We start from the raw sequence: 72,089 nt of genomic DNA, 5'->3' as shown, positions 1-72,089 counted from the left end.
CGGTACAAGAGGAGACACCATATTATCTCAAACACAATGAAACACCGTTCAAATGCCAAACATAGCATAAACATAAATAACAACACGAATCTTAGATTCATCAAATCTATCATTACACAAGTTAACAACAACAAAATCAATGCACTTGGCAAGGGTTGAAATTCATCCCAACACCAAAACGTCCTCACAGAGTTCATCTCATACAAGACGAAAACATTAGGAGAAGGAAAATCCAATACATTATGCGACAAAATTGACCAAAAAAAGACAAATTCAAACACAGTCTCGATGGACTCCACATACAACTAAGAACACAAATCGACAGATTTGGATTATTACATAAAACATCAGGCCGCCTGAAATCTACGCTTTAAAAGCCTGATCAAAGATACACCAGAACTTGCAACACAAAAATGACTTTGTTTCAAAGGTCAATACACTCATTGCAAGATTAATCGAACGTGGCTAAAACAACAGGAAATGTCCAGTCACATCGCAAGCACAGTTCGCCGCATGAATTGCGCAACTAGAACACAAGCGAACAAACGAAGAAGCAAAGCAAGAAACACTAGTCTGCACAACGAAAACTATATCAACAATATATATAAGAACACAAGCTATAAAAGCAGCAATGTGCGAAAACTGGGAACAATAGACAAGGACGAAACACTTTAGCCTGAAAGAACATATTTCAACAACAACCGATCATCGCATGCAAAAGAAATCCAAACATTAGCGATATACTGATACAGGCCAAAGTCCACGGCATTTGGAACACGACAAGAAACAAATATACACACAACGATCGAAACATAATATTCTAGTTTCCCTGCTAGAAAAACCAGAGATCAACATCAAAGACACAATATATAAAAATAAGCAAGAGATATACATAGGCACTGAGGAAGAGATTTAAAATTTATTTTAAAATTAACGACTCGTTTGTTAATTTTCACACTAACAGCCAAAACACAACTGGGACACTTAACACACCAAAGCACATACAAGACGAGATGGCTGATATGTGAAGCCACTTTCCCTTTATTACATTGCTCATTTTCAGCCTCTGTAAAATCATTTTTCCAATCGCCTACTGCAGCTGAAATGATAGACAAAAAAATCCCAAATAAAAAACATCACCTTAAATTGAAAGAGTAGTATATTTGCATGTTTGAAACATTGGTGCCAGTGCCAACTCATCTATTATGCTTACATTAATGTTTTCCAAGCAATTCACTCACTGTTGATTAAAACAGAAACCCAATTTAAAATAGCATTTACAGGGGATATAACCTTACGTTGATGGTAAACATACTTCAGTATTACATCATATTATAATAAATATTGTTGATTATTTACGAATACTACCAATTTTGTTAGATTTAACTTTGATTTTCAACGACCAAAGAGACAAGCATCGCAATGATAAGGTAATGCAATGCTTTAGCTTGTGCACTTTTCAAATTGCATGTTCAAGCTAAATTTTACTTTGGATCATACAATCAACAGTACTTTTGGTACTCATGGTACTACGGAAGACATTTTTACATTCGAAAGTGATTAATCTTCTTTGAAACTTGCGACTGTCTTTAAAAAGTACTTTGTATAGTCTTTTCGCACAAGTTGCACCGTTTGATGGGTTTACCTTTCCTTAGAAATGGCCTTCCTTCAACTTCTTCAACGTTTATGGGTTTGCTTATCTTCATTCTAGCAAATGATCATTATCCCTTTATCTTATCAATGATCTCATCACTAAGGTCATAGTTCAAGTACTCCGCAATCTTTACCGTTACTTCACTTGGGTTCTATAATGAAGAATATATGACATTCCTGTTAAATACTAAAGTTTATTGGCCTTCTTATAATTTACAGTTTTGGCCATGTTATGACTATGTGCTGTATTTATGTTAGGACGGGGACAACTACTGGATCTTGTAGTAGCTGCAAATCCATTGAATGCCATTAATATAATACCATTGGCAAAACTTTCACAAAATTTTTGATAACTCCAATAAAAACGTTAAAAAAAAAAAAAAAAACTTTCACAAGAGAACCATTTTCTAAATGTATTCAAAAGTCCTATCGCGTTGCCAGATTTCAGGATAAAATCAAGAATACTTCTTTCGTTGCAAAAGAGCTGTCGAAAATACTAACTCAACTTTTAGATTATTTCTACTAAATGTAACTGCATAACTTTCTAGCATCTCACTTATTAATCTTTATACATCCTAACACTCAATGAAAGGGTACATTCTAGAATTCTACGCAGAAAGAAAAATACCGTACTCCAGTCTCAATCAACTTTTACATCATAAAAGCTACTTTGTTAAAGCGATGTGAGCTGCATCGAATGAAAGGGTTTTTGCACAATCACGCAACTGGCCTTACAAAGAACAATCGGGTTAGCAATTTTTCCAAGCCACATTTCTTTTCTTCTCAATTCTACCTACAAGAGTATTTAATATTTTAAAATGGTAGCATTTCCCTTTGCAAATCCCATTCATCTCACTCAGTCAGTGATAATGTATCAACAGTGAAAGCGATGTCTTACCTTCTTCATATCTTCGTACTTCAAAATCAGACCATTAATTCCTTTCACGTATTTCCACCAACCAAGTGTAAAGTCAAACCAATCACCGTAGAAAACTTTCAATATCAAATGAAGGAGAATAGACATGTGTGACCGTTAAACGACATCATTAAAATAGTCAAATATTTTAAGTTTTATAAACATAAACTATCATTGAACCCATGAAAATATGCAGAGCACTGACACAAACAGACAAAAAGGTAAGTAGATAGACGGAAAGAAAGATGAGCGAAGAGAATGTCTCAATTTGGACAGATTCGAGTGAAGGTTGTGCATCCTTAGAAATTATATCAAATACTGTCCTACATGGTACAGTGTAACACATTCATGAAAAGATGCACACAGAAACACACACTGACATACACACTCAAACACACGCACCCGATTGCATATCTACAGTCTAGATACATACATAGATACATACATACGTACATGCATAGATACATAGATACATACATACATACATACATACATACATACATACATACATACATACATACATACATACATACATACATACATACATACATACATACATACATATGTCAATGAAAATCATTAGCTCACGAGTTCACACACGTGAGCGAATGTCGTAGCGGTGTCTGACTTTGTGTGTGTGTGTGTGTGTGTGTGTGTGTCTGTTTGTCTGTCTGTCTGTCTGTTGTTGTTTACACGATTACTCAAAATCTCCTGAACAGATTCAAGTCTGAATGGTAATCAAGTATCATATGAAAATGCCAAGAACTGATTAAATTTTGGTTAGTTTGGCTTGCACATTAATGGAGTTATGAAATATCTTTTTATAATGTAATGGTTCCTAAGGAGTCAGAAATGACAGTGTCGACATATATCAAGAAATACTACACAAATATTTATGAGAGTTTTCACTGATGACAATCTCAAGACATTATGATGATACTGTGAGTGTTGTGTCATTTATATGCTCATTTGCATATAATGAGCTTAAGAAACGGCTACTTTGCATATTTCATGACGTTTTGCAATAAGTCATATAACACAGAAACTGAACCAAATTTGACGGAATCTGATGCCGAAATTGATCCAACAGATATATGACTGTGTTCTTAAACATTTAGTAGTATGAAGTTAATAAACGGAAATTTGCATATTTCGTGAACTTTGTAATTCGTGATATAACTCTGAAATTATGGCACTAAAGGTGGTTAAAGCTGCTACAGATAATGATCAATAAATATCTAATTCTCGCGTGAATTACTGAGCAGTGTCAAGTAAATTAAGGGTTCATTTGCATATTTTAATTAACTTTGTAATTAGTGATATTACTCCAAATTTACAGCTTTAAATTTGATGAAACCTGCCACGGATGTTCATCTTATAGATCTCTAATTGTCCGATGAAGGATAGAGCATTGTCAAGTTAATAAACAGCTCATTTGCAATACCAAATAATGTAATGAGTGGTATAATTCTGAGAGTACTGTGCAAAAGTTGATGAAATCAGCTTGCAAATAACTGATTGTTCTGTTAAGCGTGCTACTATGTAGAGAACCTATTTCAAACCACGTGAGCACATTCAGTGCACACTTTTCTATTTTTTTATTGTTATTTCTCAAGTGTCGCGTTTAATCTATACATGTGTTTGTATAAGTATTTACTCTATTCCACTGGGTTTGCCTTGGTTGTGCATATATTTCTGTTTCCTACAAAATAGTTGTTAGTTGAGTCATATGAATATTAATAGTGCGCAGAAGGTTTTTGTTAGAATTTACAATTGTAAGTTTTAGATTTGTCAATATATTATTGAAGCAACATTACCTTGACCATTCACAAACAGTTCCAGATAATCTGAAAAATCTCCTTTGTAATCACCATACAAAGATGGCAGTGCTTGGTAGAAATGATAATACGAAACAACGGTATCTTTCGGGTTGCGGGCAACAAATATCATCTGAAAATATAATCACTGATAATACGTCAGTATGGTATCTTATTAATGATTTGAAATATTCTCTTTTTCTGCCGATGGCATCATTGACCTGCTTTAGGTTCTATGCGATCTGTGTCTAACAGGGAAAAGATTGAAAACAAAGAATTGACAAGATGGAGAGATAGATATTGTTTCAAAACGATCTCGATAGTTTGAATAAACAATGTAAATAAGAATCACTATATTCATTAGGGAGGAGAAACAAATTTGATAGTAAACCAAAAATATGTAAGACAAATTTTGTAGACATCAGGGAGAAGGAACGACCTATGTTGATGACTCAGTGATCATGCAAATAAACAAGTAAATCGAGAGACATATTATAAGCTGCTTTTTTCCTGGCTTGTGTCCCAAATATTATTGCTTTTTTGTCGTGTAGCGTTCGTAATTATATGAGTACCTTGCATCCCATTTGGAGAGCTTGGGGAGGGAACACATGGATTGGTAGATGGCTTTTCAAAAGACGGGGAGATTCTATGTTTTGCATAGCTGTAAATCCATTTCGCCTGGAAATAGTTTGGAATTGCAGGCGAAAAGGCTCTTAAAAATTATATATTCGAAACAAAGTGTAATGAATGTCACACCATCATAAAATAAATGACTCCTTTGGAACTAACAGAAAATGAAATATCGTTAATGTTGTTCTAACAGACTCCACTAAAATATTAGAGGCTCATGCTTCTACTTGTAATGTATTTTCAGCGATGCCAATTCTTTGATCTTGGTTTCTGAAAGTTGTTTGCGCTAGATGCAATTGCACGTTCCGTGTAGTAAAACTCGACATCGGGGAAATCGGCTTACAGAGTAAAGTCGTTTTGTATGCCACGATGCCCTTTAACACGGAATTCTACAAACAGACCGCGTGAAACGCAATCGCTACAGGTATCGTTCGCAATAAACCCGAAAATTTTGGATATGGGTGTTTATTTGTATGGGTTTTTATTTTTTGGTAATGTTTCCTCATGCCGAAATGTAATGGTCAACTTAAAAGGAAGATTTGTTAGTTCACTTGGCTCGGCTTTAGTAGTTCAGGTTACAGTAAGGACATGAATTGTGTTTTCACATATTAAAACACTGTTTCTTGTCTATACTTACTGAACAAACTTCGAATGGCAATACAAATATAAATAGCATGTATGATAATTAACAAGGTAATTTTAAAGATAGGATAGAATAAGTTAATAACAATGTAACATAACATAACATCACATCACATCAAATCACATAATATTACATAACATAACATGATATAACATGACATTACATTACATTACATTACATTACATTACATTACATTACATTACATTACATTACATTACATTGCGTAACGTTAAATTTCTTCAGGAATTAGAAGTAGTAATGCCTTCAACGCTGAACCAGGCACACTGTCATATATGTTCATGTAATAAAGATTTTAAAATATGCGATGAATATTGTGTTCATTCTCTGTACATTCTATCATCTTCTTTCAGCTGCGTATCGTTAGGCACTGCGTATGCATATTGAGAGTTTTATAAACCATAAATCTTGCCATATATCTTTGTCATTTTCAATATGTTGCTTGGACCTGGTAAATTTCTTAGTTACCTTGAATGATAAGGGTTATTGGACCTGATTTGATGTCTATTTCCAGGCGCCCCATCCTCTGAGGCTGTATCTGCGCGTTCACAGTTGAGCGGTTTCAAGGAACCCATTGGACGAGTGCCAGAACATGTCTCTCGCGCGCTCTGTACGTAGTAGGTGGTGTCACAGGGACGCGTTATCTTTCGAATGACGAATGTTGGTACTATGAGTACCCATTTCCGAACAATGTGACTCGATCTTTTACAACATTTGTTTTCCGTGTTTGCTTGTTCACAGTAACATATCAATTATTAATGAATATTTATATTTCCGTCTGATTATAAAAATAGTATTTTCAAGATCAAGTGCTTTGCCACTGTTCTTATATAAAACACCAAGGGTGGACACAAACCGGACACCTGAAAGAAAACTGCTCTGTACGTCAATCATTTCAAACGGAAACTGTCATTGGACAGGTGGCGCGTGGTTCATCGGAACGCGTACGGTCTGTACGTTACCATGTACGACTCGCGCTCGAACCTTAGTAAAAATCACTGAAATATGAAAAAAATGACCCAAAAGATATTCCACACTTCACATATGGTTAGACAGGCACTAGGTGTAATTAGTTGTACACATATGTCTTACTTTAATGCCATGAAACTGTGCGAGATCCATACTTCCGGGTTGAAACACTGGGACGTCGTTTGCAATGTTTGTATTTGCACATACTTACGTCATAGGAAAGCCGGCACTTCATAGCCAATCAGCACTCGAGAAATCTATTGTGACATCGCGACCTGTAATTTGCATACAGAGCAGTTTTCCCTTCGTTCAAGCAGCGAAATTACACTCCGTTTCAAATGACAAACGCACTATTTGGTAATGTTACCGGAAAAATTATTTATTTGACGTAAGAAATGGCCATAACTATTGGTTTTGTTGGCATATAACCTGTTACAATGTAGATTTTCCCAAACGGTCTAGTTCGGTGTCCACCCTTGGATTTCTTATGAGTAAGAGTGTGTGTACAACTATTCATAGTACCCAAATTCGCAAGAGGTTGCAGCGTGCGCATGACACAGCTGGGAAAATAACGCGTCCCTGTGGGTAGTGTGTAGTGCAAACACTCAAAAGCTTGCAGACGCGCGTCCGAGATAGTGTTCCACACTGGCGCGATAAAATCGGAAGAAAAATTGTCGACATTACACAAAAATGGTCACTACTCTGACAATTTGATGCTTCAGTCACGAATGTAAGATCTATAATAGTCGCGCCAGCGGCTTACCGACTACGTAAGCGCATATTCATAATATACTATGCGAGTAACCGGAAGTGTACCCTACTTTCATGGGCGCCGCCATGTTTTTTTGAGTACTCGTAAATAAACAAATACGAAACGTGCAAATTATTATTTTATACCATGCCATTTATAAAATATATCTCTTTTATCATATACCCATGCCCATATTGCTACATCCTAGTGACGTTCACCGTAAAATATCAGCCGTGATATTTCACGGTAAACGTCGAGATATGCACGATGAACGTCATCAGCGAAGCGATGTCGCCGACGTAAAAACTTGAAGGGCTTCGAGGAACACGGGTATTTCTGGTTGCAAAATACGGAAATATCACGTTGAGTCTTGAAATTTTTTCCCATGGTATTTTTAGGTCAAGTTCTAGCAAACATTCTGCCGTGCGCATGGCGCCGGCACTGTGCACGGTCTCCACCGAACAAGTAGTCACAGCGATGTCGCGCCCGTGACGACTGTTGACATGGCAACTCTAAGGGTAAACTAATAAAATGGCGTCTTCTCCGCACGAGCTCCGTGCCGTACGACGATCGAAATCAGGATAGATTTAAAGCTGAGCAGTTTTTGATCGGTTAAAGTTGTAATAGCATATTGCACCTTAAATGTTCCTTCTGTATGACAGCGATGTCGCGCGTGACGTTGACATCTTGGTCGTATACTTTATGAATGAAGCCTGTCACATAAACATTCTTATATTTATGCGCAAGGCGTAATAAAGTGAAGCAAAGTAAAGTAAAGTAAAGCCTCAAAATTTAAGGTTTTTCGTTCTATTAGTGAAAATTCCCTAAAATTATGGGCATGGGTATATGATAAATCGGTTATTACCCAATATCGCCTGTTCCTTGCGTCGTATCAGCATTCGTGTCATTTGTGCTGCGTCAGACACTCGACTTCGTCTCGTGTCTGACGCAGCACAAATGACACTCATGCTGATACGACACAGGAACAGGCGATATTGGGTAATGACCTCTAATTATAAGCCAGTAAGTGTTATTATCCACCTTGTCGCTGATACAAAATATCGTTAATATCATGCATAAAAACTGGAAAAAGGGAGAAAACTGTCGTGCATATGAACGGGGGGGGGGGCAAACGTAAAGAATGCTGGGATTGAATTTTAGAAAAGCGCCTCCTGTGTCAATATCTAGATTTGAAAATTACCATTTTTGGGGGGGAACGCTATAGTTTTCAGCTTGCAAGAGGAAGGTGGGCAGTGCGGTTAGGGACCGTTCAGTTTTTACGGCCGGGGAGCTAACAATTACATGTAATCTATTTATCACATCAATACAAATAACATTGCCAATCTTAACCCCTGGCGCGACACCAAGGGCTGAGCCCTATATAATATTAATAAGGTTATTACGAAAATACCGCAAAGGATGCACTCGGACATTGGCGCCGCGCATCGCCCTCCGCTTCGCGTCAGGCGATACGCTGCGCCAATGTCCTCGTGCATCCTTTGCGGTATTTTCGTAATAACCTCATAATATTCGGTCATGCTGACCCTTTGCTGTTTGCATACAATATTCGACAACATACCTTGGATATCCTTTAGGATTGAATTCAATGAAGGGTATCCTGTCAAAATGATCTTCAGATTCAGAGTATGTAGGGTCGCCTTTGTTCATAATCAGCTATGTCAATTCCAATGTCCATGTTGTACCTGGAAGTGAAACATGAACGATGAAAGATGAACGAGATTATCTGTCCTATGATAGAGATATTGCACCGACACACACACACACATATATATATATATATATATATATATATATATATATATATATATATATATATTTCGTTTTAAAGGAAGTTATCAACTACTATAGGAAACATGGAAGTAATGTCATTGTAACTTTCTTAGATGCATCTAAAGCATTTGATCAAGTAAATCATTGGTCACTTTTAAATAAGTTGATTTCCCGTAAAGTACCAATCTTTATTGTGAGATTTCTCCTTGTCTGGTATAGAACTCAGTGTATATTATTCGTTGGGGCGACTGTGTTTCATCTGGTTTCACAGTTTCTAACGGTGTGAAACAAGGGGGAGTTTTATCACCAAACTCTTTAATGTTTATGTTGATCAGTTAAGTACACGACTTACAAATTCTTTAACAGAGTGTTATGTAGGGGGTTGCTTCGTAAACCACCTCATATATGCTGACGATATTTGTTTGTTGAGTCCCTCTGTCAAAGGGACACAAAAGCTGGTAAATATATGTAGTAATTATGGTGATATTTACGACATTACTTTTAATACTGGAAAGGCTGAATGTTTATGTGTCACTACTGACAAGTCAAGTACAGTACTGTTCGTTTGCCCACGGTATATCTTAATGGCGTTAAACTTGTTTTCGTAGAGAACAAAAGTATCTTGGTTATATATTAACAACCCACTTCAGAGACGATGCTGACATTGAACGACAGAAAAGATCGTTCTACGTTTCAGCTAATATGCTTCTCAGGAATTCTGCTCATGTTCTTTTGATGTTAAATGTACGATATTTAAGATTTATTGTCATCAAATGCATGGGGCACACCTCTGGTTTAACAATACTGCCAGTGCCCTGAGAAAGTTGAGGGTCGCCTACAACAATGCGGCTTGGATATTTCTAGGATTTGACAAACGGAGTAGCGCCAGTGAAATGTTTGTTACCAATAATTTGTACAACTTCGATGCACTTCGTAGAAAACAAATGTATGGTTTTATGACACGCTTATCGAGAAGTGAAAATATGATTGTTAGTTTGGTACATGATCGTCTTTATTTCATCTCTGATATTTGAAATTGTGGATCGATTCCCTGTACCTTTGATTTGTCTTTCTTCTACCAACACAGAAAATCATATTTTTGTAATGCTTTAAGAAAATTTTTCTACACGTGAATCATGAATTATATGGACTGATTTAGTCCGAAATAAAGTGAAATAATAATAATAAAAATAATATATATATATATATATATATATATATATATATATATATATATATATATATATATATATATATATATATATATATATATTGCCACCTTGCACACAGTAGTACGGCTTCAAGTCAAGAACCCACCTCCGATTGACGAGCTAGAGGAATTGGAAGATGTCATGCTGAAAGTAATACAGACGACGAAAATCGAATAAGTTAGCAATGCTTTTCTTTAGCTTAAAGCTTAAAGACGATGCCTAACATATCAAGAACAAAACTAAACAACTGATCGCCGCCGACAAAACCTCAAACTTCTACAAGATAGACCCTCATTGTACAAAGACCTGTTAGAACTAAACATTACCAAATCGTACAAAAAAGCTCATCACGCCACTTCCCAAGCCATAATATAGAGAACAAGCACACCTCATTAATCGACGACAAGATAGACATAACAGCTGACAAAGACGCATCAATAACACTAAAAGACCACAAACGGAAACAACGTTGTGGAGATGAAATTGTAAAATCATTTCTCCAGCAACCTTATATATACTCCAGCAACCTTATATATATATATATATATATATATATATATATATATATATATATATATATATATATATATATATATATATATATATATATATATATATATATATATGAGATATCCGAGTCGCTCAGAAGAAGACCTATGGATTCAACTCAAAAAAGACACCAACACAAATCCCAGAAATGACAAACTTTGAAAGCAGGTTACTCAAGATGATTGAAAGCATCAAGTTCCTCGATACCAATTGCCGCTTCCAAAGACAATTATCAGCAGACACTACAAAAGCAAGATGTCTCAAGACCTCCTAATACCAGCAGACAAGACAAATAATTTCTACAAGATGGATGTACCAACATACAACAAGCTACTTACCAAGAACATCACAAAATCCTATAAGAAAGTTGACCAGGCAACAGTCTCATCGATTGAAACAGATTCTGCACACACTGCCGCAAGTTTAAGCCTTGACGACAGATCAACACTACAGCAGAAAAAGAAGCATTTATAACACTGAAAGACCATAAACCCAACTTCAAAAACAACCCTGCGTGCCGCCTCATCAACCCAGCCAAATCCGAAATCGGCAAAATCAGCAAGAATTACTAGACCGCATAAACAAAAAGTTATTGATGTGACAGGCGTCAATCAATGGAAGAATACCACAACTGTTCTGAAGTGGTACAACAGCATCATTGACAAGACACATCACTCGTTCATTGTATTTGACGTGGTGGACTTTTACCCATCCATATCACCCTACCTACTCAACGCTGCCCTGGATTTCGCGTCCAACTTCGACAATATAACCGGCTACGAAAGAACAATCATCCTTCACGCGAAAAAGTCGTGTTTGTTCTCTGCGGACGAAACATGGGGCAAAAAACATCCACCAACCTATTCGACATCACCATGGGTAGCTATGATGGCGCTGAAACATGCGAGCTCGTTGGCGCCTTTCTACTCCACCACATCACCAAGAAACATGGTAAATACTTCGGCCTTTACAGGGATGATGGCCTCGGCATTACCAAAGCCACACCAAGACAAGTTGAACTCATTAAAAAAGATCTGTGTGCCATCTTCAACCGCAACGGCCTCAAAATCACCATCGAGGCAAACAAGAAAATTGTCGACTTCCTTGACTTCATTCTTAACTTGAACACTGGAAAATATATGCCGTACACCAAACCGTACAATACACTCCAATACGTCCACAGCAAATCCAACCATTCAGCTAGAATCCTCAAAAAACATACAAGCATCAATCAACAAACGCCTCGCAGAAATCTTCTGTGATGAAGAGTTCTTCAACGCAGCCGCCCCATTTTACCAAGAAGCCATTAACAAAAGCGGATATAAGCACAAACTCCAGTTTTCGCCACCATCAATACAACCACAAGCTAATAAAAGAAACCGCAACAGAAACATAATCTGGTACATCCCGCCATACAGCAAAAACGTGGCCACCAACGTCGGAAAAGAGTTCCTGAAAAAGAAAGAATCACCTAAGACTACGCCCTCCACAAGATATTCAAGCGGAACACCATTGAAATCAGTTACAGCACCTTGAGCAATACAGCGCAATTTATCCAGGGCCATAACAAAACAATTACTCCAATAAAACAGATAATAGCACGAAAAGACAATGCAACTGCCAAGTGTGGTCATCACGCTCTATGTCCGGACACTGCCTATCCGATTTATCAAGCCACAATCTCATCTCTGGACACCAAACAGATCAAATATATATAGGACTCACTGTCGGCACTCTCAAAACCCGATTTAACAACCACAAAACACCTGTCAAGAACTCAGCCAAAAAGAATAGCACAGAACTCAGTAAATATATATGGACATTAAAGGAAACAACATCAATTATAACATCACATGGAAAATCCTAAACCCTACAACCGCATCAGCAACAGATTCAACGTATGTCTTTGGGAGAATATTTTATAATATGCAAACCCCAATTGGCCAGCCTTAACAAACGCAATGAACTCGTTAACACATGTCGCCACCCTAGCAAATTTCTCCTAAAGAATTTTGTAAAACTGACTGTTATTCATGAGACAGACAAATAATCACCATCTGCCACTCCCCATTCATTTTTCACTGCCATTTAATTTCAGGCTCATTTGCATATTCAGTCCAGTACAATACATATTTTCCGTTGAGCACCCGCATTCTTGTTGAGTAGGCTAAAGTATCTGATAAGTGAAGGTTCTACTCATATAAAACTGACCAGTAATACAACGCCTAACCTTGAATCTGTCTTAGTTCCAGCTAAAACTACACTATTTTGCTCTGGACCTTTACCATCGAGCACTCTGCCAGCAATACTTGCAACGAACGTTTATCTTATCTTATCTTATCTTACCTTATCTATCTATCTATCTATCTATCTATCTATCTATCTATCTATCTATCTATCTATCTATCTATTATCTATCTATCTATCTATCTGTCTCTCTGTCTGTCTCTCTGTCTGATGGTCTATATACCATTGACATATACTTACGAATCTACCAATCCACCTATCTAATCTATCTTTCTATCTCTCTCTATATATAATCACATGGTATTTTTCTCTGTTTGATGTCATCGTATACGAGCGTTTTTCGCGGAGCGGTACAACTTCGAGACGAAGGCGAGTTGTGCGGCTCCGTGAAAAACACTGTATACGATGATGTCAAACAGAGAAAAATTCCATGGGATTATACATTTATCACATGTGAACAGTCTTCTTATTTTTCTTTTATGTGGATAGATCAAGATTATTATAACAAAGTGCATGATTTTATCGCGATTTTGTCTTATTTACGCGGATTACTTTCATTTAATGCGTAAAGCGGCTCGTCATCCAGGTGATGTGCAAATGTTCACAGGTATACCTTCATTCTCTACCAATCAGACATACAGATTCGGTCACGTGTGCGTGTCAATCATTGTCTCCCGCTGGACCGATGCCAAGGCAAGTCTGCCATCGGCGGACATAGCTTTCACCGCGCTAGCGACAGATAACCATAGTATTTTGAGTTATTTAGAATATTTACAATTATATTTATGAAGTTAATGCAATGACACGATCGAAACAGTAGTTATCATTCTTAGAGATGCCGTGGCTTTTAAAATATCACAAGTTTACGACCTTGGCGAGCCCGAAAGATTCAGATCAATGACACACAGAGTGTAAGCTTATACGCTTGTAGTGGGCACTGCCGTCACCGGTATCCGCCGGTGGCCATCTCGGTCGTCAATGTTTTCGTCTTACGGACTTTGATGTTTGCTGTGACACATATATCGCCCGTAGGTACATCCCAATTTTGTTACTTGACGGGAACTCTGTTCTGTTGTGAATGTTGTCCGAGTCAACTTTCGAAATACATCGGATTCTACAGCGCTGCACTGCAGAGTTAAGGCTACAGCTCGACAGCTTAGTCTTCACCACAGCGTAATGACGCTGAAAGTTTGATTCCGATCGAGAAACAACGGAATATTTTTTGTGATGAAGGAAATTTATCGTTGTTCGTCGAATGACTTTATGCTTGTGCCTTCTATGTCGCCTTCCCGAAGATTATACGGTACTCATTTTTTAAGTTGAACTTTCGTTGAGGTGTATCTTTCGGGTTTATCGCCAACCGGGATTGCCAAGTACGACGTCGCTTGGCGATCGCCAGGTACGACGACGTCCACATTGAGCCGTGACATTACTGAGCCATTAAAACGATCGACGGTATCCTCATTCGATTCTTGGGAATAGCTAAAGCTTTAGCGACTCGAAATTTCGTTGGGCATGCCTTCTATGTTTCCATATCTGGATTTATCGGGTCATCTTTTTGTCAAAATACCATGAGAGCAAAACCGACAAAACGGTCTGTGTCGCGACCTGCACGTACGAACGGTACCATTGAAGGAAAAAAAGTTCCGGTTGATGACGTACAACAGGGGTAATATGGATTTCTTATCTGTGTGCTATTTACGGCCTGGGAAGGGGCTTGGAGGAATGTGAGGGGGTCATTCCAAATATTGAAAACATCAAAGAGGAAATCAAAATATGGAGAGGAAGAAAGGGGAACTCAATTTTTCGTGCGAAAAAATTGAAACACCTCTCAGAGTGCACCATTGCGCACATTATTTCCTCAAACTTTTCTATGCTCAAGCTCTTCCCCTCGGGGTGTTCTAACAGTTTTACTAGCAAAAGATAAATTGAAAACACCTCTAAGATTGCACCGGTTTGCACAATACACACGTCGATTTCTAAATTTTTACAGGATCTAGGACAAACTGACCTGATGTGAATTTATCCTTTATTATCACGGAAACTTAATTTTAATTGACGTCAGTTCAAAAACCATTTGGCAACTAACCATACCGTTCAGGCTTTTCAATAAAAGCTGGCAGCTGAAGAAAAGACACAAGAAGGTCACAGATTTTCCATTCCTGCATATTCTTTGGTCTTCAAAACTCTTGCAAATTGAGAAGTGTTTCTCACAAAATGTATTGTCATTATTTGGTTGTTGAATATTATGAGTCAAAACACTGACTATGCAAACAATGTAACAAAAATATCCGTGTTCCATATCAATTTCAACAATTATACCTAGTGCAAAACAAATTGAAACGCCTCTTAGATTGCACCAGTACACACATCAATTTCTCAAACTTGGTACACTATCTCGTGCTCTCCCCTTGGGGTGTTCTAACAGTTTTACTAAGCAAAAAAAAACACAAATTAAAACAGCTCTCAGATTGCACCCGGCTGCACCATTGCACACGTCAATTTCTCAAAATTTTCCATGCAAGAGCATCTTAAGGGGACAGCCCCCTTTTGACACTTTCCCTCTAAGCCTCTCGCGTGTTCTCTTCCCTTGTACTTTCAAATTCTGCTCAGACAGTTAGATATCTTAGTAAAAACCCTGTTATGATACCCATCCAAATTAAACAATACTATATGGTTGGATACTGGTTATAGTGTGAGCTTTTATATCTGTATTTTGTTGTCACTTTGACTTTCACTTTGTTGGTATCGCCTTTTTCAACCGTCATAACCGGTGATAATCTAGCAGGGTGCTTCAGGATTTGAAAAAGGTTTTTACCAATGCTGTATATTTATAAATTTCACAAACATATTGGTATTTAACTTTTCTAGGGGGTTCGGTCAAATTTCTGAGTGAGAAAGGGGGTTACTCAAATTCATAATGGTTGGCAAGGGAAGTTACTCGAAATTTCGGAATTTCCAATGAAATGCCTCCGACCTCCCCGGCCGTAAATAATGACGGCTCCCTTAGTGTACACATTTTGAAAATTTCAATTTACAGGAGTAAAACATTTGCAGTATTTGGCTCCATTCAAGAACAAGCAAATGTCTTACGAAATCTCACGTTGCGGGTGACTTATGCATCCCTGACATTTGACAGACACGAGGTCAGTCAGACTCTATTAATGCAGTGGCGAAGCACTGAGGACGCTTATGCCACAGTCACATGCCAAAGTGTGTGACTTATCAAACTGTAATAGTACAAACAAGTCATGAATTTGACTTTGTTGTGTGTACCGGTGATTTACTGTCTGTTCTGTGCTGTTTTGTGTCTATATTTACAACTATTGTATTACTAAATTGACCTACAGTTATCGGATTATGGATTGGTATGATTGCGATTATTATACTGTAACATACTACAAGATTACTATGCTTATATAGCAGGTCGAACATATTCGTTCAGCTTGACCATAGTGTAAACTGACCTTTCCTTTACGCGTGCCTTTGAGTTCATTGCCTATTACACCGTGCCCTTTAGGCTACTGTACTTTGTCTATTGCGATCATTTTGAGTTCACTGCCTATTACACTGTGCCCTTTAGACTACTGTACTTTGTCTGTTGCGATCATTTTGAGTTCACTGCCTATTACACTGTGCCCTTTAGACTACTGTACTTTGTCTGTTGCGATCATTTTGAGTTCACTGCCTATTAAACTGTGCCCTTTAGGCTACTGTACTTTGTCTGTTGCGATCATTCCCTTGTGTCAAGAGGTCACTTCACCTTTTCCTTTGCGCATTGAGCAAAGGTTAAATAAATGGTCAAGTTATTGAAACCTGAATTCGTCTTAGCCTGTGCATAGTTTGTTTCTCATTATTCTTCTGCAAACTTGCACTCGAGGATAGGGAGGTACACTCAATGATACCGAATTGCAGTTTGCCCAACGTTTGCCGTTTTCTCCACCACCAACCATTACTGCATACGTATCACTAAGACTTACCCGATTTTGGAAATGACACAACAAAAATATCATCCGACTTTATCTGGTAGAGCTCCGGCCTTTCTAGTGTATCCCTTCTGACAGCTGGGACAAGATAAACACCTTTGAAAGTAAAATGCCCAGGTACTTCGTAGTAATCGGAGTTAAGCTTGAAATAGTCGGCCATTTTGCAGGAACTGGTACCCTCAAGTTTGTCAATTGTTGTCTGCGCTGTTATAAATTTTGGTTATACAACATCTTCCCCTGCGCCTACACCTACTCTCTGCGTATATGCTTGATTTTTTTTCCTCGGAACGTCGCTGCTTTATTTATCAGAGACCTGTCAGTACTCATAGCCACAGAACGCCTCTGTCATAGTTATTTACCCGCAGATCCCAGTTTTCTTTAAAATCTATGATTTATCCCTCATCACCTTTTAAAACAATGATAATAAGTTGGTCGGTAATACCATTGCGTGTATGTATTTTGATGCTTTTGGACTTTTAACAATATTGGTTGTATTATTTACAGCCTTGTTTCAAAGGGGTTGTGGGATATAAAATACAGCAAAATGGTTCCACGCTCACTTTTTTCAACATACCTCCGACCAAGTCCACTCTGAGAACTCCAGAAAATAATGCTATTTTTTTGCTTTTCATTTAAAAAGTTACAATACTTTTAAACATTAAAGACAAATAAATGCTCCTTGTTTGAAAATTTGACACTTCACGATACTTTTCAAGGAATTTGTTTGAAAAATTAAATGAGAAGCCTGTGAATTGAAAAATTGCCGTCAATCACATGGTTGTGCAAGTCATGTGTGAATATTCACGTATAGACTTTTCCCAATCCGTTTTGGTTCTGTACACAGGTCACAATAATGAATAAATTACGTTGCGATGGAACAAAAATATATACTCAATGTATTGCTTTTTGTGCAATAATTGGAAATTCCATTAGCAAACAACTGTTATTTCTGAGTCAATTTCCATTGTACGTGCACCGTTTTAGGCCAGGTAACTGCAGGCTCTTCTTTCATACCTCCGTATTAGGACGTTGCTAGCCAAATTTTGCTCAAAATGACGTTGTGCTATACATAGCCCCCGTCAAGCTATTACTATGGTTTACATCGATTGATGAACTGTGCTAGTAAGCACAAGAACTGCGCTTGGAGAATACGAAAAATATGTAAGCCTGGCTACAAATTGTCAGCATTGGATCACTAACCGATATTCATACAACGAAATGTTACGTCCTGATGATATTATACGAACTTTCGGTCTGAAGATCTCAGTCAAATTCGATTGCAGTAACATAAAAACAGTTTCTCGACATTCAATCATGAAATGACCGCGCCTGATTTATAAAATAAATTAAACCATTTGCTTATGTGCTGCTTTAAAAGAGTCTAACCCCCCCCCCCTGCTGAACTCCTGCTCGAACGTAATCCAAAAGTCTAGCAATATATCTATACCACAACTTCAGTTTTGAAGGAAATCAAAAGATAGAAACGCTTATAATCTTTTTAACACATTAAAGTGAATTAAAGCTGCTGTTTGCTAAATTCTTCATACTGCAGATCGTGTTTTCTCCGAAGACATTGATTTATAAAAGCAGAAAAATATTTACGTCTGTGTTGTCGATTTTTCAAAAGCTTTTAAACTCAGTTTGGAGGTGTAGTCTATTTAACACACTTCTCGGAAATACTGTCATTATTAAATTGTGTAGACTTACACTCAGACACAAAGTGTGATTTTATAATTAATAACTATTTCCTAATTTCGAAAATAAGATTATTTAGATATCGCTGTCTTTTAAGGGTGACTCAGTTCAACTGTTAGTCCAATGATGTAAAAACCTATCTGGATAAGGCAAAATATGAACCGTCAATTTTCAACAATAATCTTCTTAACTCGTTGTTCAGCGTTTTTACCTTCTCTAAATGTATACTACAAAGGTGAGTTGCAGAAAGCTTTAAATTCAATTTATATATTCTGTTCGAATTGTAAACTTACAAACAATGCAAGCAATAATATTTAGAAAATCTACATCCATAGAAATATATTAAACTATGGTAACACTTGCACTAATAATTGGTTAAACGTTAGACATATCTCCGGTGCTAATTAAAGTAAGAGTGTAGGATAGAACAGCACTTATCACGAACATCAAATTTTGTAAATACTTTAAAAAGCACAAAATTATGTAAAGATATTCTACAGTAAAACAGACAGCTTTCAGTTCAGCTGTGAGGGGCAAACTAGTACATTATCCGCGTCTACTCGATTTCAAAACTCAACATTATTAAATACTAATTTCACGCTGTACATCTCCTATCTAACGCTCTTGCAAAAAAGTCTTTATAGAGCTATTACTTAACAATACTAACATTGGATCCCGGTATTTACATAGAAACTGGAATTGTTTTACTCCTTCACAAGGTACCATCATTTGAACATTCAGAAGATGTCTTTTGACAGGATTGATAAAAAATGAAAACAGTATATTGGAAAGTATGTCAAAATAAATACTTCAGAATCATACTTAACACAAGGGGCGAAAAGGAAACACACTCACCAGGCAACTTATAAGTAATCATGACTTAGCAATCGATAAAGGCAGACATACTATCCAAAAATTACAATTACTGTCAAACACTGTACTTAAAGCAAAACTGACAGCTAACACTAACAGTGTTGAAGATAAATTTGATTTTTTTTAGTCTGTTGAAAGTATTGACTTCAAAGAAATAACTTCCTCAAGAAAATTAAACTTCCTATAATGAATTAAAACATACCAACATCAGCTAACTTTACTGCTAATAAAACAAGAGTTGTAACATGATGAATAAACTGCAGCGTAAGTTTTACAGTTTATAAATGATAATTACCACAAATATAGTGAATTAATTATTATACCCTTTCATATTGTTAGGTGAGATAAAATTTGAAAGTCTTTTATATATCTCTTTATTACAAACTATGATGTAAATCTTCTATTATTGATAAGCAGGAGATCTTGCTTTTTTCATTATTATACCGCCCGTCATTTCTTTCGCTCTCTCGGAGTCTACAGGGTCACTGGCAACAAAAATTGATGTATGACCAAAGTTTTTCGTTCGTTGAAGTCTAAACCCCTCTGCCTCATAACGACAGTTTTCATGCGATAGGAAAATTCAATGGCGCCTTCAATGATATGATAGGGCATTCACTAGATATCGGATACTGCAGAAGTCAACACAAGAATTTATCGAATTCAAACTACATTAACCAAATCAAAATCATTATGAATTCATCCTTAAGGCGACTAAAATTGTTGTAATTATTGTTTCAGTGGCATATTTCTCGCGTTCAATATTTTGCTTTACACATACAAAAGTTAATGGCATGTAAGTTCTGGCTCCTCTTATTTAAAGACTTATTTGCTATCATTTCCCCGCCTGCAGTTCTGGATTACTCCCCGATCATGCTACAAAACAACGTGACGATTGTTACTCGATTTTTGATGCATACCCTCTCCCCCTCCCCCGCCCGAAGAAATCGGGCAGACCGCCAGTTTGCTTTCATTCTCAGGGGCTCCCACATAATATATAGACAAGTGTCATTCTTTCCGTAGTTCAGTAGGTGCAATATCTAAGCCGAGATATATCGTTTGCGACTCGATTTTAAAATTAAAAACACAAGAATTTTACACATACAAGAATACTGTCGATGTAGGGAAGCAATTGTTAATTTTGATGTTTGGGGTGATTATCTTCCAAGGAAATTGTGGAATGTATGTGATCAAATAAAACATTTAACTGATCAGATATGGTATGACGCAGATCGTGTTTTACTTTGAAGACAATGGTTATAAATGTATTACTAATAAGGAAAAAATATTACGGGGTCGTCTTTTTTGTCGATTTTCCAAAGCTTTTAAACTCAGTTTTGAGGTGTAGTCTTTTTCACACTCTTCTCGGAAATACTGTCAATAGTAAATTGTGTAGACTTAAACAAAATTTATACTCAGACACACAAAGTGAAATGTCAGAATTAATAACTGTATTTCCTAATTACGGAAATGAAATTACTTAGATAGAGCTTTCTTTTAAAGGCAACTCTGTTCAACTGTTACTCCAATGATTTAGAAACTATCTGGATAAAGCAAACACTGAACCGTCAATTTGCAATGATAATCCACTTAAATCGTTGTTCTGCGCTTTTACCCCATATAAATGTATACGATAATGGTTTGCAGAAAGGTTTAAATAGAATTTATACATTTTGTTCAAATTGCAAAATTACAGAAAACCAATGCAATAATATTTACTAAATCTTCATCAATTAATTAATTGTACTATGGTAACACTTGCACTAATTTTGCTAACAGTTATACAAATCTGCAATGACAATTAAATTAAGTAGCAGCTTTTGTAATACGCCCACAAATTTGGCTGAAAATCATGAATATCTTAATATCGACTAATATCAGACTTCAACAACAACAAACAAAAGAGAAATTAATTGTCCGTCAACAGGAGTCGTTAATGCCTAAAACACCAACACACTGACCTCATAAAACATCAGTCTACACGTTTTTCAAACTGAAACCCTTTTTGTGTAGTATCCATTATTATTGTCCATGCACTGTAAATAGGACAACTATCGACAAGCCAAACTGAGTCGAGTGATAAAGTAAAGACGTTTAGCTTTACACTCATGATACAAACATATTTTCGTAAGGTTCAAATCACGAGAATTCATTACTATGTCAGGATGGTCCTACTTAAATTTGTAAATCTCAAATGTCCCATGGACCTGGTAATGTATTACCTTGAATGAAAATGATTATTGGACCAGTTTTATGTCATATTACTAAACTTATCATATTATAACTCATCTGTAAGACTTTTTAATAGATTATATTGAACTAAACAGATTACTTAGAACCATTCATCCTTGACACTGGTATCTTTTTGTAAATGAGAGACATCTGTTAACACCTAGTAATTATAAACTATAAATCTCAATGACATAATTTCAGTATTCAAGTTAGAGGAATTGTATTCGTCTCCTGATATGTTCTTGCTGAGTCTGGTAATAATTACTCCCAGTCGAATGACAACCCAGAATCCTTCATTCTTTCGTTGTACACCTCGTCAAATGCTTCATTTTCGGCCACGGTAAAATAATTTTTCCAATCACCTACCACACCTGAAATGAAAGTGGAAATATCCCAAATAAAAAACGTTAACTAAATTCTAGAGCAGCACAATTGTATTTTAGTGTTATTTGCTTGTCTAAAACATTGGTGCCATTGCCCATTCATCTATTATGAGTGTTTTTTATTTTTCCAATTTATAAACAGAAAACCAATTTAGATAACATTTATAGATGATATGACGTTAATTTATATATAATAATAACAATAATAATATTATTATTATTATTATTATTATTATTATTATTATTATTATTATTATTATTATTATTATTATTATTATTATTGTACTTGGGCCTCAGCCCAAGTACATTTGTTTTCATTCCTGGGAAAAAACTCTGTAAGGTATAACCATTCTGGCTGAGACCAGGGAGGGCAAAATGTCTTGGCTTCATCTTTCTTGGCATAATAAATGGCGTAATGATGTTAACTGAATGGAAGTGCTGCTCTCAGCCAGTCTTGAATAAGTGAGATGTGAATATTAATGCTTCTCTATCTGAGTTTTTGCCACAAAATCTTCTGAATATAATCAAAATGTGCATCGAAATGCAACAATTAATGCACCCTCCGTTTCCTAGGCGATGGCACGACCCTTGCTACATCCACTGGACGAGCCAAAGTGGGAGGGGTAATTTCAGTTTGGTCGAACAAGAGGGCTCGAGACCAGAATTTAACATTTAAACTTGAAACATGTTTAATCGCTGACAAGATGTGGACTAGTGTTAATCAAAGTATTAAGTGTGAAAAAGAAAGGTTTTATATCCCGGACACAATGAAAAACATTACGACTGGAAACTGTACCCCCAGTTGAGAATAGTAATGCCCACAGCGATGGAGAACACTTATCCTTGAGCTGAGAAAACCACACCATCATTTCGAAATAGAGCTGCAGATTCGAGAAGCTCGTTCAAAATAGCTAGGTACACCCCATAAAGGGTGGTTTCGAGTTTTGAGGGCAAATTTCGCCTCCTTCATATAGAAATCGTACGTTTGTTTTTCCAGCAGAACACACCATTTGACACAAAATTTGCATTTAAGGGGTCGCCAGTAAGCACGTGGTCAAATCTGGCATAAGAAACAATATGAAATGTTGGGTAAAGCCAGTCAATATAAACTGATTTGAACTTTTGTGTTTTGTAATTTATACCACTGCAGTAACATTACCTTTTTTTGACAACATCACACAATGTAATACGTTTTGAAACTGAATACTCCGACGTATTCTGTGTCTCCTTTGCTAAAAAATACGGTATGCCGATTACCATGTAAGGAGATGATGACGTCAAGACAGATTTGTAGTGCGTTTGGTCCTCGATGGTGCACGAAGTTTTGTCAAGGTAGCTTGTGTATTTATTTCCTGAATGGGAGAGATTAGGGTCGATCTAAACGAAGGCCTAAGAATGTTATGATACTCTAAGCGAGCTGAACTCTAACGCGAATGGTTGGATAATTTGGAGGATGTCTAGAATGATCTCGTCTCATTAAGATTATTTGGCGGTCAGTATTGAATTTCAACTGCGTCACAAGTTTGCGAAATGAGTATTCCGTCGAACGGTCAACGAACGACATTTTAGAAATCTGGAAACATGGCAAATCGCATTTTTATTTTAGTATTTTATATTTTACAAAAGATTTAAGAAGCAATGATTTTGTCGAAAAATTCTGAAAAAAATATAGGAAGATTTGATCGCGAACACATTTACACTTGGGGTCAACTAGCCCTGCGTACGATGCTGTGTGTTCCGCTACAGCTAATCGCCCCGCTCACCACAGCCCTGCAAAGACCCGTACGTAGGTTCGGTGACTTCAAATCCATTTTGGGACTTGACGTAAAAAGCCAAATTACTGCCGAATTCAGCGTTCTTGGGCCCAAGTCGCATCCCAGCCTACCTCAGCTACTCGATCGCTTCCAAAAATGACAGTCTTTTATTCACTTCTCGTAAATAACCGTCGATGTCGGCAACTCTCGCTACTTTTAGCCCTGCGTACAATGCTGTGTGTTAGCTGTAGCACATAGCATCGTACGCAGGGTCAACATGGGGTCGCAGCCATGTTGCCTCAAAACTTATTTCTGTCTGCACTCAAAACTCAAAAATATCGGATATGAACCTGAAAAATCGATGCAATTTTGTCAAACTTCGGCGAAATTTCAGCCTATAGACAAAATTTCATCTAGGTAAGGTTTTCAAGCGACGGCGGCAGACCGTACGGGGCTCTGGATATGAACCTACCGCCGGTGTAGCTGTAATAACTGTTGCGTTGTTTTTAGTGTCCACGGACGAAGTCCTGGGGGAGGTATAGGTTTGGTCATGTCAGTCCGTCCGTCCGTTCACGCAGATATCTCAGACATGCCCTGGTCAATTTCTTTCAAACTTTGCACAAGAATAGTACTCAACCCTATACAGATGCACGTCGATTTGTTTCACAATGCGATCGAATTTGGCCGTGTTAGAGGACTTTTTAGTTTACACCTCCATAGACTCCCATGTATAAGGCAGTTCTCCATAGACTCCCATGTATAAGGCCAAGAAAAATAAAAATTTAGTTTCTCATCGTATTCATATTGCCTAAAGGATGCATTGACACAGTTTTTTGTCCCCACGGATAAAGTCCAGGGGGCTTATAGATTGGGTCATATCCGTCCGTGAGTCCATCAGTGAGTCCATCGGTTCACGCAGATATCTCAGACATTTTGACAAAATATCATGTGACCTTGGTGACCTTTGACCTCAAATATACATTATTGTCCATAACTCAGTAACCACAAGTGCTAAACCTTTCATATTTGGTATGATGGGACACCTTATGACGCCACATATTGTACCCCATTAATTATGCGCATATCTAATTTTGAGCGAGCCAATAGAGTTAGAGGTCTGATTTTTGGTATATAGGGATAAGTTAATAATATATTTGTTGACAAAACGTCACGTGACCTCAATGACCTTTGACCTCAAATATACATATTTGTCCACAACTCAGTAACCACAAGTGCTACATCCTTCATATTTGGTATGATAAGACACCTTATGACACCACATATTGTACCTCATTAATTATGCGCATATCTAATTTTGAGCGAGCCAATAGAGCTAGAGGTCTGATTTTTTGTATATAGGAATAACTTAGCAATACAATTATTTTGACAAAATGTCACGTGACCTCAATGACCTTTGACCTCAAATATATATATTTGTCCACAACTCAGTAACCACAAGTGCTACACCCTTCATATTTGGTATGATGGGACACCTTATGACACCACATATTGTACCTCATTAATTATGCGCATATCTCATTCTGAGCAAGCCAATAGAGCTGGATGTCCGATTTTTGGTGTATAGGGATAACTATAGGGTAGAAATCTAAATATGCCCATCTAAATATTAGACATCTACCATCGAGAACAAAAGAAATTTGCTGTAATTTGAATATTTAAGGAGTTTAAGCAATTTCCACTATAAATAAAGAACCCCTGCCTCAAACTCCACAAAAGTTGCTAGACATATTTTGCCGTTGTCATGCCATTGCTTCGTTTAATAACCAGTCAATCAAATGCCTAATTGACAGGAGGAAATTCAAGACCATATTTGAATAGTAGTATATATTGTCCTCAAAATTACTCTATCACGGCCCAAGTACTCATTGCCTTCAGCAATACTGCCTTGTTATTATTATTATTATTATTATTATTATATTATTATTATTATTATATTTATTTCTCATATTCTCTGTTGAAATAACACAATAATTCAGTGCGCATTGAAAGCGTTACAATAAGAAGAGGAAAGTTGCCCTAGGAACTAATCGAGTTCAGCCCCAAACTCAAGAAAGATTGATGTACAGTTTTTAAAAATGGCGACTGTTCCGATATATCACAGTGACAGATATTACAGAAAGTTAATGTACGGTCTGAGTCACATAATCAACAAAACTACAACTCCAATAAATAATCTTTAAGCTCTTGTTTGAATCTAAATCTGGAAGTGATGTTTTTAAGATCCTCTGGAATGCTGTTCCATACTACAGTACCAACAAATTAATAGAAGTTTGTCCTAAATTGCTCTGGAATTTAGTGGGTGGAGAACATTATTTTCTTTGGACCGAGTAGTGTACATATGATCATTTTGGGAAAAGTATGATTTGAAATTCATGGGAAGTTTATCATGTACAACATCGTAAACAAAAATTGCGACCCGAAGCTTGAATTGTTTATACACATCAAAAATTTTAAGTTTCTTAAATAAAGGGGCAATATGAGCGTGATAGCTACTACCCGATATGATACCCTCAATTCTTTTTTGAATGACAAAAATATTTGATAAATATGACTGGTATGTAGATCCCCACACCTCTAAACCAAAAGAGATGCGAGGTAAAACAAATGCATTATATACAACATTAAAAGTATTGTTTGGGAAACCATACATCTCAAATTACAAAAAATACCATTTAGCTCACAAATCTTGTCCATTATGACTCGAACAAAAGAAGTACAATCAACTTCTTTTAATACAGTATCTTTTAAATAAAGTAAACCCGCGATTTCCCAGGACTTTCGATTGTTACCAATTACCATATAGACTGTTTTAGCAGCATTGATAGTTAATTTGTTACAATCACACCAGTTTATCACCTTTTGAAATTCTAAATTAACTTCGTTGAGAGTAAAGGTATTTAGATTTTTGTGAATAGAGTGGAAAAGGTTAGATTCATCTGCATGAAGTCTAAAATTGAAAAAAATCAGTACAGTTTGGTATGTCATTGATATAAATTAAAAATAACGTAGGGCCAAGTATTGAGACCTGCGGTACATCACACTGACCCTGGGTTGGTAACTCTGCTGGTGGACAGAATTGTCCCCGAGGTTATCGTTCGCCCAGTTAAAGCGATGAAATTCGTTTCTTCGCTTCGATAAAGTGTGTATGTGCGATGTATGATAGTGAGCATGCGTGCGTGAGTGCTTCACGAACTCTACAACGTGTTGAGCGGTCTCAGTCAGAAAAATGTAACAACTTAGCCGGCTATTGAACCACTCTTTTTGGAGTGGAGATTTAGCCGAACGGTTCTGTCTGTGGCCTCTCAGCTAGGCGACTGATGCCGTATGTTGTGGGTTCAAACCCAATTGAAAACTAGCCGTATTAATCTCATGTTTCTGTGATTCATTGTCGTCAATTGTAACATACTGGCTTCTTGATTTTAAATAGCTCTTAAACCATAACAAGGGCAACCGCCTTACACCATAGTATTCTAGTTTACAGAACAAAATGTCATGATTCACTGTATCAAAAGCTTTAGAAAAGTCTATGAACATGCCAAGAGATGAGTTACCATTATCTTTCTCCTCAAGCAGGCACTGAGTAAAACTTAGTAGGGAGATTTTACAACTGTGTTTCTAAAGCCATATTGATGTTCATACAAAATATTATAATTATCTAGATAGTTTAAAATACGTGAATTTACAACGTTCCCCAAAGGTTTACTCAGTACTGGCAAGATAGATATGGGTCTTAATTACCAATATCTTACATTCCCTTTTTTGTACAAAGGCAATACACGCGCAACCTTCATAAGGTTTGGAAATTGACCAGTTGTGAAAGAAAAGTTAAAATATAATCTTAAGGTGATGGTAATATAAAACAGAATTACATTATATTATTATATCATATTCAATGACGATTTTATTTATCTGACCAACATTTGACTTCAAAACTGAAGTATATAATAGCGGGGTTTTTTCCGAGTTAACCCAACAAACAATGAACAAAAGAAACGTTATGAAAGAATGATCCATTTAAATATAACATGACATGGCATAGAATAAATCAACGAAACAACCATAAGAAATAATCACAGGAATAAATGGTACATTTAGCAAAATAGAACCCAAATTACATTTCAATCAACTGTAGTTTATTGTATATGATTCCGCAACGAAAAAACAAAAGGAGTCGACAAAAATAAGGAAATGACCCTATGACTTAGTTTCTAGAATAAATATTCTCAATTGTCTGCCTTTACACCCAATTTTGTAAGATTTTGCTTTTTAATTTTTAACGACCACAGATTCCCGTACCATACTGTTAAAGCAATCCAATATGAAATATTGACATTGACTGATATCAAAAAGTAGCATTTTCACGCTCAATTGTACTTTGGATCATATAATCCAGCATAATGCTGGTTATTACTACTGAAGGTATTTCCCACCAGAAAGTGATGAAAAGTCGTTAAAAGTTGTGCCTGTCCTCAAGTAGTACTTATATAATTTTTCCGCAAACATTACGCTATTTGATGGGTTTACCTTTCCTCAGGAACGGCCTTCTTTCAACTTCCTGAAAGTTGATGAGTTTGCTTGTCTTCATTCTCGCAAATGAACATCGTTCCGTAATCTCATCAATGACCTCATCACTTAGGTCATAGTTCAAGTACTGCGAGATCTTCACCGTTACTTCGCGTGGGCTCTGTCAAGCAGGATATATGAAATCTTGTTAAACACTAAAATATAATAACATGCTTACAATTTAGCTGTTTTATCAATTTATTAACTGTGTGCTTTATTTATTTAGGGTAGAAGGCCACTTCCGGAACGTGCAGTGTCAGCAAAGTCCATCGCCTTGCCACTAGATATTGAAGAAAATGCAATTGTTTAATGCCCCTATCGTATGACGTATACGATTAGCTATTTTGAAAATATATTTAAACGAGTCGTTACATTTCTACATTTTAGGATGAAAATCAGGAATATTTTTTTCATCGCTAAAGAACTTGCGAAAATTGCTGATTCAGCTTTTTTACAGTGCTTCTACTAAATATACTTAATCTGCATTACTTAATTTGCAACGTACTAACTTCCACATACATGTTAACACTTCTATCTATCTATCTATCTAGAAAATTTGTATAGCGCCTAATATCCAAAGTTAAACAATGCTCAGTGGCGCTTAGAGTTACAATGAAAATGCTCTCTGGAAGATGTAAGTTTTTAAGCGTCTTTTGAAAATGTTGACATTAGGAGAGGTTTTTATGTTCAGGGGCAAAGAGTTCCGAAGGACAGGAGCTGCTACAGAGAAGGAGCGGCGACCATAGGTAGTCAGATTCCATCTAGGTGTGTGCAGAAGGCATTTATCAGATGAACGAAGAACACGTGATGAGGCACAAGGTGTTATTAAATTCCTGAGATATGTCCATTTAGGGCTTTGTAAAAAGGGTACGTTTTAACATTCTTAGTAAACGAAATTACCATACTTTTGTCTCAATTAACTCTTTATAGCATCAGAGTTTCACTTTGTCAAAGCCATATGAGCTGCATTGAATTTAAGGGTATGCACTGCCAAATATGACTTGCCTTATAAAGACAGATTGGGATACCAATTTTTCCAAACCATATTTCCTTTACCTCAATTCGGCCTAAAACGTTATTCGATTATTATATTATAGTTTTGTCAATACCAGTGAATTTTGTGACGTCATATCTGCACAGTATCACTGATAATGTATTCCATTATTTAGCATTGCGGTCCCACAGCGAGCATAACAATACAAGTTTTTTTTGGAAAACGAAAAAAGGACTACCTATTTCAAAGAAGGGGAAAGTATGGGATAAAAACCATGTAATACACAAAACGATAAATCTTGATAATGGTGCACAATATTGATAATAATGTCTAACTGTACGATTTATCAATTTTTTTGAGTCCTCCCGCATGCACTCGTCGTCTGCTGTCTGGCTCGCGCTCAGCATGCAGTCCCCGTCCGATACGCTGCAGTATGCAGTACTACTACTACGTTGTTTACAACATGGTTCGCTTCGTTACCGTATAGGTAAAACAGAACTCAGTACGCTTGCAAACTCCTAGACGATACTGGGTTTGACACATGGCATATTATGTATGTCAGTGGCCATGTAAACGATGCAAGCGTGAAAGGCTACTCGAACCAGCCATAAACGGGCCAACAACGGCAGCTGTCATCAACCTTGACCGGAAGTGTCTACGGAAATTACTGCGGAGCCATTCAAAGTCCCGGTCAAAGGTAAGCTACTGCCAACAATCATGATGACCGTGGACTCTCCGTTGATCTAACATCTCGGCCACCTAGTTCTGATGCAATCGGAGACAACTTTCATTCATCGTTTCTTCTCCTTGCCTGTGGTTTCACCTTGACTTGTTTACGACATCGCGACGGAGACCCTCCAGTATGTTTGTCAACTGAACCTTTCAAGCACCGTTTTGCGTTGAGTTTTCTCGTTCGCCGATATAAAATAGCTCTTCTTAAGAAGCCGTCGACAATTAAATTTATAGGCACAATTATTAATGAAATTTAAACATTTGAATAACATTGTTGAACTCTGTTGATATCGTTTGGAATTAAATGCTGTACTACTAGCGACATAATAATGATCGTATTGATCAGCTGATACCATGCAGCTCGCTGATCATGCTGATGTCGATGCATGAACATTCCGTTTTCTTTATGTCTGGCTCTTCACCGTGTCGGCGTTTCGAATGGCATGATATTGAAAGATGTTTCCAGTTCAATATAGACGGTAGGAATGCAATTCCTTTTCATTTCATTCGAAAATACATCGTTTTTTAATTCAAAATTGAACCGTGAAAGTGCTGCTCATTTTTTGTGTTGAATGTGTGTGCAGTGTAGAGTGTGTGTAAATGTGTACAATATACAGAGTCAGGGCTGATCATGCCGGACGACGCTCGCTGGCTACAAACTCAGTTTAAATTTCCTTTTTTATTCGTTTTCTACATCTACATCTTCACTGGCATTGCCAAAACTATAAAATAATAGCAATAACGTAGCCCCTCCCGGCCCATTAAGAAATGACAACGTTTCACTTTTGCAAATACCATTCACCTCTCTCAGTCAGTGATTAATTATCAAGAGTGAAAGCGACTTGCCTTTTTCATATCTTCGTACTTCAAAAACAGCGCATTGTTTTGTTCCACATACTTCCACCAACCAAGTGTAAAGTCAAACCAATCACCGAAAACAACTTACAACATAAAACGTTTGTGACATGAAACGACATGATTAAAGCATCAATATATAGCTATATAAACGTTAACGATTAGTAAACCCATTATACAAACAGTTTATATAAGCTCAATCATAAGGGCAGGTTGAAAAACAGGCAAGTAGGTAGACAAAGGCAATAAATGGACAAAGAGAGTGGTATATGTCTTGATTTTGACAGATTCGAGTCAGGTTATCATAAATCTTGAAAAAATGCTGCCAAATACGTCCCTCTATAGTGATGTATGACACATCCGTAGAAAGATACACTACAGTACACACACAAACACACATACACAAACACACATGTTGTTCCACATGAATATTGATAGTGCATAAGACTCCTTTGGTTGATATTTGCTATTATATACCCTTGACCATATTGCTACATCCTAGTGACGTTCACCGTAAAATATCAGCCGTGATATTTCAGGGTAATTGTCCAGATATGCACAATGAACGTCATCAGTTTTAGAGTTTTCCCGAACTACATTAGCAGTTTGTTGGTTAACAACGTAAACAACAAAATGGCTGCCGCTCCCCGCCTGCGAAGCGATGTCGCCGACGTAAAACTTGAAGGGCTTCGAGGAACACGGGTATTTCTGGTTGCAAAATACGGAAATAACACGTTGAATCTTGAAATGTTTTCCCATGGTATTTTTTGGTCAAGTTCTAGGAAACATTCTACCGTTCGCACGGCGCCGGCACTGTGCAGGGTCTCCCCGAACAGGTAGTGAGCGCGGTGGTGTGACAGCGATGTCGCGCGCGCGATGTCTGGCGTCCCTTCTCCGCGCGAGCTCCGTGCAGTACGACGATCGAAATCAGGAATATTTAAAGCTGAGCACAGTTTTTAATCGGTTACAATTGTAATAGCTTTCTGCTTCATCCTCCTACTTACCTGTCACTATTACTTTTGGGTTATCTCATTTGCTGCCTTCCAGAACGAGGCAAAAATTTAAATACACGTGATCTCATCCCAGGCGGAAACCGCCATGAGATTCCATATTCAAACAGTTCTCATTTGCCTCGGTGTGTGAAAACACACCGTGTTTCAGCCTTCCAGTATATGTATTTTGACGTCCGTTTTTGCTCTACTGTTCCTTCGAATTCCTGGGAGCGTGAGTTACGGTATCGTCTATTATTTCCTGTTTATTTTCTCTATTTTAGCAGTCAGTTTGGTTTGACGGTAGTTTTTCAGGCCGTTTGAAGTACTGCTTTGAGTTTATGTAGCAAGTGTGTGTTGCTATTGTTTGCTTTCCACGCTTTTGAATGCAGTGACGTGTTTGGTCAGTCTGCAGCTGTGCGAGCCACTTTCTCGTGCATTGTGTATTGTACTTATGGTATTTATCGCGCTGGTTTTTGTGTACTGTAGGTTTACCGGTTCTGCTTGTATCATGGACCTATGCGATGTTCCTGCGAGTGACGGTTCTAAGGTTTGCGCTGCAGCTAGATGTAGGAAGATTATTCCTGCTGATGACAGCCATGACAAGTGTCTTGCATGTCGCAAGTGTTCAAAGGCTAAGCCTTGTGATATTTGCAAGGATTGGTCGGATGAACTATGGCGCATTTTTACTAATCCTGAATTGCTGCAAGGTAGGCAAACTTCAAAAGGTAAGTCTCAGAAGGACAAGTCCAGGAAGTCGGCTAGTAGTGCAGCTGCTAGTTTGCCCTCTGACGAGTCGTATGTTTCTAAGGACGAGATTGAGGGTATTCTGGACACTAGATTTGAGCAATTTTCGGAGAAGGTTTCTTCTTTGTTGGCTGGTTTTCTTGCTCAATCTCAGAGTGCTGGTGTAGCAGAGGGCAATCATGTGGAGCTCCAACACCAAAAGCACAGTCTGAATAGGGATTTACATGTGGACCCTACAGAGGTGATAAGTAATCAGGAGACGGCAACTGTGTCGGGAGTTGTTCCACAGCCGTCCTACAAGTATAGAGATCCTGATTCTGTTTCTTTGTTTGCTCCGAGTGATCTTGATGAGAGCGCAGATGGAGACAGTCATTCTATGTCTAAGTCACAGGATTATGTGCGAAGTGACATTGCTCATTCTGATACTCATTCAGAAATTTCTACTACTGATGCTGACATGTCAGAAGCTTTGTCTGGGAAATGGCATGACATTATTAACATTATTGGCAATGTGCTTGGCTGTACAAAAGATGATAGCAGTCATAGTCAACGTCAGTCCTTTTTACTTGGTGGAGATAGTACAGTTACAGGTGCTCCTCGTTTGCCCATTGAGGGACTGATTGCACAAAGATGGACAGCTATTGAGAAGAGTTTGCCCAGAGTGTCTAAGTACACAAAGTCTGTAGACAAGAATTTCAGGTTCCTTGAGAAAGACTTTGAGGAGTTTGCCAGAGCGCCTAGTGTAGAAAGTTTTGTCCACACTAAATTGGCGGCTGATAAGAAACATTTTTCAGCTAAGGATTTGAGAAGTTTTACCAATAAGGCTGATCTTGGACATCTTATGGTAGATAAAGCTCTGAGAGTTTTACTGAGATGCATTTCACATTCATTGTTGGCAACCGCTTTTGTACATACGGCAGTTTCGCCAGGTTCTGATGACCAATTGTCTAAGGGTTTGGAATTTTTGCAGTTTTCTCTAACTTCTTCAGCAGATCAACTCTTGCGTGCCATTGCTTTGTCAGTTTCTGCCAGAAGAGAATTATTCCTTGATCAGATGGATTTTCCTACTAGATCAACTCGAAATCGTTTGACTAAGCTTCCTATTCGGGGTGATAAACTCTTCCATGGAGAAGTCTCAGATATTTTTCACCAGGAAGCTGAAGCAGCTAGAGATGTTAGGGAAATAGTCTCCCTTTCTAGACCACGTCAGGGAGTTAAGCGACCTGCTTCTTTTCAGCCAAAGTCGCAGCCTTCCGCTAAACTAAACAGACTTTCTGCAAAGAAGTCTTTTTCTGCTACACCTAGTAATTACTTTAAGGGTAAAAGGGATAATAAGGGCTTTAGACCACCAGTGCCGCCCTTTCCGGATAAGCCCAGAGACCATTCTTTTAAGCAATGACGGTTTGCCAGTGGCTCAGTGTGTAAATCTAGCACAGTTAAATATTCAAATTCCATTTCCAGAGGTGCCAGTAGGGGGAAGATTATCTCTTTTCAGTCAGCACTGGGCCAAGATAACCAACGACCCGTGGGTGTTAGGGGTAGTTTCAGAAGGTTATCGATTGGAATTTCTTCAAGTTCCCCCTCTTACAAGCAAGGTTATAAATTTTCCTCTTCCGTCGGGTTTAGGAAAGAGAAATGCTATCCTTCAGGAAATAGATTCATTAATCTCAAAGAGGGCTATCGAGCCTGTCACAGACAGATCAAAAGGTTTTTACAGCTCAATGTTTCTAATTCCAAAGAGATCAGGGGGTTGGAGACCAATTTTAAATCTCCGCCCGTTAAACCATTATCTCAAAACACTTCAAGATGGAAACTCTACGTTCCGTATTATCGGATCTGTCAAAAGGGATTATGCAGTTTCAATCGATCTAACAGACGCTTATCAACATATCCTTATTCACCCAGACTGCAGACATTTTCTCAGGTTTGCAGTGCAGGGCAAGGTGTTCAGTTTCAGACACTGCCTTTCGGTCTGTCGTCAGCACCCCGTGTGTTTACCAAGGTCACAGCAGTTTTGGGTGCCTTTCTTCGAAAGCAACAAAGTTATGTTCACATGTATCTGGACGATTGGCTAGCCAGGCAGACGCAGATCAGGTTATTGCAGCGGGATACAGCACGTATTTTAAGGACAGCTGTCAGTCTAGGCTGGCTACCAAATGAAAAGAAGTCAGAACTTTGCCCCAGTCAGAACATTCATTATATAGGGCGAAAATAGATTTGGAGGAAGGGATTGCTACTCCTATGCCAGAGCGCTTTCAAGCTATTTGCGAAATGGTAAGTCATCTCTTGCCCGGCAGTTTTCAGACGGCGCGGCATTTTCTTCGCCTCCTAGGTATAATGGCATCTTGTGTTCAGCTCATACCTTTGGCAAGGTTGAACATGAGGCCAGTTCAAATTTTCCTTCTGTCTCAATGGAGACCACATCAGAATCCTCTAAGTCATCCTATAAGGGTAGACGCCCTGTTAATACAGCATCTTCATTGGTGGACCAACAGAGTCAATTTTTTCAAGGGAGTTTCACTGTCCCTGGAGCCCCCAGAGGTTACAATAACCACGGATGCTTCAATGCAAGGTTGGGGGCTCATATGGGAGATTTGACCATTTCAGGAGTCTGGTCAGTAGCCCAGAGACAAGAGCACATAAACTTTCTCGAGCTTCAGGCAGTATGGGAAAGTTTAAAGGCCTTCGTCCGTCATATCTTAGGGAGATTGGTTCTTGTAAGGTCAGACAATTCAACCGTAGTATCATATTTGAACAGGCAAGTGGGAAAACGGTCTCCATCTCTCTGCATCCTCACTTGGCATCTAATGAATTGGTGCATTATCAGAAATATCAGGATCAGGGCAGCTCACATACCAGGCAGGTGCAATTTAATAGCAGATGCTCTGTCCAGGAGACGACCTATCCCAACAGAGTGGATGTTAAAACATCAGGTGGTAGAGTCCCTTTCAAGTGTTAGACAGGCCTCACATAGATCTGTTTGCAACCGCACACAATGCCCACCTGCAGGTGTATTGTTCTCCAGTTCCAGACCAAAGAGCAGAGGCAGTGGATGCCTTTTCAGTTCCCTGGACAAACATGTTCGCATACGCGTTTCCTCCAGTGTCTCTGATTCCCAGAGTACTAAGCAAGATGAGACACGAGGAGTGTGTTGTCATTCTGATAGCGCCGAATTGGCCAAGACAACCGTGGTTTCCTCGATTGCTGGAGTTGCTAATAGAGATTCCAATAAAGCTACCAGAGACCCAAGACATTTTGAGCCAACCGTTGTCGGGTTTTCTTCACCCAGATCCATCAGTCCTCCAGTTGACTGCTTGGAAACTGTCAAGAAACGTTTTTGCTCAGAGGGATTTTCAGCGAGAGCTGCAGAATATGCAGCGAACTCTCGTAGATCATCAACCATTAAATCATACAATTACAGGTTCAGAGTATTCAGTGATTGGTGCAGAGAACATGATGTCGATCCCATGCATCCACCTCTAAGTTCTGTGGGTGATTTCCTGGTTTTTCTTTTTGAGGCTAGAGGTCTAAAGCCCCAACTATTTCAACATATCGTTCAGCGTTGAGTTCTTTCCTTCCGAGTTATGGTGAACATAGTGTAGGTCAGCATCCTCTTTTGGATAGTCTGATTAAAGGGTTTTTTGTTAAGCGTCCTCCTCAGAGGAGACTTTTGCCTTCTTGGAGTCTTCCTTTGGTGTTAGACTCATTAAGGCCAGCTCCTTACGAGCCTATTAGTGAATCTGGTTTGAAGTATTTAACTATGAAGACTGTTTTTCTCATAGCTGTGGCGTCTGGGCGTAGACGTAGTGAGATTCACGCTTTGTCTATCAACAGTGCTTATCTCAGATGGGAGCCTACAGGTGTTAGATTGTTGCCTAGGGCAGGTTTTCTGGCAAAGAATGAATCTGTATCTCGTGTTGGTACAGAGATATTCATTCCGAGTCTTGAAAATATTCAAGTGATCCTCAGGATAAACTTATTTGTCCTTGTAGGGCTCTTCGTTACTACATTAAGATGACTGCACACCTTCGTGGTAATACAGAACAGTTGTTCATTAAGGTGTCTCCAGGTCAACATGGTCCAGCGTCCAAGGACACTATTTCTAGATGGTTAAGGGATACAATCCAACTTGCCTATGATTCTTCCGATGGCCATTGTAGACTTGTGCATTCCATCAGAGCACATGATACGCGAGCTATGGCTGCCTCGTGGGCTTTGTTTAAAGGAGTGTCAGTGGATGACATTTGTAAAGCTGGTTTTTGGGCTTCTCCAAATACCTTTATTAACTTTTACCTCAAGGATGTGCCTATGGAAGCTAGTTTTGCTTTAGGTTCTTTGAGGTGTGGTTCTACCTAGGTTGGGAGTATTTGTTTGACATACCCTCCTCCAATTAAGCTTTGGATTCTGTGTAACCCAAAAGTAATAGTGACAGGTAAGTAGGAGGATGAAGCAGAATGAAAGTTTCCCCCCAGGAAACATCTTTCTGCGAGAACTCCTACTTACCTGTCACTCCTCCCTCCCTCCTCCCCACTATTTGATAGTCTATTATGGAGGTTGAGAACTGTTTGAATATGGAATCTCATGGCGGTTTCCGCCTGGGATGAGATCACGTGTATTTAAATTTTTGCCTCGTTCTGGAAGGCAGCAAATGAGATAACCCAAAAGTAATAGTGACAGGTAAGTAGGAGTTCTCGCAGAAAGATGTTTCCTGGGGGAAACTTTCATATTGCTCCATAAAAAGTTCCTTCTGTATGACTTTTTTTGTATCCCGGTGTCTTTCTTCTTGGGTATCATTGAGATATGGACGACGTGCAGCGATGTCGCGTGTGATGTTGACAGCTTCTTCGTATACTTTATGAATGAAGCCTGTTCACATAAACATTTCGATATTTATGCGCATGGGTATATGATAAATCGGTTATTACCCAATATCGCCTGTTCCTTGTGTCGTATCAGCATTCGTGTCATTTGTGCTGCGTCAGACTCTCGACTTCCCGCTGATACGACACAGGAACAGGCGATATTGGGTATTATTTCATACCAGTATATTGATGACGGAAATGCTGCGATCTGATTGGTCGAGACACAAAAACAACCATTGTATATTGGCGGTATACCATGGCAGGCATGCACGCGAGCTCTCAGCTTGAGTAAAAGTCCATTTTTGACGTTCCAAGCCAGAATTTCAATATACTGTTATGATTAGCAATAAATAACACCCAGCGACGGTATACCACTCGATTTTGACCATTCCACTTCAAATATGCACTCGCTATTGGTCGTGCATATATGTCGTGAACTGGTCAAAATCTCGTGGTATACCATCGCTGGGTGTGCTTTATTCCTTAAATAACCTCTAATTGGATATTTGGATTTGTTTATAGATTATTGAAACAAAATTTACCTTTACCGTTCACGAACAATTTCAGATAATCGGAAAAATCTCCCTTATAGTCACCAAATAAAGATGGCAGTGCTTGGTAGAAATTGTAATACGAAGCAGCGGTATCCTTTGGGTTCCGGGCAACAACTATTATCTGAAAATGTAATCATTGACGATGCGTCAGTAATCTTATCTCGTAAATGGTTGACATATTCTGTATTTACTGCCCATGGTATCATTGAGCTGTATTTTGTTCTTTGGCGTGCCATGAGTGGAAATAAGAAATACTTCTGACTTGTCTCACAGGAAAAAGATTGGCAAACAAAGAGTTGATTAAATAACGAGAAATATATTATTTCAAGAAAAACATGAAGTTTGCGCAAACAATGCAAAAAAGTTTGAATACATCAGAATGAGAAACGACCTGTGTTGGTGGCTCGGTGGGGATTCAAAATAAGCGAATATCCGTACATTTACTCGCAAACAGAACGTGGGGGGGGTATGGCGTAAGCAGAGTATTTTCTGGCGGGTGTCATAATTATTATTGTCGTATTGGATTTGTAATTGTATGGTTACCTTGCATCCCATTTGGAGAGCTTGGGGAGGGAACACATGAATTGGTAGATGGCTTTTCAAAAGACGGGGTGATTCTATGTTTTGCATAGCTGCGAATCCATTTCGTCTGGAAATGTTAGAAACAAAGTATAATGAATGCCAAATTATCATAAAAGAAACACCTCTTCGGAACCAACAGAAAACGAAATACCTAAAATTAAGTTTCACATCCCATGGTCAGAGCATTTTATACTCTGTAAACGTTTCAACATTTCTTGAGAGCACCATGGCCACTCCTACTCATAATCGCAGTGCGAATCTTGAACGTACATACGTCCACTAAGTAATGCATTTCCGGAAGTGTCAATTCTTGGATTTAGGTCGCTGATTGTGATTTCACTGGATGCAATAGCACTTTCCCGGTAGTAAAACTCGTGATCGGGGAAATCGGGGTACCGAGTACTCTCATTCGGCATAAAAGGATGCCCTTTACACGGTATTCTACAAGCAAATCGCATGAATAGCAAATTGCATGAGAAATCATTCGCAATGTACCCGCAAATTTTCCATATGGGTGTTCCTTGTAGCGAAATGAAATGGTCAACATAAAACGGAAAGTTGTGAGTTCACTTGGCTCGGCTGCACCCTACGCAGTGACGTTAGTACTTCAGGTTACTGTACATTATTTATGTTTTCACATGTTATAATATTGGTTCGTTTCACATAAACTGGCCCGTATCTCCACCTTTGTGACGTACACCAGCACAGATAAGAAATCCATATTACCCCTGTTGTACGTCATCAACCGGAACTTTTTTCCTGCAATGGTACCGTTCGTACGTGCACGTCGCGACACAGACCGTTTTGCCGTGACCGATGCCGTGCTGTCATAGCATTTTGACAAAAAGGTGACCCGATAAATCCAGATATGGAAACATAGAAGGCATGCCTAACGAAATTTCGAGTCGCTAAAGCTTTAGCTATTCCCAAGAATCGAATGACACTCGCAAGAGAACAGAGTTCCCGTCAAGTAACAAAGCTGGGATGTACCTACGAGCGATATATGTGTCACAGCAAACATCAAAGTCCGTAAGACAAAAACATTGACGACCAAGATGGCCACCGTACCGGCGGATACCGGTGACGGCAGCCGGCAGTGCCCACTGCAAGCGTATAAGCTTACACTCCGTGTGTCATTGATCTGAATCTTTCGGGCTCGCCAAGGTCGTAAACTTGTGATACTTTAAAAGCCACGGCATCTCTAAGAATGATAACTATTGTTTCGATCGTGTCATTGCATTAACTTCATAAATATAGTTGTAAATATTCTAAATAACTCTAAATATTATGGTATCCGTCGTTAGCGCGGTGAAAGCTATGTCCGCCGATGGCAGACTTGCCTAGGCATCGGTCCAGCGCGAGACAATGATTGACACGCGCACGTGACCGAATCCGTATGTCTGATTGGTGGAGATACCATTCGGTATATCAAAATTTAGGCTTAATCGGATTTATGAATGAAAGTATACCTGTAAACATTTCCACATCTCCTGGGTGACCGGCCGCCTTACTCATTATATGAAAGTAATGCGCGTAAATAAAACACAAAATTGCGATAACAATAATGCAATTTGTCACAATAATTTTGATCCATTCACATCAAAGAAAAATAAGAAGACTGTACATGTGATAAATATATAATTCCATGGTATTTTTCTCTGTTTGACGTCATCGTATACGAGTGTTTTTCGCGGAGCCGCACAACTTCGAGCCGAATATCCATGGGATTATATATAAATATATATACTCACTATACAATTGTCGAATGGTAATACAGACAATACATTTATGAGATTTAACAAGATATGATTAAAGATAAGATAATTTTAAAAACAATATAACACAATACAACACAACAAAACACAAAACAATACACGTAGCATAACATAACACAACATAACGTAAATTACTTCAGGAATTCGAAGTAATACTGGCTTTAACTTTAAGTTAATACATTCATTTGTGGAATATGAATCAAGAAAACTCACATCTGTAATATTTGATGTGTTTAGAAAATGCAAAGATGTAAAGAAAAGCACATGAATATTAATTGATGTGTTTTTAATACATGCGATTAATATTCCTGTGCTTTTCTTTACATTCTCTCGCCTTCTCTGAGTTAATTATCTTTATGTGGTCCGTATGCGTAGTCATAGTCATATAAATCATAAATGTTGCTATATATACATTGTCGGGAAGTTGCAGATGTACGCAATCTAACTGTAAAAAATGCATGCTAACCCTTTCCTGTTTGCATACGATATTGGATCACGTACTTTGGGTAGTTTTCAGTATTGAACTCAATGAAGGGTATCCTGTCAAAATGGTTCTCAGATTCAGAGTATTTGCTGTCGCCTTTGTTCATAATCAGTTGTGCTAATTCCAATGTCCATGTTGTACCTGGAACGAGATGAGAGTAACGAGATTATCTTTCCAATGTTATAAGCATTTTACTGATACGTATATATATATATATATATATATATATATATATATATATATATATATATATATATATATATATATATATATATATATATATATATATATATATATATCTGGCCCGAATCGCCACCTGTGTGACGAAGGACAGGTCGGATAAGAAATCCGAATTACCCCTGTCGTACGTCATCAACCGGAACTTTTTTCCTGCATGGTACCGTTCATACATGCAGGCGTCGCGACACATACAGATTTGTTGTGATCGATACCGTGCTAGCTCTCGCGACATTTTCGCCAAAAGGTGACCTGATAAATCTATTCATGGAAGCATAGAAGTCATATTTGTCCAACGAAATTTCGAGTCGCTAAAACTATAGCTTTTCCCGAGAATCGAATGGAGATACCGTCGATAGTTTTATTTTAATGGCTCAGTAACGTCGCGGCTCCAGTCGAGTCGTGTCGGCTCAATGTGGACGTCGTAGGTCTTCCTGGCGATCCCGATTGGCGATAAAAGCGAAAACCTACACCTCAACGTAAATTCAACTTAATGAATGAGTACAGTAGAATTTTCGAGAAAGCAATCTTGGAGGCACGAGCACAAAGTCATTCGACTAACAACGATAAATTTCCTTCATCGCACAAACTATTCCGTAAATTCTCGTTTGGAATCAACTTGCAGCACGGCGTAAGGCTGTAACAAAGACATAAGCTGTCGAGCTGTGTGCTGCGCTGTGGAATCCGATGTACTTCGAAAGTTGACTCAGACAACACTCAAAACCGAGTTTCCGTCAAGTAACAAAATAAGGATGTATCCATGGGCGAGATATGTGTCACTGCAAACATCAAAGTCCTTAAGACGAAAACATTGACGACCGAGATTGGGATTGACGAGTTGACACCGGCAGAGACCGATGTCGGCAGCGTTGTTGGAACAAACACGCAATGAGGTACACACCCTGTGTGTCATCGAACGGAATCTTTCGCGCTCGCCATGGTCATCAAGGTCATTTGATGATTGATGATTAACTTGTGTAATATTTTGAAAAGCCACGGCATCTCTGAGAATGAGAATTACTCTTTCGATCTATGGCCGCACAACTTCTCGCCTTCGGCTAGAAGTTGTACGGCTCCGCGAAAAACACTCGAATACGTTGACCTCAAACAGAGAAAATACAATGGGATTATATATAAACGTTATATATGTATATGTATAATTATATGTACGTATGTATATATATATATATATATATATATATAATATATATATATATATATATATATATATATATATATATATATATATATATATATATATATATATATATATATATATACATGAAACTCAAAGTCGGCATATTATCAAGAACAAGTAAAATGTTTAATGACAACAAACATGTCACGTGACGTCAGTCACACTATGAGCACGCAGTGGTAGCGCTGCGGGGAACGCCCACATCACCGTCACAGGGCACAGTGTATGAATTATCACACTGTCATAGGAGAAACAAGGATGACAGAGTATGTTATACGGTAACATGTTACAGAATAACTGTGGTCGTATCAAATATCAGAGAAGGTTTTCAACTGGAGTAATACGAGAAAGACATATTCGTTTACTATCTCTTGAATTCACAGCCTTTGTTGCTGCACCCTGTACTGTTATCTGTAGCGATCATTCCATGGTGTCCATAGGTCACTTCATATTTTTCCTTTGCGCATCGTGCAAGGTGAAATAAGTGGTCAAGTAAATTAAACTGGAATTTATCTTTGCCCTTTCAAAGTTTTGTTCTTATTGTTCTTCTTATGTAAGCTTGAACCCATGGAAGGGAGGGACGCTGAACGACTCCCGACATACAGTTTGCCGAACCTTTGCCGTTTCCTCCACCACAAACCATTACTGTCTACGTATCACCACACCTTCAGCAAGGAACTTACCCGTTTTTGGAAATGACACCACAAAAATATCATCCGACTTGATTTCGTAGAGCTCCGGCCTCTCTAGTGTATCCTTTCTGACGAATTTGGCAAGATAAACATCTTTGAAAGTAAAATGCCCAGGTACTTGGTAGTAGTCTGAATTCAACTTGAAATAGTCGGCCATTTTGCTGGAACTGGTCACCTCGAGTACATCCAGCTTAGTCGGCGCTGTTATAAATAGAGTTAGGCAGCATTCAAAAAACATTTCTGGAGAGGGATTCCAAAACATGTTTTCTGACTTTTTCAAATGCCCCCTTACAAACTAACAATGCATTCAAATCCGCCTTCTGACTTGCTATAATTTTGAAGTCGCCCCGTTCAAAGGAAAGCAAATGTGGCCGATATAGTGCTTCGTCCAAAAATATCAAATCATAAAGCATGGGAGTCAATAGGGCAAAGTATTAATGTTTCCCCTTAAAAACAAGCTAAACCTCGACATTTATATGTGATTGATAATTCATGTAAGTGTCCTTTACTTGAAGTGACTGGTAAAAATGCATGTGGATCACTAACCGATATTTATACAACGAATTGTTACTTTCAGATGAGATTATACAAACTTTTGGTCTGAAGAATTTAGTCCAAGGCAATTTCGGTAACATAAAATCAGTTTTCTCGACATTCAACAATGAAATGACTGCGCCTGATTTATAAATAAATAGACCCTTTTGCTTATGTGTTGCTTGAAAAGAGTTGCCCCTCCCTATGAAAGTTGCCCAATTTGAACTCTCGTTCGAACGTAATCCATTAATCAAGCAATATATTATACTACTTCAGCTTTGAAGGAAATCAAAAGATAGAAAAACCTTATGATCATCTTAGCAACATGAATATAAAATATAGTAAACTGCTTTTTGCTAAAATCTTCATATTGTTTTATCATGTTTTTACTTTGAAGATAATGATTTATAAATATATTTAGTAAAAGTGAAAAAAAATATTATGTTTGTTTTGTCGATTTTCCAAAGCTTTTAAACTTACATACTCATCTCTGAAATAATGCCACTAGTAAATTGTGTAGACTTAGAAAACTTTTATACCCAGAAACGCAGTGAGATGCCAGAACTAATAACTGTATTTCCTCATTTCGAAAATACAATTACTTAGGCAAAGAGGTCTTTTAAGGGCGACTCAGTTGAACTGTTACTGCAATAATTTAACAAGATGTGAACTGAACGTCCTCAAGTGCTTTACAACGGGTTCATTACATAGTAGTACGCTTCACGGAACAATCAGATATCTGTCAGATCATTATACGTAGCAGGTTTCATCAAATTTCGCACAGTACTCTCGGAGTTAAATGACTAATTACAAAGCTTCATTTAATATGCAAATGAACTGTTTATTAACTTGAAACTGTTCAATTCTTCATCGGACATAATTTATCCAGTAGATCAACATCTGTAGCAGGTTTCATCAAATTTAATGCTGTAATTTCTGAGTAACATCACTAATTACAAAGTACATTAAATATGCAAACAGAGCCTTAATAGACTTGACACTGATAAAGTGCTTCACGCGATAATTAGATATTTATCAAATCAATATCTGTCGCAGGCTTCACCTATTCGGTGCCTTAATTTTAGAGTTCTATCACTAATTCCAAAGTTCATTAAAAATGCAAATGAACCCTCAATGAACTTCACACTACTAAATGCATCAAAACTCAGTCAGATATCTGCTGGATAAGTACCTGCAGCAGATTTACGAAATTTGGTGCAGTTATTGCGGAGTTGTTTAACTGGTTACAAATCTTAATTAAATATGCAAATGAACCATATATTAACTTGACACTGCTCAGCGCTTCAAGCGACAATTACATATTTATCAGATCCAAATCCGTCGCAGGTTCACCGAATTTGGTGCTATAATTTCAGAGTTATATCACTAATTACAAAGTTCATTATATATGCACATGAATAGTCAATTAACTTCACGCTATTAAATTCTTCATCACAGAGTCAGTTATCTCTCGGATCAGTATCTGCAGCAGATTCCATCAAATTTGGTGCAGTTATTTTGGTGTAATATGACTAATTACAAAACTTCATTAAACATGCAAATGAGCTTTTTCTTAACTTGGCACAGTTCAATGCTTATCAGTACTTTTGAGTTCTCTGCCTTTTATACTGTGCCCTTCAGACTACTGTACTTTGTCTGTTGCGATCATTCCGTTGTGCAAATAGGCCACTTCACCTTTGCCTTTGCGCATCGAGCAAAGATTAAGTAAATGGTCATGTTATTAAAACCTGAATTCGTCTTTGCCTGTGCATAGTTTGTTTCTCGTTATTCTTCTGTAATCTTGCACTCGAGGACGGGGAGGTACACTCAATGACACCGACATGCATTTTGCCTAACTTTTGCCGTTTTTTATTACATGCCTCGATCCGAGTGCAAATCAGTGCATTGATTTGAATAGGAACATCCGGGATGTTAGCGGGCGTGTGAACGATATACTGACCGGTTTCCATGATTACCCGGTCTAGTGAAGTCTTTTGACGTTTTCGACGTCAAAGTAGACGCTTAACGCTAGATGTAAAATATCCATGCGCGCACTGCTATTTTGACTTTCGTTAAAATCTGTTTGATGCTGGTCGATAATGGTAAAATTGTTTGAAAATGCCCAGCAATTAACTAAATTTCATATAGCATTAACTGTGAAGAGGCATGTAATAAAAATATTATTGCCTGAATACATGAGTTTATGTGCCCTCGCAGCAGGAGACAATTTGCCCTCCTGGCGTCGGGCAAATTGCCACCTGCTCTCGGTCACATAAACCAATGTATGCAGGCAATAATATATACTCCACAACAAAAAGTACTGCGTCCGTATCACCAGGACTTACCCGATTTTGGAAATGACACCACTTTATCTGACGTTATCTGGTAGAGCTCCGGTCTTTCTGGTGTATCCCCTTCTGACAGCTTGGACAAGATAAACACATTTGAAAGTAAAATTCCCAGGTACTTGGTAGTAGTCGGAGTTAAGCTTGAAATAGTCGGCTATTTTGCATGAACTTGTCACCTCAAGTTTATCAAGTGTTGTCGGCGCTGTTATAAATTTTGGTTATAACGTCTTCCACTGCGCCTACACCTACTCTCTGCGTATATGCTTGATTTTTTTCGTAGGAAAGTCGCAGTTTTATTTATCAGGAACCTTTCAGTATTCATAGCCCAGAACGCCTCTGTCATAGTTATTTATCCGCAGACCTTTATGTTAACTTGGCACAGCTCAATGCTTATCATTACTTTTGAGTTTTCTTCAAAATCTGTGATTTATCCCCTATTGAAACTATGATAATAAGTTGGTCGGTAATACCATTGCTTCTATCTTTTTTATGCCTTTGGACTTCTAGCAATATTGGTTTTATTCCGTAATATTTACAGCTTTGTTTCAAAGGGCTTGAGTTTAATTTAAAACGTTACAATACTTTTATAGATTAAAGACAATTAAATGCTCCTTGTTTGAAAATTTGACACTTCACGATACTTTTCAAGGAATTTGTTTGAAAAGTTAGATAAGAAGCCTGTGAATTGAAAAAATTGGCGTCAATGACATGGTAGTGCAAGTCATGTGTGAATATTGACGTATAGACTTTTCCCAATCCGTTTTGATTCTGTACACAGGTCACAATAATGAATAAATTACGTTGCGATGGAACAAAAATATTCTTAATGTATTGCTTTTTGTGCAATAGTGGGAAATTCAGACAAGCGTTTTCTGCGGTGCACATTTTCGAATGCCTCGCATGCCGTGCATTGGCGTTGTAACTTCGCGTCGAATACACACAGTTTGGAAGCCAGATGTACGAAAAGATAGTATTTAATTCCTGGAGCTACTACATCGATTATGTGATCGCAATGCCGTACCAGTATGACCATTGTCACCACAAAGAACAGCAGCAAGACTGCGACAGGTTACCCAAAACGTGTCGAGGGCATGCGGCGCCGTAGAAGTATGACCGTGCTTACATCCACCAGGACTGAACGCCGATTCAGCTGCTTTACGAAAGTGATAGTAAATAAAAAATATACATTTGCACTACATCTCATGTATGTGTGACTCTATAATTAGTAACGTTGGGAGACATCTAACTTATTCCTAAAAAGTTTACGTACTGATTGACTTACTCTTTGCGAGACTGAACGATAGGTTGTGAAATACAGCACGGCGCTGCCAGTTAAAGTGACACAAAGTGTAGCGAAGAAGTTTCATACTGCTGACGAAGCAGTCGCGTTGTCGTCATCATCTGTTTCCTTCTGCCTGACTAAGTCTCCCCTAAAATATTTTAGCTTCTTTAAGAATTTCGCAGTCATGAAACAATGAACACTGTGCTTTATATCGCTGACACTTAATCAAGAAAAAACCCTGCGGAAGCGTTGATCACTCCGTCACAGAAATGACCAGCTGAGCCGCCCGGCCTCGGTTGCTCGTGTGCCCGATATTTACATCACCGTCACTGCAATTTTCATTTATCTCTTCCCGAGAATTTGGCTAGACATGTCTTCACGGTCACATGTTTTTACATGTAAAAGTGCCAAACTTCATGTGAGGTTTTATAACGCCAAACTGAAGATTTTTGCGGCGTGAATATTACTTTGGTTTTTATGCTAACGTGACCCTCAGCCGGTTCCAAAGATGTGTGGTAAACAGTGGACAATTTTCAACTTGATCTCTACTAAATTTATCTACAAACGTCATGGTGTAATTCAATTTTTTTGTGTACAATTTATGTTGAGAAGTAATAATGAGGTGGGATGGCAACTCCAGACTTCATATTTTGGTAGCTTGCGGTCGCGGTTGTGTGTACGATAGTTCACTAGTGTGTTGGACTCTGGTGGGCTCGTCATAGACGGTCAACAAGAGTTCCGCTCTTGTTCTCGTTTAGGTTAAGGTCCCGCCTGTTAAAATCTGCAGGTCTGTAAATTCTGAACAGCTTTGTCATATCTTCTGTGACGATGACATTCTCAATTGCACTTCTTTCACTCATGAAATTATCACTGTCACCATAGCCAATGCACTAAGTCACCATCGCACGTCCTATTAGTGACGTCACAGCTACTTTCGCCAAAACGGGGCGGGCTCGGCAATTTCCGGAAAATGTCGCCATGACTGAAGTCAAAACGTGCAACTTTTTCCGTGTTTTCGTCAAAATAACACAATACAACCGTCTACAAACCGCTCAAATAAGCTTCAGTTTGTGTGTAAATGTTTGTTTTATTAATACTAATTTCATTGACAACCAGGACTAGAGGATAGGCCTCAAGTCAAACGAAAAAAGCCTCAAAATTTGGCGGGACTCACACTTTAAGGTTAATTGAAATAAATTGAATTGGCAAATATGGAGTCTTTTGACAGGATTGATAATAAATGAAAACAGGATATTGGAATGTATATCAAAATAAATAATTTAAAACCATACTTAACCATACTTAACATAAGAACTTCCTCAAGAAAATTAAATTTCCAATGAAAACATACCAACATCAGCTAACTTTACTAATAATAAAACAAGAGCTGTCATATAGAGAACAAACTGCAGCGTATTTTTACAGTTTATAAATAATACTTGCCAAAAATATAGTGAATGAAATATTATACTCCTTAATATTGTTAGGTGAGATAAAATTTGAAAGTCTTTTATATATCTCTTTATTACAAACTATGATATAAATCTTGTATTATTGATAAGCAGGAGATCTTGCTTTTTTCATTATTATACCGACCGTCATTTCTTTCACTCTCTCGGAGTCTACAGGGTCACTGACAACAAAAATTGATGTACGACCAAAGTTTTTCGTTCGTTGAAGTCTAAACCCATCTGCCTCAAAACGATAGTTTTCATGCTATAGGAAAATCCAATGGCGACTTCAATGATATGACAGGGCGTTCACCAGATCTCGGATACGGCAGAAGTCAACAAAAGAAATTATCGAATTCAAACTACATTATCCAAAGCAAAATCATTATGAATTCAGCCTTAAGACGAATACACATTGTTATAATTATTGTTACAGTAGCATATTTCTCGCGTTCAATATTTTGCTTTACACATACAAAAGTTAACAAAATGTAAGTTCTCGCTTCTTTTATTTAAAGACTTATTTGCTATCATTTCGCCGCCTGCAGTTCTGGATTTCTCCCGATGTTGCTACAAAACAACGTGACGATTGTTACCCGATTCTCCCCCTTCCCCCGCCCGAAGAAATTTGGCAGATCGCCAGTTTGCTTTCATTGTCAGGGGCTCCCACATAATATATAGACAAGTGTCATTCTTTCCGTAGTTCAGTAAGTGCAATATCTAAGCCGAGATATATCGTTTGCGACTCGATTTTGAAATTTAAAACACCTTCACACTCACTTGCTGTATGTATTTTCTTTAGCATTAGTAAGACAGCCTTCATGTATCGTTTCTGAACTGTATAGGAACCCACTCAGACTTCAACAACAGCAAATAAAAGAGAAATTAATTGTCCGTCAACTGGCGTAGTTAATGCCTAAAAGACTAATCCACTGACCTGTTATAAACATCAGCCATTACGTATATCAAACTGAAGGCTTAGAGGCTTGATCACCTTAAAAACTTTCCCGTGTAGCATCCATTATTACGGTCCATATACTGTGAATAGGACAACTAATGACAAAGAAAACCGAGCGGAGAGATAAAGTAAAGAGGTTTTGCGTCACATTCATAATACAAACATAGTTTCTTAGGTTCAGAGTACTATAATTTATTATTATGTCTTACTAAACTTATAATATTAGAACTCATCTGATAAGCCTTTCGTAATAGATTATATTAATTACAAGGAGCACCAGTTATCTCCGGAAACAAAATTGCCCTTATTATTAGAAAATAAAATGCGGGATACAGCTTTCTGAATCTTTAATTATCCTTCTCAGTCTTCGTGAGTATTAAGATCGCATTGCCTTACTCATTTTACGGCATTTAAATCTGTATAATGAAGATTAATTAGAACACTTCATCCTTGATACAGGTATCTAATAGTAAATTAATGACATGTGTTAACACCTATTAACTATAAGCTACAAATCTCAACGACATAATTTCGGCATTCAAGTCAGATAATTATTGTATTCGTCTCGTGATATGTTCTCGCTGAATCTGGTAAATATTACTCCCAGTCAAATGATAACCCAGAATCCTTCATTTTTTCATTGTAAACTTCGTCAAATGCTTCATTTTCAGCAACGGTAAAATAATGTTTCCAATCGCCTATTGCACCTGAAATGAAAGGCAAATAATATCAATAAAAAGCATTAGCTAAATTCAAAGAGCAGTAAAATTGTATTTCAGTGTTATTTGCATGTTAAAATCATCGGTGCCAGTGCCAACTAATCTATTGTGGTAATTTTTTTAAATTCATTCACAGTATATTAAATAGAAAACCAATTTAGAATTACATTTTAAGGAAATATAAAGTTGATGGTAAACGTAAAACAGTATTTAGGGGTTATTACACGAAGTTTGGGCGATACCGCGTCGTATTCGAGTGATGTGTCCGTATTTTGCGGACACATCACGAGAATACGACGCGGTATCGCCCTAATTTCGTGTAATAACCCCTTTATCATACATGCATGCTTTGGTTACGACTGTTTTCCCACGGACGTTCCGAAATTAGCGACGAAATCAACTGAAATCGACCTTGCTTTCTACTCGCTGTACTCTCAAAAACATAGGGCCAAAGTCCCTGAAGCTACTATAGACATGGATACAAAATTAAATATTTCTTGACTGTACGAAATTATCTCACTAAGGTCATCCTAGGGACATGTAAACCAAATACTAAAGCTGTCTGACCAGCGGTTTTGAAAAAACAAGTGACTAAACAGTTGACAGAGCTCTGCTGTGTAATGTAGAGAAAACCTTTTGTGACACATGTATTGATGAAGAAGGTGGATATCTTTGATAGCTCATTTCAGGATGACCTGACCAAAAATGGAAAAAAAAAATCAATAACAATACAGATTTTCATATTTCATCACAATTTTAACAAATCTAAGTTGGGTTATCCCTAGGGACCTGTATACCAAATAACAAAGCTGTCTGACCAGTAGTTATGAAGAAGATTTTTTACCAAAAACGCCTTTTTTGGTGCTATTTTGCATATTTTCAACACTATCAAAAATTAACAAAAAGAGTTTCTCAAAATCATATATTTCATCCACACAAAAAATATCAAATCAGTAAGTACTGCAGTTCTCAAGATATTTGAGTGGACGGATGTCTCACAAACGGACATACATACATACATAGTTTTACATACATTACATACATACATACATACATACTTACTGACAGTGCACGCCGGACAGATACCCATCCCAATAGCTTCTATAGACTATATTAGTCTATAGTAGCTAATAAACGAGAGTTAATTACATTCTAATAAAAATCAACCAGACTTGCTTAAATCAAGATTTTCGTCATGAAAAAACAGCATATCTGTCAGGTTATAACGAATCTTAAGCTGGTTATCTTTTTATCAGTATTTTCATCCTATTAACCAGGTACATTTTAACTTTCAAATTAACATTGTAAGTAAGTTCTGTTGAATAAGTTGATACTGTATGTACTCAGAGAAAGCACACTGAAGAGACAAATGTTTGAAACTTAAGAAGTTCAAGGTCATGAAAAGCATCATGTAACACTTTCATTGCACTGTTTATAATTGCTATAAATAGCACATGAGGAATCTTACAGCCCAGCTTTACCATAAAAACCTATCACTTTGACCACTCTTTTAATTGACCACTCTATTTTTTTCTCAAAAAGTAATTTTATTTTATCCTTACCAAGTCAACCATAAATGGAAATTAGAACTTTCTCTATAGATTTATTTGACCAACCTATCATGACAAACTATTTTGAGCAATTTCTTTTAGATAACATACAGGGCACAATAAATGATGGTTCAGAATATGTCAAAGTTGGGATTCAGGAAAGTTGCCTTTACATATTTTAATCCTCCCAAGCTGGTAAGCATTTCACAATGAACTGTCAAAAAAAGTTGAACTTTCTGATAACTCTACACTAAAATTATTTTGGCTTGGATGATTTCCTAATAAATTCAATTATTTAAAATCATATCAATTATTTTTTCTGGGTGAATTGATAGGGTTTATACAGTACAAGAATTACATACAGTGTAAGTCAAATTTTGATCAAAAATGACAAAAAAAATTCCTTAAAAATACACATTGCATATTTCATCACAATTTGAACAAATCAAGTTGGGTTGTCCCTAGGGACTTGTATACCAAATAACAAAGCTGTCTGACCAGCGGTTATGAAGAAGAAGATTTTTTACCAAAAACGCCTTTTTTGGCATTAATTTGCATATTTTCAACAATATCAAAAAATTAAAAAAAAAAGTTTCTCAAAATCATATTTTTCATCTACACAACAAATATCAAATCAGTAAGTACTGCGGTTCTCAAGATATTTGAGTGGACGGACGCCTCACAAACGGACATACATACATACATACATACATACATACATACATACATACATACATACATACATACATACATACATACATACATACATACATACATACATACATACATACATACATACATACACACACACACATACATACAGACAGACAGACAGACAGACAGACATACAGACAGACAGACAGACAGACAGACAGACAGACAGACATACAGACAGACAGACAGACAGACAGACAGACAGACAGACAGACAGACAGACAGACAGACAGACATACAGACATACATACAGACATACAGACAGACAGACAGACAGACAGACATACATACAGACAGACATACAGACAGACATACATACATACATACATACATACATACATACATACATACATACATACATACAGACAGACAGACAGACAGACTGACAGACAGACAGACAGACAGACATACATACAGACATACAGACATACATACATACATACATACAGACAGACAGACAGACAGACAGACAGACAGACAGACAGACAGACAGACAGACATACAGACATACAGACATACATACATACATACATACATACATACAGACAGACAGACAGACAGACAGACAGACAGACTGACGCCAGACACGTACCCATCCCAATAGCGTCTATAGACTATAGTCTATAGTAGCTAAAAATGGTTGCAAGGGAGTGATGACAACCGTATCACTTCTTGATATTATTCCGCTGTTGGGCTATTCCACTTCAAGGGAGGGTTTATGGCACACTTCTAAAGCCAAAAATTTAAACATTAAGATGTCGACACAGGTTTTCAAAATTTTAAGAAGATTTATTTCGAGCCCCTTAAAATGGCAGTAAAATGACGTAAAACATAGACTGGAGTGTGTAAAATGAGTGCGATACCTGCCAAAAAGCGTTGAATGTAGAGACAAGTCTTGCTCTGGTGTAACTTTGATTTAACAGTTTGTAAGAGAGATGGCCATGTCTCTCTACAAAATTACCATATGAACTGCATGCTCTAGCATATCGAATAAGCTTTGAAATGTATACCCCATAAGCTGGTGAGAGTGGAATATTACTTATGAGGTGTGGAAAATTGATGATACTAAGTTGAAATCATCTCTCTTGTCATATAGCCTAGTAGAAAGGTGACCATTAGAGTCAAATAAAAGTAAAATGTCCGGATATGAAGCAGAAAAGGACGTTATTGTACTTTCTTTAATCTCCAATTTTGGAGGATAACTCATAGCGAGATATTTACTGAATTCATAGTTATTCATTGAAATAACATCGTCTATGTATCTATATGTTAGATTGAAAGTTCGAGCTACAGAGACCTTTTTCTGTTTGATTAGGTTCTGGATAAATTCTGCCTCATATGAGAACAGAAACAAGTCTGCAAGCAAGGGAGCACAGTTAGTGCCACTGTTGGAAAATGTGTCCTCCAAATTCTACAAATATGTTGTCGATGAGGAAATCAAGCATACTGATAATGTCTTTCTCGGTATAAAACACTTTAGCGTTAGTAGTATTTTTAACAAAATATGTAGAGTTATACCCTAATACTACATATTTGTAACGACGTGAACCGCTGTTGTAGAAAAATGCTTGGTTGATGATGTTTTTCAAGCGTTCTTTCAATTTATTATGTGGTATTGTGGGAAAAATCGAAAGTTTTAATAGATGTTATTTTTGAAACAGATCTTGATTTCAAATTTTCCAAGAGTTCCTTCGAATTTTTTTAATATCCACATTTGATTTATACCACTCCGAGAAAAGACAACATCACAGTATGCTTGAAGTCCCCGTTTAACAGTACAAAGAACAGAAGTCACTATCTTCGATAACTCTGTTGTTGAACATTTTGAAGATCCTGCGATAAACCTAGCTTTGTAAGGTGTTTTGTGGAGCTTTGGTATCCAGTATAAGCTAGGCAACTTATTATGGTCACCCTTTATTGTAACATTAAAATTATCCATGAATGACTTATGGTTTGCCAAAACCTTTTCGCAAAATTTACACCGTTTGATTGGTTTACCTTTTCTCATGAATGCCCTTTCTTCAACTCCTTGAAACTTCGTCTTCATTCTCGCAAATGAACATCGTTCCGTTATCTCATCGATGACCTCATCACTAAGGTTACAGTTCAAGTACTCCGAAATCTTCACTGTTGCATCGCGTGGGTCCTGTAAAGCAGGATATATGAAAATATGGTTAAACACTGAAATATACTGGCACGCTTATATTAGCTGTTTTATCAATTTGAATTTTATATACATTTAAACACTCGATGAAAGGGTACATTTTACTTTTCTACACAGAAAGGAGTTTACCATGCTTTTGCCTCTTAACTCTTTAAATCATGAGAGTTTCATTTTGTCAAATCGATGTGAGCTTCATTGAATTTAACAGTATGCACTGCTACATAACATGCCTTATAAAGACAAATCGTGATACAAATTTTTCCAAACTACATTTCTTTTCGTCTCAATTCTACCTTCAACATCATTCGATATTAAGATATGACAATATTTCACTTTTGCAAATGCCGTTCACCTCACTCAGTGATTATGTATCAACAATGAAAGCGATGACTTGCCCTTTTCATGTCCTCGTACTTCAAAAACAGCGCATTTTTTTCTTCCACGTACTTCCACCAACCAAGTGTAAAGTCAAACCAATCACCGAAAACAACTTACAAGATAAAATTAAGCGAAAAAGCCGTGTGTGACCATGAAACGACATGATTTAAAGAGACACTCCCACTTGGTAACATTTTTAAAAGACATTTTTTAATGCCGACGGTCGATATTTGACGTTGCAACTGCGCGCGGATCGCGAGATATCAATAGAAACATGTCATTTCCCGAGCGTATTTTCACATCCCGAAGTTTTACGATCGTTTCTGATTATGACCCGAAACCCCCAAAAGTTTGTTGTTGTGCTGATTGACGATATTCTTGGGAGTCCATAATAAGTTCGAACGACGCAATTTTACCTCCCACTGCAAATATATACAGCATTATGCCTTCACTTCAGGTAAGTTTTTTTTTTCAAAACTTCTCCTTAGCTTTTGTCGTTTTCATTATTCTTAGTGAAATTTATTACATTTTTTACCAATACCATATAGATATCAGTTTTTACGTGTAAAATATTATCCGCCTCTGATGACTACATTTTGTCGTCTGCCACACAGTTACGCGTGGTTCGATACATAGCGGCCACCACGCGGCGGCCGCTATGTATCAACCGCACGTATCTCTGCTAGTCATCTATGCGAATTCAGGTGGAATCTGCAAAATTTGTTTTCCGTTTTGTCTCTGAGTCAGTAAGACTCGGCTTTCTCCCACGGCGCATGGCCGATCACCGACGCGAGTAGTGGTACTGTGGCCTACAGCAGCGTCAGCATAGACTCGTATTCCATAGCTTAGTTGACAATGGCCCCAGTGCCGAACGTTCGATGATCGGAAGCTGAATTTAGGTGGGCCACCAGAATTCAAACTTTTACTTTTTTGAGGACATGTTTTTATCAATATCCCGCGATCCGCGCGCAGTCGCCACGTCAAATATCGACCGTTGACATTAAAAAAATGTGTTTTAAAATGTTACCAAGTGGGAATGCCACTTTCAGAGTCAATATATATAAAGCTCTATAGGGACATACATCATTGGTAAACCCACGAACATATGCAAACAGTTTAAATCAACTCAATTGTAAAAGCAGATAGACAAACAGGCGTGTAAGAAGACAAAAGAAATAAATGGACAAAGAGAGTGGTATATGTCTAGATTTGGACATACTCGAGTCAGGTTATCATAGGTCCATGAGAAATGCTGCCAAATACGTCCCTGCATAGGAAAATATGACACATCCATACAAAGATACACTACAGTAAACATACACACGTACACACACACAAATAAACAAACAAACAACACACTTACGTACGTATGTACATGTATACATAGATACATAGATACATACATACATACATACATACATACATACATACATACATACATATTCATACATACATACATACATACATATATACATAGATACATAGATACATACATACATACATACATACATACATACATACATACATACATATTCATACATACATAGGTGTCAATTACACTCTTTTGCTATGTGATATTTGTTATTGCTATTTAGCAAGTCTTAGGTCCTATAAATACATGTGCCTGTATCAGTTTAGCTCTCTATTTCACTGGTTTTGCTGACATTATGTTTAAGTTTCTGTTTATTGTAAACTAAGTGTTATGTTATGCCATAAATATATTGATAGTGCATGAGACGCTTTGGGTAGAATTTGCTATTTTATATTTAGATTTGTTTATAGAGTAATGAAGCGATATTTACCTTTACCATTCACAAACAATTTCAGATAATTCGAAAAATCTCCCTTGTAGTCACCAAACAACGGTGGCAGTGCTTGGTAGAAATTGTAATACGAAGCAACTGTATCCTTTGGGTTCCGGGCAACAAGTATTATCTGAAAATGATTTGAAATATTTTATATTTACTGCTCATGACATATTGACCTGCTTTTGATTCTTTGGCGTGCCATGCATGGAAAAACAGAAAATACGTATGCCGTCTGTACGATCTGTGTCTCACAGGAAAAAGATTGGCAAACATAGAGGTGACAAAATAAAGAGAGAGATACTATTTTAAGAGGAACTTGATAGTTCGTACAAAAAACAACGTAAAGGAAATATTGTATTCATTAGGTAGGAGAACCGCATTTGATAGTTTGAATAAACGAAAATATGCAAAACCAAATTTGTATACATCAGGAAGGAGAAACGACTTATGTTGGTGACTCGGGGATGACGATGCAAAAATAACGAGCAAATCATCATACATTTACTCGCATACAGAACATGCGAGGTATGTTGTAAGCGGGCTTTCTGTATGTTGTTATAATCGTTTTTGTCGTATAGTATTCGTAATTATATGGTTACCTTGCATCCCATTTGGAGAGCTTGGGGAGGGAACACATGGATTGGTAGATGGCTTTTCAAAAGACGCGGTGATTCTATGTTTTGCATAGCTGTTAATCCATTTCGTCTGGAAGTGTAAGAAACAAAGTTGAATGAATGCCACATTATCGTAACTCCTTCGGAACCAACAGAAAATGAAATACCTTTGACGTTGTTAACAGACTCAACTAAAAACTTAGGTTGACTTTCTATGGTCCGATCATGTTATGCTCTGTGAACGTTACACGTAAACTCTTGAGAACACAATGGCTATTCCTACTCATTCCTACTGTGTGAATGTTGAACGCTAATGCGCCTACTTTGTACCGTACTTCAAGAAGTGTCAATTCCTACTTTGTACCGTACTTCAAGAAGTGTCAATTCTTATATTGTGGTCGTTGATTGTGGCTTCACTTGATGCAACTCTTTATTGGGGAAATCGGCGTACAGAGTACAGTCGTTCTGCATGCTAGGATGCTCTTTATACGGTAAATGCAAAGCTGTCGTTACAGGAATCGTTCGCAATTTTCCAAATTGGGTGTTTAGTTTTGGTAATGTTAACGTTTCCCTGTACTCAAATGGAATTTAACAAGATGAGATATTAAAGATGGGATAAGGTAAATTAAAAACAACATGATATAACATAACACAGTACAGCACAACACAGCACAGCACAGCACAGCACAGCAAAACATAACATAACATAACATAAAAAACAACATAACATAACATAAAAAACAACATAACATAACATAACATAACATAACATAACATAACATAACATAACATAACATAACGTTATGTATATCAGGAATTCGGAGTAATAATGTTTTAACTCTAAGTTCATGCATTCATTTGAGAATATGAATCACGAAAACTGCAAAAATATCTGTATTATGTGACGTGTTTTAATACATGCGATCAATATTTAAATATCTTTATGCGGTCCGTATTCGTAGTCATAGTCATATAAATCATAAATGTTGCTATATATACATTGTCGGGAATTTGCACACAGGACGCAGTCTACCTGTAAAAAATGCAAAAGGTTATATCATGCTAACCCTTTGCTGTTTGCATACGATATTCGACCACGTACTTTGGGTAGTTTTCAGGCTCGAATTCCATGAAGGGTATCCTGTCAAAATGGTTCACAGATTCAGAGTATGTGGGGTCGCCTTTGTTTATAATCAGCTGTGTCAACTCCAATACCCATGTTGTACCTGGAAGAAAACGAGATTAACGTGATAATCTTTCCAAGCATTGTACCGATAGAAAGTCTTTGACGTCTCCTGGTCAATTATTGACAAAGCGTCGAGTAACTCTAACATAAGCAAGCGGTGTAATCTAAGTCAGAAAAGCTACAAATTATCAATACTGACAAATGTACGCCGTTAAAAAAACGCTCTCAGCTGGTTTCAAAATGTCGCTACCTAAAACAAAAAGGTATTTATCAACATGTTTTGCATCTCAGCGTTCGTAGTGTGCACATTTTGAAAATATCATTGAAGGAGTGAGATGTTTGCAGTACGCAGGTCTCAAAGTTGGCATATCACCAAGGAAAAGCAAAATGCTAAATGAAAGCAAATATCTCACGTGAAGTCAATCACACCCTAAGCAGTGGTAGCGCTCTGGGAACGCCTAAACCACCGTCGTATGCTTATCATTGTCATGGAAGAAACAAGGATTACATAGTATGTGATACTGTAACATTCTACAGAATAACTGTGCTTGTATCAAATATCGGAGAAGGCTTTCAACAAGAGTAATACGAGGTAGATATATTCGTATCCTATCTTATGAATTCACAGTTTTTGTTGCTGCACCCTAAATTATTTTATCGGTTGCTATCATTCCGTGTAATAGGTCACTTCACTTTTCCTTTGCGCATCGTGCAAGGTGAAATAAATGGTCAAGTAAATTAAAACTGGAATTCGTCTTTGTCTTTGCAAAGTTTGTTTCTTGTTGTTCTTCTGTAATATTGCACCCGATGATCGAGAGGGACACTGAACGATTCCCGACATGCGGTTTGCGAAACTTTTGTCGTTTCCTCCACCACAAACTATTACTGTGTACGTATCACCACACCTTCGGCAAGGGACTTACCCGATTTTGGAAATGAAACCACAAAAATGTCATCCGACTTGATTTGGTAGAGCTCCGGCCTTTCTAATGTATCTTTTCTGACGTACTTGGAAAGATAAACATCTTTGAACGTAAAATGCCCAGGTACTTCGTAGTAGTCTGAATTCAGCTTGAAATAGTCGGCCATTTTGCTGAAACCGTCGGCTCTGTTATAAATAGAGTGAGGCTGCATTCACAAACACCTCTGGAGGGGGCGGGAGATTCCAAAAAAACTCTCAATTCTTTTTTTCAAATGCCCCCTAAAAACTCACAATGCGTTCAAATCCCCTTTCTGACTTGCTATAATACACCCCTCCCCTCAAAGGAAGGCATATGTGGCCGATATATTGCATCGTTCAAAATTACCAAATCATAATACATTGGAGACTATTAGGCAAATTATTAAACATTTATCCCATTAAAACAAGTTGTATCTCTCCATTAACATGTGATTAATAGTTCATTTAATGAGTTTTGCTTGAAGTGGGAAGTAAAAAGTGCATTTGTATACGAAAAAATGATTTTTTGGATTTCAACGATAATGCCGATTCACTATACATGGCAGTCTATGAGAAAACTATGAAATACTTTTTCAAATATAAAATTTAGCAATATCCGGGCATTTTTAGACGTTGGATAATAGATTTGATACTTGATTAGCATAGAGGTTAAAAGTGCACATAGGAGTGCACATGGGAGTCTATGAGAATATATGAATATGTTTTTTCAGTACAAAACGTACTGTACTTGTGCATATATAGATGTTTGATAATTGACATAGATGTACTTGATTAGAAGCGGGTGCATAAGTGTTCAAGAAATTTAATTTTTTGGAATTTCACCGGATGTTCATTGACTGTACAAGGGAATTTAAAAAAATACTATAAATATATTTTCTCAACATTAAACTTGCAAAATGTGTGCATATATAGACGTTGGAGATAGGATGGTCACAAGTACATATGAGTTCAAGAAAGTTGATTTTGGAATTTCAAGGAAGATATTCATCCTCTACACATGGGTGTCAAAGAGAAAACTGTGAATAATATTTTCAATACAAAACATACTGTACTTTTGCATATTAAAATGTTTGATAATTGACATAAATATATTTAATTAGAAGAGGGTGGTAACAAGTGTATATATGTACTAATGAAATTCGATTTTTGAATTTCACCGACAACGTTTATCTGCTATACATGGGAGTCTATGAGAAAACTATGAATATCTTTGTACAATACTAATCTAACTAAACCTGTGCTTTTATAGGTGTTTGACAATTGATACAACTGGACTTGATTCCAATAGGGTGTTTGTGTTTGTTCACCAAATATTAATATTTCACTTCTCATAAAAGTCTTCATGTAAACTATCAAATATTTTCTCTGAAAAACTTGCCATATCTGTAATAGTCGCGCCAGCGGCTTACTGACTACGCATGCGCTTATTCATAATATACTATGCGAGTAACCGGAAGTGTACCCTTCTTTCATGGGCGCCGCCATGTTTTTTTTTTTTTTTTGAGTACTCGTAAATAAACAAAAACGAAACAAATTACTATTATATAACATGCCTTTTATAAAATATACCTCTTTTATTAGCCAGTAAATGTTATTATGCACCTTGTCGCTGATACAAAATATCGTTAATGTAGATAAAGGGAGAAAACTGTCGTGCATATGAACGGGGGCATACGCAAAGAATGCTGGGATTGAATTATAGAACAGCCCCCCCTGTGTCAATAATTAGATTCAAAAATTGCCAGTTTTAGACGGAACGCTATAGTTTTCAGCTTGCAAGTGGAAGGTGGGCAGTGCGGTTACCATTGCAATGATAATGATTGCATAATACGTCCCTTGTTTATCGCAATAGGCTGTTATCATTGTAAAATTGCCAATTTTTGTCCAAAATTTTTACACGCTACAGAAAATCTATACCTGCCCTGCTGCAGGGTTTGACGTCGTGTACGTACGTGAACTGCTTTCATCAGAGGGAAACTGGGCATAGTTAATTGTCATATAAACGTTTATGAAGTAACAATTACAGTTTATCATGAATCAATACAAATAACATTGCCAATCTTAACCCCTGGCGCGACACCAAGGGCTGAGCCCTATATTTAAATAATAACACATGAGAGCGAGGGCAATATCACGATTTATTGCCTGCCCAAGGGATGGTGGTCATGATCGAAATACTGATGATGCCCGAGCCGTAGGCGAGGGCATCATCAGTATTTCGATCATGACCACCAGCCCGAGGGCAGGCAAAAAATCGTGATATTGCCCAAGCTCTCATGTGTTATTATTTTTATTACACCGAACAAGCAAACATGCAAAGAAACAAAAACACAAAGACTTCTTCGAGTACAGTTCGCCTTCTGAGTCCGGACCTCAGCGTAAAATGTTGTCAGTGCCGAGTCTAGGGTTGCCGCTAAAGTTTGCCGATCTCCTCGGTGGCGTATCCAAATTTGTTGCTTGCATAGTCGCTGAACACAGAAATTGCATTCCTTGTTGCCATTTTCGTTCGTTTGTTGTTTACTTGCATCAAAATATCGTCTAACTGTGCCGATGACAGCTCTGCATGACGTTTCGCAGCCATAAGTTGCCAACTGCAAAGTACAAAAAGCGAACGACAATTTGTTTTGCGCAGAAAGGATGCGCAGTAAGTAAAATGACGTCATCCATGTAATATCAAATGCTGAGGGCATCATCAAGTTCGCAGAGGGCATCATCACATTCGCAGAGGGCATCATCACGTTCTTTTACATGTCACGTGAGTCATGTTTAACCAATGGCAGTGCACGCTGAATGAGTGAGGTGTAATAAAATATTATAATGTATATTTGAATATATAAGTGTTGTTAAATATTGACTCTGAGGCTGTACCTCATGATGTTTTGTTTTGTAAAGCAATGGATGTACTTCCTCATCAGTGCTGGATGATTTTAGTGGATTGATACAGGCAGGGGATCTATATTTAGTGAACCAGTTGTGGTGTCTGTAGGTACCCAAGGAGGATTATCATCCCCTTTTCTTTTTAACTTGTTTTATTAAGATTTAGAGGATGAATTGTCTTCATGTGTCAGTGGTGTCAAGATACATAATTTGTTTTTTAATGTTTTTGTTATGCTGACGACTTCATATTAGCTACCCTATCTGTTACTGATTTTCAAAATATGATCGAAATTGCAAACACATACATTACTATTATTATATTACTATTATTATTATATGGCTTTTTTTCAATCCTATAAAGACAAGCTGTGTTATTTTCGGTCAATGTACACTTACATCACATCAAAAAATCCTTCATTCTTTCGTTGTACACTTCGTCAAATGCTTCATCTTCAGCCACAGTAAAATAGTTTTTCCAATCGCCTGTTGCACCTGTAATAAAAAAAAATACACCAACTTGACTGAATTAATATCAAAATTATATTTCAGTATTATAGGCGTACCGAAAGCATCGGTGTCAAACTTTCACATTTGAAAACTAAAAATAACATTAACAGAGTTAAATGCTTAGTGGATGGTAGTTACAGAACAAGAGACCCTAAAATTAGGATCTATGGTAGAACTCATCCATTCCATTTATGACCCAGGGGAAATCATTATCAAAAACTAAAAAAGATAAGCGTGTGTCACTTTTTTGTTTAAAAAGAGCAAACACACGAACAAAAGTGATAGTGTTACACCTTTGATTTGAGCTATTTGACCTTTAAGTGACTCTCGGTGAGAGTACATTGTACACGAATCTCACATATTTAGATCAAGCGCAAAGTATATGTAACATTTTGTGGCCATGATATAATTTTTGTATAGGAATGTTGAAACGAGAAAATCAGAGATAAAAAGAGTGCTATAACTGGACCTAGACAAGACTTTCGCCTGCATTCTGTACCATCCGCTATTTTAATCTGAGTACGGACTTAAAGACACTCTTCATTTTAAATAAAGATCTGAAGTGGTGATTACAACTGACAACTTGGTGTCTGTTCAAGTAATTGAACTTATTGCGATTTCCTGTGGTACCTCCCAGCACTTTAGACCACGAAATTAAAGCATGAAAAAAGTATGGAAAGATGACAAGATAATAGAGTAATTAAAATAATATGATAAAGATAATTAGGGGCAATAAAGGCTAAATGTATTTATATTAAATTTCTTGAAAATAATATAATTACCATAAAAATATAATACAAAAACACACGACTTTGATCAACGCTAATTGATCATAGTTTTTTTATATAAAGTTCAACGGTAGGTAAACGAAATGATTGGAAAAGTTAAACAAAACTACCAGTGTCATATTTGGTTTTTGTTATCAGAACCAACATTCTCAAGTTTCTACGATTAGAAGCATTGCTGTAAGCATTAACTTTGTGTTTAGGGATTGAACATCGTTGCGATACCTTTTAAATGGTCATACGTAAGACTCTGTGATCTTTTCTAATTAGACTTACGACTTTGGCCCATATAGCTCATTATTAAGCATACTAGTGGTCGTTTAAAGTTAGAATTATTTGCCATCAACAAACGAACTAAAAACTTGAAAGTTGTGTTTGTCTACAAATAGCTATCTCAAAGGTTTTTAGCCTTCTCGCATGCGATGTACAGTACAGTAAGATAGGTTTACCTTTCCTAATGGAGGGGTTCTCACCACCGTCTTTAAAGTTGATAACTTTGCTCTTCTTATTCTGGCAAATGAACAGTGCTCCGTTATCTTGTCGATGACGTCATCACAGAGGTCAAAGTTCAAGTACTCTGCAATCTTCATTGTTGCATCTCTCGGGCTCTGTTATGATTTCAATGATACCATACAAGATATATGAAAATAATCTTTTACATTAAAATATTAACCTGTTTAGAGTAAGATGCTGTCGGAGGCTTGTTATTGCGTACTTTATTTGGCTATATATTTGTTCAGCATCTTATGAAGAAAGCGGTGTGTTACCTTTTTCATATCTTCATACTTCAAACACAGGCAGTTATTTTCGTTGCTGTATTTCCACCAACCAAGCGTGTAGTCAAACCAATCACCGTACACAACTTAGAATATAAAAGTGGAGAAACATTGAGAAAAGACATTAGTGAAGAGCAACATCACATGATGTATTACCCACAAACTGTCAGACATCCAAGGAAACATTTACGCATTTCATACAGGGTTGTCATCAGCATGAAGACAAGCAGGCAGAATTGAAGTACAAAATAGTCAAGTCTAAAAGCAGATCAATACGAGTTAAGTTCATCAGATGTAAATATTAATCAATCGAAAATGTTACTTAATAATGTATCATTATGTAGTATGCCTCATCCATCCATCCATCCATCCATCAAGCCATCCACTCACCCATCCATCCCTCCTTACTCACGCCCTCCCTCCATCCATCCATCCATCCATCCATCCATCCATACATACATACATACATACATACATACATACATACATACATACATACATACATACATACATACATACATACATACATACATACATACACACACACACACATACATACATACATACATACATACATACATACATACATACATACATACATACATACATACATACATACATACATACATACTGTTACGTGCAGATAAAACGAACAAAAGGGTGAACTCAGCAGTTAACGTTTAAACAAAATTTATTACGAAAATAAAACTAATTGCTAAGTCAGGGATAGAGTACAAGCTTTAAAAGTGTACAGACTACTTATCTCAGCTGGGACGGCAAAGCTCCAGTCTCAGAGTTGTAACAGTCAGTCGGATGAATGAACAGTCCTTTGGCTTGCAGGCTTGAAGCTGCACAAAATCCACAGTATAAATCCAGCGTTGGCAGTGAAGGTCTTGAAAAGTCTTGAGAATGACTACTGCTGGAGTTTAGTAACACACAAGAGACACAATCCCAAAAGTCTGACTGCAAGCTTGCTGTCCCAGTATTTATACTCATGTGTTTACATAAGCATATAAGAACAATCTAGAACTTTTATTGACATGCTAATTACTGTTCTAAAATTATCTCTCTTACACAACTAATCAACTTTCCAGAACATTCCAAACATGACTAATTGAATTCAAGGTTGTGAGGTCATTAAGGGCAGTGACCTTGAGAATGTTCTAGACTAATTGAACTCAGGTCATGATGAGTGTGGGGGAAATGACCTACATAACACACCCCCTCTTCAAAAAAAAGAAAATTTTTCAAAGAAAAATCTTTCTTTTGCAAATATAATCTTGAAAAAGATTTTTTTTTTTTTTTTTTTTTACTCTAAAGTAAACTTCTTGAAAGTGAACAACAATAAACTCTAAATACGAGAGAGACAGTCTGCAATTAAATTGTCTCTGCCTTTGATATGTCTAATGTCAAGATTAAACTCCTGTAACATTAAACTCCATCTTAGCAATCTCTGATTTTGCCTTTAAATTTCTGCAGAAAAACAAGAGGGTTGTGATCAATATAAACCACTATTGGCTGATTTGAAGAAGTAACATAAACTTCAAAATGCTGTAAAGCTAATATCAAAGATAAACACTCTTTTTCAATTGTAGAGTAGTTTCTCTGGGATTTGTTAAATTTGCGTGAAAAATAGCAAACAGGATGATCTATACCATGACTATCCTCTTGCAATAAAACAGCACCAGCAGCCATATCACTAGCATCCACAGCTAATTTGAATGGCAAAGTGAAATCTGGTGCAGACAACACTGGAGCACTTTGCAGTATGGCTTTAAGTGTATCAAATGCCTGTTGGCATTGCTCTGACCAAACAAACTTTACTTTCTTTTTAAGTAAGTTAGTCAAAGGCTCAGTAATTGTGGAGAAATTTGGACAGAATTTTCTGTAGTAACCAGCCATACCGAGAAAGCGCATCAGTTGTCGTTTGCAGTTTGGTATTGGAAAACTTGAAATGGCACTGATTTTGGCATAAACAGGTTTTACCTCACCCTGTCCTACAGGTCACCCTTGCCCAACCAAACTCAGATTTGGCAAGGTTGACATCAACATTGCTTTACTCAGTCTCTCAAAGAACTTCCGCATGACTTTTGATGTGTTCCTCCCAGGTGTCACTATACAGGACGACGTCGTCAACGTAAGCTGCACATCCGTCTAGCCCGGATATGACGTCGTTGATCATCCGTTGGAATGTTGCCGGAGAGTTCTTCATTCCGAATGGCATCACCTTGTACTGGAACAATCCGTCTGGTGTAACAAAGGCGGATATTTCACGAGCACGATCCGTCAGAGGGACTTGCCAAAATCCCTTCAGTAGGTCAAATTTCGTCACATACTTGACTTTTCCCACTCGGTCGATGCAGTCATCAATCCTCGGGATTGGGAAAGTGTCTGTCTTTGTTAAAGTGTTGACCTTCCTAAAGTCCGTGCACATACGATAACTGTGATCTGATTTGGGAACAAGTATGCACGGCGAACTCCAGTTACTTTTACTGGGTTCAATAAAGTCATTGTCCAGCAGGTATTTGACTTCTTCCTGTAGATATTTCGCTTTTGTTGGATTCAGTCTGTATGGATGTTGTTTTACAGGCTTACTGTCCCCAACATCAACATCGTGATAGATGACGTTTGTCCTCGTTGGAACATCTTGAAACAGGTGTTTATATTCATGGAGCAGTTCTTTCACCTGTTGTTGTTGTTCTGGCTGGAGGTGTGCCAACTTTGTAGACTCCAGCTTCTCCAGGATTTCTGAGTTCTGAAGCTTGACCGAGCCCAGCTTTGAGTTTAGAGTATTTTCACTCAAGTCAGTTTCAGTATCACTATCTTCATAATGGTTTGAACTGACCGCACTGACAGGCTGAGTTATAGTAGGATTATCCCTATCCAAATATGGCTTAAGCATATTTATGTGACATAGCTGTTTTTGTTTTCGCCTGTCAGGTGTTATTATGATGTAATTTAAATCGCTCAATTTTTATCAATTAGGTATGGCCCAAAGTAACGAGCATGGAGTGGTTTTGCCAGGAATTGGAGTAGAACAAGAACTTTTTGACCTGGTTCAAACTTCCTTTTTGAGGTGCTTTTATCGTATTTGATTTTCATTGACTGCTGAGATGACTCAAGATTTTGTCTGGCTAATTCACATGCTTTAGAGAGTTTTGTACGAAAATCTGACACATATTGCAAAATATTCAGACAATCATCATCGTCTGATAGGAATTTCTCTTTAACGAGCTTAAGTGGGCCACTGACTGTATGTCCAAATACAAGCTCAAATGGGCTAAAACCAAGAGACTCCTGAATTGACTCTCTAACAGCAAAGAGCAAAAAATGAATTCCTTCATCCCACTGCTTCTCTGTGTCAAAACAGTAGTCCTAATCATGTTTTTCAAAGTTTGATGAAATCGCTCAAGAGCACCCTGACTTTGTGGATGATAGGCGGATGACCTATACTGTTTAATGCCTAGCTGATCCATTACTTGTTGAAAAATTCCAGACATAAAGTTGGAGCCTTGATCGGACTGGACACATTTAGGGAGGCCAAATAAAGTGAAAAATTTGACTAAAGCTTTCACTATAGTCTTTGTCTTTATATTTCTCAGTGGTATGGCTTCTGGGAACCGAGTTGATGTACACATTATTGTCAGCATGTACTCATTTCCTGATCTTGTTTTTGGTAGGGGCCCAACACAGTCTATTAGTATCCTACTAAATGGTTCTTGAAATGCAGGAATTGGCTGTAAAGGGGCCTTTGGAATGGTCTGATTTGGCTTTCCTACCATTTGACATGTATGACAAGTTTTACAGAAATGTGCTACATCCTGCTGAGATTAGGCCAATAAAAGTGACTGAGAATTTCATGATAAGTCTTCCTGACTCCTAAATGACCAGCCCAGGGGGTTTCATGGGTCAGGCGTAATATTGCAGCACAATAGGGCTTTGGAACTACAATTTGATGTTTTGTGGCCCAATCGTTATCAACCAAGACATCTGGAGGTCTCCATTTACGCTTGAGAATACAAGATTTGTATAATAAGAAACGGGACTATTTGAAGTTTCATCTTTGTCATCAACCCTGTCAAACAAACACAAAATATCTGGGTCTTTGTGTTGTTCTGCAATGAGATTTGATCTAGAAAATGTCTGACCTTGGTCAGCAGAAGTTTTACTGGAAGTTTCAAATCCACGAGGGATAACGGAATGATCCGTGTCAAACACCTGACTGAGAAAGGTGTCATTTAAGTCAACATCTGTGACATTATTCTTGAGAGTATTTTGATTCTCGGAAGTTTTCTTTGACATGGCTCGAGTAATAGCACATGAAGGAAATAAATCGGGTATCTCTTGTTCAATTGGCTCTGGATCCTGATCTAAACTAGGATTATCAGTCACAAGTGGATTAGTAATGACCTTGTCCCCAGCAAGGTCGTTTCCGAGAAGAAGGTGAATCCCTTCAAAAGGCAAAAAAGGCCTTATACCTAAAGCCACAGGTCCAGAAACAAAGTCCGAAGACAAATAGACATTATGGAGAGGAACAGGAATGTAGTCATTACAATCTACCCCCTTAATAAGAACTTTAGAACCTGAAAATGACTTTTCAGAAAACGGCAGGGTATCTGCCAACAAAAGAGACTGGGAAGCCCCGGTATCTCTTAAAATTTTGACAGGGTAGCGGAAGAGAAATCACTAGAAAGTGATATAAAACCATTATGAATAAATGGCTCGAAAATACCCATAATGCTATCTTGAGAAGAATTGACCTTGACCTCATTATTGGGATAGGAGGGGTTTAACCTCAGAAAATGTTTTGCACACATTATTAGACTCTAATTGAGTTGATGAAGAAATAAAGCCGGTGGGCTTAGATCCACTTTGACTACTTTGACCTTCACATTTTCTTTTCAATTTGAAACAATCTGACATTAAATGGCCGTCTTTCTTACAATAATTACAAGAAAGTGTACCGAACTGTTTGTCAGAAGGAGATTGAGACTTGGGATCTGATGATGTGGGAGTGTTACTTGAACTCTGTGAACTGCTGTCATTTGATTTCCTACTCTCCTTTGAGAAATTCTTGGATGAAAAGGAGGAGTTAAATTTACCTGCATTGTTTCTGTAGGAAAAGGACTGGGATGGTTTGCTGAGAAATGAAGATTTGTGGGACAATGAATAATCATCGGCCAAACGTGCAGCAACCTCTAATGTATCTGCCTTTTGTTCATTGATAAACATCTTGACGTCACTTCTGATGCACCTTTTGAATTCCTCAATCAAAACAAGCTGTCGTAATTTGTCATAATTCTGACTGACCTTTTCAGAAGAACACCAACGATCAAACAGTTGTTCTTTTGTTCGAGCAAATTCAACGTAAGTTTGATCTTTCACCTTCTCACAATCCCTAAATTTCTGACGGTACGCTTCAGGCACCAACTCATAACCCTTGAGAATTAATTCCTTCACAGAATCATAATTTGAAGCCTGCTCTACTGACAACTGAATGTAAATTTCTCTGGTTTTACCCACCAAAGCACTCTGCAAAAGCATAGACCAGGACTCCTTAGGCCAATTCAGACTCTGAGCAATTTTCTCAAAATGAAGGAAATATTTATCAACATCCTTTTCTTGGAAAGGGGGAACTAACCTGAAATGCTTAGTGATGTCAAACTTGTCTGAAGGGAAGAATTTTCCTGACTGTCCAAGCTCTAAACGTTTTATTTCTACCTGTAATCGCTGTTCTTCTAATCGCAATTCTTTTTCTCTCTGTCTTTCTTCCATTTCTAATCTTTCCTGCCTTTCTTTTTCTTTCTGTCTTTCTTCCATTTGCAATTCTTTTTCTTTCATTTGTAATTTTTCCTTTTCTAATTCCAATTTCTTAAGCTCCAAATCTGCCTGTATTTCTAATTCTAATTTTTTGAGTTCGAAGGAGGACTCAGGCTCATAATCTTTTAAGGCAGACTCCTCAAAATGGCCAGAATTAACTAAATGTTTTGCAATCTTGAACTGTATTTCCCGCTTGCGCATAGATCTTTTGACATCTACTTTAAGGAAATTTGCCAGTGCTATGAGGTTGTCTTTTCTGAGGGAATCAAATGCGTCCTGATCAAGGTCATCCATAAATTCGTCTGGCTTGAATTCCGCCATGATTGAATTTCGCTGAGTTCACAGTGTAAAGTAGTTTTGAAAAGGTAGGCAAAATGTTGTCAAACGGCTCAAAATATTCGTATCCCGGACAAGCCCCCAATTTGTTACGTGCAGAGAAAACGAACAAAAGGGTGAACTCAGCAGTTAACGTTTAAACAAAATTTATTACGAAAATAAAACTAATTGCTAAGTCAGGGATAGAGTACAAGCTTTAAAAGTGTACAGACTACTTATCTCAGCTGGGACGGCAAAGCTCCAGTCTCAGAGTTGTAACAGTCAGTCGGATGAATGAACAGTCCTTTGGCTTGCAGGCTTGAAGCTGCACAAAGTCCACAGTATAAATCCAGCGTTGGCAGTGAAGGTCTTGAAAAGTCTTGAGAATGACTACTGCTGGAGTTTAGTAACACACAAGAGACACGATCCCAAAAGTCTGACTGCAAGCCTGCTGTCCCAGTATTTATACTCATGTGTTTACATAAGCATATAAGAACAATCTAGAACTTTTATTGACATGCTAATTACTGTTCTAAAATTATCTCTCTTACACAACTAATCAACTTTCCAGAACATTCCAAACATGACTAATTGAATTCAAGGTTGTGAGGTCATTAAGGGCAGTGACCTGAGAATGTTCTAGACTAATTGAACTCAGGTCATGATGAGTGTGGGGAAATGACCTACATAACAATACATACATACATACATACATACATACGTACATACATACATACGGAACAACATATGTTAATAATTTTTTTGTATGCAAGTCACGTGAGACAAAATTCATTCTTAAAGACACGAGTTGCGAATCTCGAAATCATATTGTCATTGTTTTTGCTATGCTCTGGCTATGCTTTTTATAACTGTGCTTTCGGTTATGTCTGTATGTGCTACACCTTTGCCATCTTATTATGGCATGTGTAATATCTTGTGTTG

At 37.5% G+C, this 72,089-nt stretch overlaps 1 protein-coding gene and 2 long non-coding RNA genes across 4 annotated transcripts; all 3 read right to left on the bottom strand.

Moving 5' to 3' along the window:
* Window positions 1-22,070: 22,070 nt before the first annotated feature.
* On the bottom strand, window positions 22,071-43,549 carry LOC139136680 (uncharacterized). Of its 2 annotated transcripts, none has more exons than XR_011553224.1 (4): window positions 43,392-43,549; window positions 38,976-39,081; window positions 38,421-38,553; window positions 22,071-22,349 (listed from the first exon to the last, which is right to left on the bottom strand). It is a non-coding gene; the product is annotated as an uncharacterized lncRNA (long non-coding RNA). The 2 variants fall into 2 exon arrangements; XR_011553225.1 differs by lacking the exon at window positions 22,071-22,349 and adding an exon at window positions 31,277-31,366.
* Window positions 43,550-48,631: 5,082 nt separating this feature from the next.
* LOC139136679 (sulfotransferase 1C4-like) lies at window positions 48,632-60,200 on the bottom strand. The gene is made up of 7 exons (XM_070704463.1): window positions 60,030-60,200; window positions 59,023-59,146; window positions 57,906-58,011; window positions 57,301-57,433; window positions 55,516-55,610; window positions 54,955-55,102; window positions 48,632-50,680 (listed from the first exon to the last, which is right to left on the bottom strand). The coding sequence occupies exons 1-7, from the start codon at window positions 60,193-60,195 to the stop codon at window positions 50,571-50,573; spliced, it is 882 nt and encodes a 293-aa protein (XP_070560564.1). The 5' UTR covers window positions 60,196-60,200; the 3' UTR covers window positions 48,632-50,570.
* Window positions 60,201-63,370: 3,170 nt separating this feature from the next.
* LOC139136094 (uncharacterized) lies at window positions 63,371-65,238 on the bottom strand. Its single transcript, XR_011553100.1, has 3 exons — window positions 65,004-65,238; window positions 64,686-64,844; window positions 63,371-63,436 (listed from the first exon to the last, which is right to left on the bottom strand). It is a non-coding gene; the product is annotated as an uncharacterized lncRNA (long non-coding RNA).
* Between the last annotated feature and the right edge of the window lie 6,851 nt (window positions 65,239-72,089).

The sequence above is a fragment of the Ptychodera flava genome, chromosome 7 (genome assembly GCF_041260155.1).
Source record: "Ptychodera flava strain L36383 chromosome 7, AS_Pfla_20210202, whole genome shotgun sequence".
Lineage (NCBI taxonomy): Eukaryota > Metazoa > Hemichordata > Enteropneusta > Ptychoderidae > Ptychodera > Ptychodera flava.
This window is presented reverse-complemented; position numbering and strand designations above follow the sequence as displayed.

Coding starts and splice junctions, on each gene's coding strand:
- LOC139136679 (XM_070704463.1), bottom strand. CDS start 60,195: ATGGCCGACTATTTCAAGCTGAATTCAGACTACTACGAAGTACCTGGG. Junction 55,103..55,515: donor AGTACGAGGACATGAAAAGG/GCAAGTCATCGC, acceptor CCTGCTTTACAG/GACCCACGCGATGCAACAGT. Junction 50,681..54,954: donor AAGGGCATTCATGAGAAAAG/GTAAACCAATCA, acceptor CTTTCATTTCAG/GTGCAATAGGCGATTGGAAA.